The sequence below is a fragment of the Rhineura floridana genome, chromosome 15, assembly GCF_030035675.1.
Source record: "Rhineura floridana isolate rRhiFlo1 chromosome 15, rRhiFlo1.hap2, whole genome shotgun sequence".
Taxonomy (NCBI): Eukaryota; Metazoa; Chordata; class Lepidosauria; order Squamata; family Rhineuridae; genus Rhineura; species Rhineura floridana.
The window spans coordinates 30795585-30866159 of record NC_084494.1 but is presented as its reverse complement, the minus strand read 5'-3'; the positions used below and the strand labels follow the sequence as shown (position 1 = coordinate 30866159).

Below are 70575 nucleotides of genomic sequence, written 5' to 3'. Positions count from 1 at the left end.
ATTACTGAGATTGTGAGATGAAGGTGATGTATTTTAGAAAAAGAAAAGCAAAATTGAAGAACTGTTGCATTTAGCTGATGAAAGCTGGAATGGGTAATTATTTCCTTAGATATCTGAAGATTTATTTATATTTGTACCAAATCTACAGGTTGCTGTAAATTGCAATTAACATACCTGTAAATGATACATACTGAAGATTCTAGACACCACACCAAGTGTGTTTTATTTTAGTGTTACATGGCATGCTAGCAAGCGAAGGACAACACAGAGAATTTTTGTTCAGTGGAAAAATACCAATTCTATTCATTTGCCAGTGGGGGTGGATGTCATGTGCCACAGCTCAGGATCACAGCCTGGAAGAAAGGTACTTGCACCAAATTTTACAGCAAAACGGACAATAAATAAATAAATAGCAAACCTCTCCTCTACCCCTTTTAACTGGGAAATCAGACTGGATTAATTATTTCAATTAATTTGAGACCTGAAGATCAGTGGCTTGCAAATATGTGCTTAGTTTCTTCTGTGTAAGTACGCACACAGACACATATACAGACACACTTTGTTAATTCAGCCTCACTCTCCCAGCCGGCACTCCCAACCCACAGCTGACAGGCCTGATGCTTTGTTTGTCATTTTATTCCATGTGTCTGACCACAAAACCTCAATCCATGCTTGCAAAGAAGGCTGGGTCATGTCCAGAAATACCAAGGGCCAACAGTTATTTTGTATGCTATTGGCTCAATATGTCTTCAGTAGCGTCATTTAAAACATTTCATTTTCCTTTTTTATAAACTTTGCACAAACGTTGCCTCTCCCACTTCGCAATGTGATGAAGGCCTCAAAACATAAAGTAGTACTTAAAAGCTCTGGGGAAAAGCTAAGGGACCCCCCATTCTCTCTCTCTCTCCCCCCCTAATTTATATATTTCACCAAAAAGCTAGTTATTTGTTGGATTATACCTTGTCTAGCACAGCAGTGACAGGCACATATCTCATGAAGAAATGCTTGGGGAGGGGGTGAGGAAAATAATAAAGCGATGCCTTTCCATTGACCAAATGCAGCAAACTATTGGGGGGTGTGTGTTTCCTAATGGAAAACCAGTACCAGCAAGCTAGAAGAAAGACTTCTGAGTTGCAAAAAGATTGCTGTGTGATTGGTCTTGGCGACTCATTGTAACAAAAGAGAGTGGGTTTTGTTTATATTCAATTCATGGTTTCCTTGAACTCAATGCTGTGTCTCCAGTGGAAGCAGTAACCAAAGGGGCTCAGTAAGGATTGTGTGAAAGCTGGGGCGGGGAAATGGTGGTTTAGGCAGCATAATCTTTATGAAAGTGAATGCTGGGGAATCTGTGACCAGGAAATATGGTGAGTCTTCAAGAGTTATTTGAGGCATACAACCCTAAATAACACTGTGAATATTAAAAATAAATGGCTCAGGGTGGGAGGGGGCAGAAGCTAGTCTGGTTTAGAGGGTTTCACCTGTGCCAACAAGAGCCATAGCTCAGCAGTCTATCATTCCTGCTTTTCAGCACAATCCTCGCCACTTCCCTCTTGCACCCCAGAAATAGAATCTAGAAATTATGATACACCTCAAATTCCGTTTGGAATTTGCTATTTGTCCTAGGAATTTGCTTTTGCTAGACAGCCAGTTTTGAGACTGGAGTCAGTCTCTGGTGGGCCAGGCTAAGGTCCCACCCCTCAAAATGGCCTTCTAAGAAATCCCATTGCCAAAGCAGCAACTCCCTCCACTCTCTTCTTTTGCCTTCTCTTAAGAGATCTGGAGGCCCAAAAGACACTGTCAAGGGAACCCAATTTGGCACAAGGGCCACCAGTTGCTGAACCTCAGCATATATATATTTCTCTCTCTGTCTCTGTCCTCTCTCTCTGTGTGTGCCACCATTCCAAAGAGGGGGGAGAATAGGAGCACTTGTACTATTACATCAAGGTGGTTGTAGAAGGGTGAGCAAACTACTTCAATAAAGTATAGTGGCGCCCCCTACCAAATGAATTGGGAAAGTCAGCTTCAAAAATACTCATCTCCCTGCAATCCAGGAATCACGTCTGGAATTTGTGTGTTGCTGCACACTTGGAACGCTTCCAGGCCCTCTCTATACAGTCAGGCCAAAAAGTGTGTAGCAGAAGAGCAAGAGAAAATAATTGGGCAGGGGACCAGTAAGCTTCCAGGAGAGAGGCCAGAGTAGGGGGCCCAGATGCAAAAGGAGACTAGGGCTCTTGTACCTTTAACTGTTATGTGGTAAACTGCAGCTGCTGAAAATCCCTCTTTATGCAACTATTAAAGGTGAAGAGCTCTTGTCTTCTTTTGCATCTGGCCTGCCTATCCCTGACAGCTGTGGGGAGAACAAATATATGAGGAGAGTGGTCCCACAAAAAGGCTCACAACCTGAAGGATGCATGGGAGAAATACCAAAGGTCAGAAAATATCAAAGTCTGAAAGTAACATGTAGAGATGCTTTATTGCACAACAACGGATGACAGGAAGGGAAGTAATGTAGGAACAGGAAAGGCCGGAGGGGAAAGAGCAAAGCCAAGAGACTCTAGTTCTACTCAGGCCCAAAGAGAGGGATGGTCTTCCAAAGTAATGCTAGCAGCTCAGTCACCAGAGTTCCAGCCTAGGTTTTGAAAGGCCTGTAGTTCAAGTTCATGTGCAGTTAGAGGTGGGTGAATCTGTTCATCTCAGTTTCTCATTTTTCCAATCTTAAGTTCAGTTTTCTGCATTTTTGTGTGCGGGGGGGGAGGAAAAGTCCTGAAAATTCATCATAACTTTAGTGCAAACTTCTCCTAATATACACATTTTTTGTATGCAGTTCTGTCTAATATATACATTTTTCGCAAGCAGTTTCCCCTCATACAATGCATTTTAGTTTGGTATTGTCACCAACACATACCTCTTCATGCACGTTTTACCCTAGTAAATGCATTTTTGTACATATTACTTGTCTGGAGAACTGCATTGCAACATTTTGAGAAGTGTGAATTTCGAAGGATGGCTGTGTTTCAGTTTTCACACTGTTTCAGGAAGTGGGAATTAGGTTAGGTACATTCACCTAATTCTCCGCCATCCCCATCTGAAGTCAATGACACTGACACACCTTTTGTCATCCATGCATCATCTTACCTGAACTGTGCCTTCCTTTTTATTCTGTCTGTGGCTGCAGCTAAAGCCCCAGATCTTAACAAAGGTCTTTGTTTTGAATCAAGCAAGATCATCCAAGATCTGAACAAAATAACACGAAGCTTAGGGATCAAATAAAATCCTGGTGGTACCCCATTACCCCATGTATTCAATAATCAATATTGCTTTTCCCCCATCCTGAAACCACAAAGGAGTGGGTAATAAATGAAAAAGAGCACACAAAACCTTATAAATCAGAGTCTCTTAATGCAGGGAAAAAAGGGGGAGGGCCGTAGCTCAGTGGTAGAGCATCTGCCTTGAATACAGAACATCCCAGGTTCAATCGCCCACATCTCCAGGTAGGGCTGGGAGAGACTCCTGCCTGAAACCTTGGACAGCCACTGCCAGTCAGTGTGGACAATACTGAGATAGATGGACCAATGCTCTGACACCGGCAGTGGGCACACTAGGCCCTTCAAAAGCAGTGAGAATGGTTGTTCTGGCTGTGTTTTGAAGCGACTCTGCCCTCATCTGGCTGCACCTCCCTTCCCCACTGCTGACTTGAGCAGAGCTTGGAAAAGTTACTTTTTTAAACTACAACTCCCATCAGCCCAATCCAGTGGCCATGCTGGCAGGGGCTGATGGGAGCTGTAGTTTTAAAAAGTAACTTTTCCAAGCTCTGGACTTGAGATCTTTCACGACTGCTCACAGCAAAGTGTTGGGTCAGTTGCTGTCTCTGTCTGAGCTTACAGCAAAATGTATCCATTGGCCACACCTGGAGGAGCAACAGGTTGATCTACAATTCAGTTGCAAAATCTGTCTGAAGCTAAATTAAAAAACATACACTCAAGCTGATCCAACCAGGTTTTAGAGTAAAAAGGGGTGGAGTTTAACTGGTGCTTTGTGCCCCCATTTCCAGAAAACGGAGGTGGAGACACAATGGAACTGGCACAAGAGTAAGTGTGTCTACCATCAATATAAGGCAGCTTCCTATGTTGTATAGCAGCAGTAGAAGAAGCATTTTAACGTTGTAACCACAGGTCATAACACAGCAAATTGAAACATACACAAGAACATTAATGTGTCATACATCCAGTAGAATTTAAAAACATTCAAGCATCATACATCTAAAAATTAATAAAAATAAAACTGAATTCAATATGTCAAATAGTAGTTATAAATAACTACTAATAAAACATGGTCCAAATTCTAGTCCTAAAACTACAGTTAAGCCAGACATCTGTTAGGATTTGCAAATGCGGATCTTTCTGATTGTAAAAGAGGGTTAAAATGGTAACTTAATAGCTAACGTAAGGAAATGCATCAGCCAAGAAGTAGGTGACGCATTCTGCTTCTGAGCCAGAGAAAATATCAGTTATAAGGCACTCCCTGCCTACCACCCCCTGCCAGCAACTCCTGGCCTACAGTTCTTATGACACTTTTTTAAAAATCTGAGGCTCCAACGTTGGCAAATCACCAGAAAGAAGGAGTCCCATAACTGTGAGGGACAGCACACTTCTCTGCATGGACTTGCCATCAGTCGGCACTTTCAGACGGATTGCATGACACTGGGCCCCTCCAGACTGTGGTGGTGCTGTTTTTGCAGGTATATTCTGCAATTTGTCATTGATGCAATAACAGTACATTAGTATAGCAGATTTAGTATTGCATTATTGACATCTGGAGGGGTACTCTTGCATTACAGCACAACAGAAGTGGGAGGAAAAAATAAACCAGAAATTTGTGTTATAAAAAGTTACAGGTTTTCAGCAGGAATTTACGGGACATGCACTGATTGGAAACAAAGCAGAATGTTGTTTCTCCAGATTACTCCATTCAATCACTTATGTTTTCCATTCCCCACCCTCCAGCAGGCACTCATGGTTTTGTAGCCATTCAGCATTCCCAGTCCTCATAGGTCTTATTCTCATTTTGGAGCTTATTCCCTTCTATTCCCTTTTTATATGAAAAGATAGAAATACACAATTGAACAATTGGGCTAGATTTGCCCTATTGAGATTATAGGATTCTTATAACAACTTGAAAATTTTGTTCGCATTTAAAGATGAACCTACCTAATTCACACTTTCTGAAAAATGCATGAACAGCCGTCCTTCAACATCTCCAAATTCTTCAGTGCAGTTCTCTGGCCAAGTAATGTGTCAAAAAATGCATATACTAAGGTAAAGCGTGCATATAAATGCACATATTAACTGAAGATAACAAACAAAAATGCATTATATTAGAGAGGAATTGCTTTACAAAAAAAGGTACATATTAGGGGAAATTTGTACTAAAATGCTGATGAATTTTCATGAGAACTTTTTTTTTAATTAGCTAACTGATGGGGAAATATGGAGAGCTGAAGATTGGAAAAATGAGAAACTGAGAGAACCCAAAAGTGACAGATGTGCCTATCCCTTCCTCTGGCACAGGCCCCATCAGCACTATATAATTAAAGAAGTATTACACTACTTTAAACAGTCACGGCTTCTTCCAAAGAATCTGGGAACTGTAGCTTGTTAAGGGTGCTGAGAGTTGTTAGGAGAGCCCTATTCCCCTCACAGAGCTGCAATTCCCAGAGTTCCCTGGGAAGAGGGATCAGTTGACAAACCACTCTCAGAACAGTAGCTCTGTGAGGGGAACAGGAGTCTCCTAACAACTCTCATCACTTTTAATAAATTACTGCTTCAGCACCTTAGACAGCTCCTTGAACTAAAACCCAGAGATGCTTCCAATGCTCCAGTAACACAGAGCCACCAGTCAACTCTGGTTAAGTGAAGGCTACAGCCTTACCCCTCTCCATTGCCAGTTCTCCAAGCAGTTTTGCCCACTTGCCTGTTGATCAGCTGGGATATCAACCAGCTAGCCCCTCCTCTCCTCCCTTCCTCTTGCTATAAGGAGTCCCGAAGCCTCAAGGCTAATAGCTGTGTCTCCTTCCAGTTGTTTCTTATCTGCCTTATCAGGTTTCTCCATGGGGAAGGAAAGCTGTCTGTCTTGTGGGCTGGCAAGCCCTGTTGATTGGGGCCCTGCCTGTAAGCAGGTGGGAAAGGCAGAGTGCAGTGGGGTGGTCCTTCAGAGTGCCCTAAATGAGTGGGCCTACCAACTGCTGCATGCTGAAGGCCTGTTCGAGTTTTAACAATGCTGTTAGGAGGAGCTGTCCTCTCAAGAGCTCCACGGTACATATAGAAGGATTTCCCCAGAGGCAATAATCACAGGGCACACAGTGGGCTTCTTTTTTAAACATAAGTTTTAATAAAGAGGTCTTGCACAAGACCTCTTTATCACTCTTGTCCAAGCTTTACTCAGTCAAACAATCACATTTGAGCAAGACCTCAGTATTATTATTATTTTTAAAAAAGGAAATGGGTACTGCATCCCACCCATCCCAAAAGTACAAGCCTCCATTTTGCCAGTTGTGAAATATAATAATGAAGGGGGCTTCCACACTGTTGCTGTTTTGGGGTGGGATTCAATCACATACCAGCAAATTAGTGTGGCTCAATTAAAGGTGATTAGAAGCTCTTCTGCAACAAACCCAGTTCCCCAAAAGATCATACTTATTGCGATGAGGAAAGTGACAGGACCATGTACTGGAAAGTGTGGGATAACACTTGCTTTGACTGAGTGTTATCTAGGGATGGAAGAATTTGTCAATTTCAGTTCTCTCTGTTTCTAATTTTTCCCATCTTAAATTCAGTTCTGTACATTTCTGCATCAATTTGTGATTTAAAAACAAAATCCTCACAAAAATTCATTTTAGTACAGATTTCTCCTAATAAACTCATTTTATACACAGTTTTGACCAAATGTACACATTTTTGCAAACACTTTTTCCTAACATAATGCATTTATTTTTATGCATACTTTCCCCTAATATATACATGTCTGCAAACATTTGTTGGTTGGAGAACTGCATTGCAAAATTCAGATCAGTGCAAATTTCAAAGGATGACTGTGTTTCAGTTCTAATGCGAATCTGATAGATTCAACTTTAAATGCAAACTGAACTGAATGTCTTCCTCCATCCCTAGCAGTCATGAAACCTCCTTGCAAACAAATCAGAATGACTGCTCAATAAACAGGTTGTCTGGAAGCACCCTCAGGTTAGTAACATGCGCTCTTGTGCAATTCCTAAGAATTTGTTTTAAAGGTATGCATGCATGTGAGAGCCGGTGTGGTGTAGCGGTTAAGGTGTTGGACTATGACCTGGGAGACCAGGGTTCGAATCCCCACATAGCCATGAAGCTCACTGAGTGACCTTGGGCCAGTCACTGCCTCTCAGCCTCATGAATACCCTATTCAGAGGGTCGCCATAAGTCAGAATCGACTTGAAGGCAGTATATTTACATTTATGCATGCATAGATACAGAAATACCTGTGCACATGCCCAGAACATGCCCAGTAACAACTGAGGAGATGGGCAATCCCTGCAGATACATTCTGTCAAGTCTGGCCCACTGGGATGGAGAGCCAGCAGCAGAATAACAGTTAATGTCTAGGACTGGAAAACAGCAACACAGGCATGTATGGAAGCTAACATGCCAAATGTGCACATAGAAAAACTGGATGACCTAGTTAGGATATAAGTAGTCCTCCTTCTGGAAGCACCCATATAATAATCTTTGATTTATTATCATCATCATCATCATTATCATCATTTTGCTTTTAACATATGTTTAGGACTTTGACCTAAAAATAGTGTTTCATGCCCACACTTTTGCTAAGGCACTGTAAGGAACTCCGTTTCTGCCCAGAGGGCTTTGTGCAGTCAACATTAGATGGGACAAGAATGGGATATGGAGGGGAAGAGGTCAGAGGCTGGCAAATGAGCAGTGAGGATTGGGCCTGGAAGCAGTGCTTCATTCCCTTGCAAATCCGTCCAACCCACTTGGTCTCTTTTCTTCTGAGCTTGTACATTACAAGAGGCCTGCATAACATAAGGCCCAGAGGCTGATTGCAGCCCCCTCTTTTGCTGGAGCCTTTCCCCACATCTTTGTTGGAACATAGAAGCCGCCTCACACTGAGTCAGACAGTGAAGACTGATGGTTTTGGTGTCAGTGCGGCAGTGAATCCACTCCGGGTTTTAGTCTAAACTTGCAAAGGGCAGTCCAAGGTGCTGACAATTTGGACTAAAAACTGGAGTGGGTTCACTGCCGCACTGACATTGGAGCCAGCAGTCTCCACTGGAGTCAGACCATTAGTCCATCTAGCTTAGGATTGTCAACACTGACTGGCAGCAGCTGTCCGGGGTTTCAGGAAGGGAGTCTCTCCCAGTCCCACCTGGAGATGCCGGGATTGAAACTGGGACCTTTGGCCTGCAAAGCAGATGCTCTACCGCTGAGCTACAGCCTCTGCTCATCTAAGCCCTACGATCCAAACCTATCAAAGGGATGGGACAACGTCTGCATTCCCCAACCAGAATTGATCCTCCTCTCCCCAGATTCAGAGGCGCCCGTGGTGGACTTGGCACCAGTTTCCTAGAGAGTCAGACTGCATAGCCCACCTGTGAGAAAGCTTGACAAGGGCGAGTTGCTGGAAGAGCGGAAAGCCTGGTGTGGTGAGAAAAGGCAGGGAGAGAGAAGAAAAAAACAGAGCAGAGGGAGAAGGAACAAAACAGTAGGACTGAGAGCCAGAAGCAGGGGTGCAGCAGAAATGAGTGGGATGGGGAAAAGAGAAAAAAAGAGGGGGATAACTGGGTTGGGTTATCTGGCAGAGTAGGGAAGCGGAAGCTGGTCAGTTTGGGATTCTCTTCAACTCTCCACATCCGTTTGCGGGGTTTTTTTAAAGTCCTCATGAAAATTCATCAGCATTTTAGTGTGAATTTCTCCTACTGTACTCACGTCTGCATGTCGCTTTGCGTAATATATACATTTGAACAGAGCAATGCTCCCTAATATAATGGCATTCCCCCTGTTATTTGCACCAACGTATGCACTTTTACGCATGCTTTGTCACAGTAGATGCATTTCTGTACGCACTATTCAACCAGAGAACCGCGTTGCAGAATTCAGAGAATGTTGAATTTCGAAGGATGGCCATGCTTAGGTTTGCATATTGTTTCAGAAAGTGCAAGTTAGATACATTCGCCTTTTGAATGCACACCGAATCAAATGGCTCCCCTATCCCTGTTGCAGAGAAAGACCTGGGGCAGCAGAGAGCAAAAAAACAGCAAGTGCTATAAAGGGGTACAGAGTAACAAATGAGGTAAAGGGATACAAAGAGGCCTGTGGGTGGAGGAAAGGGAGGTGCAGAAAAATCTCAGAGGGAGGAGCAGATCTGCATTCTGCTAGCAGGCAATGGTATATTTATAACTAGTCAGGCGGCAAAATTTGCTCTAGCTGCAGGAAAAGTAAGAGTTAGATACCAAAAACACCTTTTGGAGTGAGTGGGATGTTCCCCAACGCTATTATGACTGAAGTATTTATTCCCTAAGACATGGGGTGGGTCAGGGTATCTTCCACTCGGGAGAGGAAATCTTATTTGAAATATATTGTTCTTTTACTGTATGTCATTGAACTGTGTTTTGTTGAAATATGACTTGTATTTTAATATGTATTTTGTATTTTCCTTTTACATGTGTTTAATTGTGGTAGCCTATGGCTCTGAGCAATAAAGATTCATTTCATTGCAGAGGGAGGAGGGGGAAAGGGGGGCAAGCAAAAGGGCAGTCCAGAGAGACCTGTGGGTCCTGAAACTGATAAGCCATCTTTGAATTGTAGCAGGGAGGCAGAGGAGGCCTGGCCCCTTCCGCTACTGTGTTTTGCAAGGCTGTTGGGGGAGGAGGGATGCTTTGGGTTGGCCTTTGTGGATTTCGTGAAGGACCCCCTACTTCCCCCCCCCCCCCGGTAATATGAGCATTGGAGAAAACAGGAGCACCAGAGGACTGTAGGAAGTTGCCCTGGGCCCAGTCAGACCACTGACTGCATACTCCATGGGCTGGCAGGGAGTCTCATAGGAACACAGGATGCCGCTTTATACTGAGCCAGGCCATTGGCCCATCTAGCTCAATAATGTCAACACAGACTGGCAGGGGCTCTCCAGGGTTTCAGGCAGGAGCTGAACCTGGGGCCTTCTGCATGCAAATGGCTCTTCTCCAGGGTTGTAGACTTGGAGATGGCAAGGGTTGAATGTGGGACTTTTTGCATACAAAGCATTTGCTCTGCCTCTGAGCTGTAGGTGGCAGAGATGGGGACGGAGAGCGAGAGAGGAGCACAGGCTACAAGAGCAGAGAAAAGGGAGCAAAAAGTGGCAGAGCACATGCTTGGCAGACAAGGAGAGGCGAGCCCTCGAAGTGCAGAGCCAGCAACCTTGGGCTTTTTGCACCAATGAGACAGCAGCATGTTCCTTGCACAAGCTTGCCCTTGATAAAGGGCCTTTCAATACCCGAAATGTGTCAGGCTGCAATAAACAATTATTATTTTCATTTGGGCTGGTTGCTGGCTCGGCACTTCAAGGGTTACCCTCTCCTTGTCTGCGGCGCATTTGGGGTGCCTCCCTCCCTACTTTCCCATCTAGAGCACATGCTTGGCATGCAGAAGACCCCACACATTCGGTCCCCATAGTACAAACATAGGAAGCTTATACAGAGTCAGACTATTGGTCCATCTAGCTTGGTATTGTCTACACTGACTGGCAGTGGCTCTGCAGGGGTTCAAACCGGGTTCTCCCCTAGCCCTACATGGAGATGCCGGGGATTGAACCTGGGACCTTCTGCATGCAAGGCAGGTGGCTCTGCAGCGACCTTTACAGCTGCTGCCAGTCAATGTAGCAGGCCATCTTTTCTCAACGAGGTGCCCTCCACAGATTTTGGACTATAACTCCTTCCCCTCATGCTCATGATTCCATATCCCAAGAGAATGGGTTTAAAAAGAACACACTAACATGGTAAGACATCTCCTCCTCTACCGCCATTATCCCCATTAATATAACAATGCACACGGCCAGCTCTACCATTGGACAAAGTGGGGGTCTGCCTCAGGTGGCGGATGCTTGTGGGCAGTGGCTGCAGCTTCCCAGCTGTTCCTTTTTTTTCCATTGGAGGAGAGGTCTGTGGATGCCACCCATGCCGACTGCCCTGAGACCCTTAAACTAGCTTGCTGCTGCTCAGGTGCTATGGAGGAGGACCCTATCCTGTCCCCAGCGCTGAAAGATGATTTGACGCCATCCATTTGGCTTCTGTACTTGGAAGCCACCCATGGTGGTGGCTCCATCTTCATCTCAGCCAGCGCAATGTCTTGGGTCTTAGATCTGACAAGACCCCTCTTGAGTTAGCAGAATGGCTCCCAACCTTTCCCCCCTCCACGGACCACTTGAAAATTGTTGAGGGTCTTGGTGGACCACTTAATGATTTTCCCCCCACACCTGTTTTAGCAATGGTAATGTGCTGTGCTAGGTGCTGTATCATTTCAAATTGTATTTTTATTGCTTCTTTTATTTCTTATATTGTATTATACATTGAGAGCCGGTGTGGTGTAGTGGTTAGAGTGTTGGTCTATGACCTGGGAGACCAGGGTTCAAATCCCCACACAGCCATGAAGCTCACTGGGTGACCTTGGGCCAGTCACCACCTCTCAGCCTCAGAGGAAGGCAGTGGTAAACCCTCTCTGAACACCGCTTACCATGAAAACCCTCTTCATAGGGTTGCCCATAAGTTGGAATCTACTTGAAGGCAGCCCATTTCCATTTCATTATACATTACACAAGGGGCTGCCTTTGAAGAGCTTTTGGAAATTGCAGCTGGTGCAGAAGGATAGGACGGTCGGCATATATAACACCTACACTGGCACGGCTGCAATGGCTGCCAAATAGTTTCCAGGGTCAATTCAAAGTACTGTTTTTGACCTATGTGGCTCAGGACCCCAACCCCTCAAGGACCGCCTCTCCCCACATGAACCAATCCAGACCCTGCTCTCTTCATCTGAGGCCCTTCTCTGTGTGCCCCTCCAAGAGAGGTGTGTAGCGATGCCAGGTCTCCGGCAAACAGCCGGAGACTCCGGCCCCGCCCCTGCTTTTCTCACCTCCGGCCAGAATTGCCCCCATGTTGTTTAATCTCTGGCTATTGTGGACTCCCAGGAGCAAGGAGCCAGTCATGCAGACGCCAATTTTCCCCTTGCTTCTTCTATCTGCTTTGCCTCCTCTCTCTCTCTCTCTCTCTCTCCTTTGCATGCAGACGTGCACACCTCAGGGGAAGGACTCCATTTGCCTTCCCAAGCACCACCTCTCATTCTCATTCTTCCGTGGCGTGGAGCAAATTGGAGCAAGTAGGAGGTGAGTTGGCTAGCTGGCAAATGCCCCGGCTTTGAGGGTTTTAGGGAGTTCTAGCTGCTCTAGAGCTGATGAGCAGCTGTGGCCGGGGAGCAGTGGCATTCCAAGTGCAGGCAATAAGAGGATGACACATCGGGCGCTGCCTCTTTTCCAGCTCCAGCTCACCCAGGATAGCATCCCACCTTCCCCCCCCCCCTGCATTTAGAGGCATCCTCTCTCCCTGTCCTTGACTTCCCTCCCCTTTCTCCCCTCCCCCTTTGATTTCTTTGTCTGTTTATTTATTTTTATTTTGCGTGAGAAACATTGGTATTTCTCTCCCTCCCCCTTCTCTATCCCCCCTTCTGCTTCTTTCCCTCACTGATCCCAGGGCTCCCTCACCTCTTCTCTTGCATGCTTGGGAGCCTTTTTCTCCCAAGCACCAGCAGCCTGTAGCAGACTCACTCTCTGCTCGGGGTGGAGATACATGGGCTGGTGAAACCAGAAATTGCTCTCCACCCTTTCTTTCTTTCTTTCTTTCTTTCTTTCTTTCTTTCTTTCTTTCTTTCTTCTTTCTTTCTTTCTTTCTTTCTCTGTAAGTGTTCATTTACTCAGAAAAACTTGCTGCAGCCTTGTGCCCCCTTTGGGAACCTCCTATGATAGTTACTTCCAAGAAAGCATGTTCTTCCTCCAGGATGAAGACTGCAATCCTAAACACGCTTGGGTGGGAGAAAGCCCACTGAATTTCGTGAGGATTGCTTTGGAGTAACTAGGCTTGGGATGGGCTTTAGAGTCTTTTCCTCTAAAATGAATTGGGTCAACCAGAAGAAAGACTTCATCTTATTTTTCTGTTCTAAACATCTCAGGGCAGAGACCCGTCTTTTTTGCTTGCTATAAACTGCATTAATTATTATTTATAATAATCTGCAATCGCTGGGGGCATTATCAGGGGAGGTTGAGCCCTGGGTCTTTTCTGCTAGACCCAGATCTGCTACTCCCCACTTTTTAAAAACACATGTTTATTTTTATTTTGCTCATAGGACAGCAAACTACAGTGCCAGTGAGATCCCAGGCTGCATACACACCGTACATTTAAAGTGTGCGGCTTCCCACAAAGAATTGTGGAAATGTAGTTTACCCCTCACAGCTAAAATTTCAAGCACCCTTAACAAACAACAGTTCCCAGGATTCTTTGGGGAAGGAGAAACATGCTTTAAATATATTGTGTGTACACACACTATTTTAATTTGCCCAGAAGCACTGTATACATTTATGCAGATTGTTGCCCAGAGTTTTTCAAGAACTTAGCAAAAAGGGTGTAGTCGTCCAGGGTCTCGGGGAGTCTTAGATGCCTTACTTTTTTGGGAGCAGGGTCTCAGCAGAATCCCTGTGTTTCCAGCATTCTATGAGCCAATCAACATGACAGGGGAGTGTGTTAGCCACTTAGAAGAGTCTTCTAACATGCATCCTTGTCCTTTCCTGCTGATTGGAGCCAATCAGAGTAAAAGGAGGTAAGTCATTGAGCAGACTCTTCTCAGTAGCTAATACACTCCCCTTTCATGCCTATAGGCTCCTAGGGACCTCTGTTGTGGAAGAATGCATTAGCAAGGATCTCATTCTCAACCCAGCAGCAGAAGAGGGAAAGGTGGGAGGGGTGTGTCTGTGACTTTCATGAAGGGACCCTGCACTCCTGAATTTGCCACTGCATTGCTGCTAGCAACACCCTTGGCCATTATACAGCAGACGCAAGTAACAGTCTCCCAGCCCTTTTGGCTAAAGGGTGGGGTATAAATGCCTTAAATAAATAAACACAAAAAGCAGCTACTCAGAGGAAAATTCAGCAGAGGATTAAGGGTTGTTTTCACCACTGCCATCCAATATAATCATCCCCCACTTCTTACTACAAACCAATACATGTCTACTCAGAAGTAAGCTCCATTGGGTTCAATGGTACTTACTCCCAGGTAAGTGTGTATTGGATTGTTGCTTAGTTACAAGCTTTGAACTAACTTCAGGTATTTAATTGTTTACACATGATCAGGTGTGTAGGTGTATACATTCCTTTAAAATGTTGTGGGTTTGGCTCTGGTAAGTTTACCACTGGCAACCTTATGTTCTTTTATTTCAATTTTTTTTTTTTAAAAGGGGGGGCTTTGCTTGTTTTTTTTTTTTAGGCCTTCTGGATGGTTCTGAATTGCAACTCCCCAGGACCAGAGGCATAACTGGAAGTCCTATGGTTCCCTATGCCTGGTGTATTCCTTCCATGTGTTAATTTTTATTTTTTTGTTTTGGTATTGGGGCCCTACTTGTTAGCTTCTAGAGGAAACTAAAGCAGCTCACAGCAAGAAATAATGCACATCCAACTCACATTTAAAGTGCATGACTTCCGCCAAAGAATCCTTGGAAGTGTAGTTTCCCCCTCGCAGTTAGAGTTCCCGCCACCCATGACAAACTACAGCATCCATCTGTGCTCCCATCTAACATCTCTGCAACACTAAGCTCCTTTCTTCCTATAATGGCCTGGCCTGAGGGCACGTAAACCCTTCTTGCCAGAAGCAAGTAAGCTAGATTAAATGTTCCCTAAAAGTGTTGAACTATGACTTGGCAGACCAGGGTTTGAATCCTCAGACAGCCATGAAGCTGACTGGGTGACCTTGGACCAGTCACTGCCTCTCAGCCTCAGAGGAAGGCAATAGTAAACCACCTCTGAATACCGCTTACCATGAAAACCCTATTCGGGACCGACGAAGGCAGTCCATTTCCATTTTGCATCCATGCTCCCTAAGCTTGTGAGAAGGAATGACCTTGTCACTTCAGCTGGACTTGGGAACACCCTCTTTTAGGTAAGATTTCTATTTTAATTTCCAATCAGAGAATTTTTTTTTTAATTGTATGCTCCAAGCAACTGTGGTTGATACTTAATGTATCATGCTTAATGACATAATTAGGGCCCACCCATGACATCACTAGGGCCCACCCCATGATGTCACTAGAGCCCGCCCCATGACATCACCAGGGCCCGCCCCGTGATGTCACTAGGGCCCACCCCGTGACATTACTAGGGCCCGCCCCCATTTTCTCAGGTTTTTGGATGGTTCCGACCTGGCAACCCTAGAGGTGTGGAGGGTAGCAACACAAGAACAGGCCTTTTCAGTGGTGGATCCCTGCTTGTGGAATACTCTCCCAGGGGAGGTATGCCTGGCGCTATCATTTCAGTAGGGCCCCGCTTTACAGCGCTTCGCTTTACAGCATTCCGCTAATACAGCAGTTGTGAATTGTAGAAAGGCCCCGCTTTACAGCGCTTGTTCCGCTTTTACGGCTTTTTTTGCCGCCGGACGCCATTTTGGTCAATGTAAGTCAATGGGATCTGCTTTACAGCGGTTTTCGCTTTACAGCGGGGGTCCGGAACATAACCCGCTGTATGAGCGGGGCCCTACTGTATCTGTTTTTCAATGCCAGGCCAAAATCTTCTTTTTTACCTGGGCTTTTGGCCATTAACTTGAAAGGCTTTAGGTATCAATGGCCTCTTAATGTGGCAGGTCTTGCAAGACCCGTCTTTATTTGTATTGATCTATTCTTAGGTTACGTTATGTTTGTTGTTTCAGTGGGATTACAATAAGTTGTAATCATATTGTTGTAAGTCGCTTTGGGTTGCTTTGCAAGGTAAGCAACTAATTAATAATAATACAGTAATACAGTTTGCATTCCACAGATTTCCATATAAAAGTTTAAAACTGTTTTGTTTAGGCAAGCCTGTCCAGACGCATAGATGTTGATCTTTTTAATTTTTTTAGTTAGTAGCTGTTTTAATTATTTTAAATATGTTTTCAATTCCTTGCTTTTCACTGTTTTACTGGTCATTTTAATGTTTTTTTGTGAACCAGAGGTCTTTACATTCAAGTGAGATATACATTTTGTTAAATAAAAATAAAATTGTACTACAATAAAATACAGTATAAGAAAGAAAAAAAGCAATACAAATGCAATTAAAAATCAGTCTGAATATTTAATGCGGACGTGCCACAGACCACCTGAGCAAAGCTGGCAAACCACTTGTGGTCCACAGACCACAGCCTGGGAGCCCCTGAGTTAGCAACTATACACAAGCAGCCCTTAGAGTGATTTCAGCTGTACACTCTAGACCAGAGCCCCAGTCCTCAGTCCCGGTTCCACGCTGTTAACCACTAGGCCACACAAGAAACAACAGACTTACACCCTTATCTAGCAGCCTCCAGTATCAAATAGAGACCCACCTTTTAAAACCTTTGGATTAATTTGAATCAAATTCTTCCTTTATCAATTTGGGAGCTGCAGAATAGTGAGATTGCAATGGGATGTGGGAGGGAATCTCCTTCAATCCAAGAAACGCTCAGTTGATTCTCCCCCTCCCCATTAATTATTAGCGATGCACTATTGATTTATCATTGGGGAAATCACATTCATTTAAGATACTGAAAGGAAACAGGACACATAATATGAGAGTGGGATAGAGGACAAATGTAGCTTAGTGGAGCCACCTGGAGGACATTTTGGCAAACAGCGAGTGCTCTTTACTTGCTTCTTCCTGATTGACACCTACTTCAAAGGGGATAGCCACTTAGCTAGGATGGGGTGGGAGGAGCCATGATAACGTGGAGAAAATTGTGTTCAATCATGGAAAAGTGTCCTGCCATTGCTCTCCAGAGTCAAGGGTTCAAATCCCACCCCCAAGCATTGTGGGAGAAAATAGTGTCCTGCACCATTGACTAATTTAGGGAAAGGTACGTAGTTCATTGGTTCAACATGGGGAAAGTTCAAAGTTCAGTTTCCAGTCATAAGTATCTCACTCAGCTGCATGTGCAAGAAAAAGGGCCATCATGAGACCACACATTTTGTTGCCAGGAGCAGAGCACCACATTCTGTCTGGGCTGGGGCTGATGGGAGTTGTAGTCCAAAACATCAGAGGGGCACCAGAATGGGGAAGGCTAGAGTATGTAAATTTAATATTGTAACTACAGGCCATAAGAGAGCAAATTAGAACCAGAGAGAGAGCCTTCTCAGTGGCGGCCCCCACCCTCTGGAACTCTCTCCCACAAGATATCCGGCTTGTCTCTTCCCTTAATATATTCTGCAAGGCCTTAAAGACCTGGCTCTTTCAACAGGCTTTTGGGATTTTTGGGGAGGGCTGACTTTTTTTGATTGAAATGCCTCCTACCCTGCAATGTTTTTATCTTAATTTTTATTGTTATATTGTATTTTGTTGTATTGTATTTTATTGTACTTGCCATATGTACATCGCCTAGAGTGGTCATCGGCCAGATAGGTGACACATAAGTTAAATTTATTATTTATTATTATTATTATAACATACACAAGAACATTAATACATCATTCATCCAGTTAGAGATGGAATCCACTTGCTGCAGATTTGCTGCCAAACTGCCCCCAGCCAGCCTACTCCCACACAATGGAGAAGGAAAAATCAGGAGAGAAATGCCCCCCTGGGCCAAATGGTAGAGGCCTCAGCCTCCCTTGGGAGGGCCAGACCTCGAGGAGGATCAGGAAGAGGAAGCGCAACAGGCTGCAGGCTGGGATGGACAAACTATCTTCTTAATTCCAACTGTGGAGGTGGGAATTAAGCGGATTGTTCACTCATCCCAGTGTGCAGCCTCTTGCTTGCCCTGTGGTGTAGCACCTCCCTGTTCCTGTTCCTCCTGCATGGTCTGGCCCTGCTGGGAAGGCTGCTGCTGCTCTATTGTTTGGCAGGGGTGTGTGTTCTTGTCTCCTGCCTTCTCCTTCTGTGTACTGGCTGGCAGGGGGAAGGTGGGCACGGAGCAGAGCAACAGCGAATCTGCTGCAATTGATTCCGTCCTTTCATCCAGTAGAATTTAAAACATTAAAACCATCATGCATCCACAAACTCATAGAATGAAAATAAAACTGTGAATTCAAAATGTCAAATAGTAGTTACAATAATAATAACAATGGTGCAGATTCTAGGGCAAGTCCTAAAGGCTAGAGTAGACACTACTAGGCTACATGAAACACTGGTGTGACTTTGAGTATAAGGCAGTATATTTAAGGACAGGTCTGATGCCAAAGGATGGCAAGGTTGGGCTGCCAGTGGCTGATGCCTTTTTTTCATCATCATCATGATGGTTTATTTGTATGCTGCCTTTCCATAGTAATCTATGCTCAAAGTGATTTACAGCATGAACAAAAAGTTATGCAATTCACTCAGTCACAAACCAAATTTAAATAGTCAAACAATAAGTTAAAGAAATGGAATAAATTGAAACAACACCCTTATCATTCATAATAAGGTCCGATAATAGAACACAAAAAACACAATCCCAATAATAACAAAAAGAACTGACCTCCAGAATTAAATTTTGGCCCAAACAAAAGGCCCTAAATAACACCCCATCGTCCTGATGGTCTCTGGCACCTGCAGGCACTAGTAGCTTTCGCAGCTGCACTGAGTTGGGGCCCCACCCACCCATGCCAGGTGGAAAGAGGCCAGCCAGCAGGGAGAGGGTCTGGTAGCACCTGCTGTGGAGGTGGTTCTCTGGTGGAGTCAAATACATACCGTGGCTGTGCTTGAGACACTGTGCATAGTTTTGTTTTGTTCTTTAAATAGTCTTTATTAATTTACACAAATGAAAAATACAAAATACATTTTAGGAGGGACTCCACACACACACACATTCCAAAACCACATACAACACAGCCACTCAAATGAGAGAAGAAAAATCTACAACAAAACCAGAAAAAGAAGGAAATCACAAGACCAAGGAGGTCATACGTAGCAAAAGTTTTATCAAATAACTGATGAGTGAGGTTGGCGACACCTTGTCAAAGACTAGGAAACACTATCCCTTAACCCAAAGCAACACTTTAATATGATATAGTACTGGAAAATCAGACCAAATCTTGCATCCCATTTGTGGGCATAATAATTAGGGGTGTGTGTGAACCTAAACTATGAATGGATACCATGTCTGTACAAATGTATCCTTCCTTGAGATGCCTGTGTCACTTTAAGTTTTGCAGTCAGCTTCTCTAGAAAGGCCAAGTGCCACACTTTCTGCTACCAGTGGGTGAGAACAGCACCTTTCAAGCCTCTCCAGTGTTTAGCTATTGTGAGCCTTGTTGCCATCATGAGACAGTTATGCATAGTTACGATTGCTCTCGCTCAAAAAGGATGTCATAGAGCTGGAGACAGTGCCGAAAAGGGCACCCAACATTATCATAAGAACGTAAGAGAAACTTTATGGATCAAGACCAAAGGCCCATCTAGTCCAGCATTCTGTTCTCAGCAGTGCTAACCAGGTATCTATGGGAAGCCAGTAAGGGGGAGAACACAATTCTCCTCCACTCATGAACACCAGCAATTGGTGGGGCTGCAGCCACTTCCCTACAAGGAAAAGGCTACAATGTGTGGAGGTTTTAGTTCAGAAAAATGGGGTCTATCCATTCCACACTTGCAACAGACTTACATACACACAGCAGAGCTCTCCTCTGCCCTGCAGCCTCCCCACACCCTCAAAATCTGCTCCAGAGGGTTGCAGTACTGGTAGTCCAAAACATCTGAAGAGCACCAGCCTTGCAAAAGCTGATCCAGGTGGTAGAATGAAGGGCATTCTATGGTGGTGATGGCGGGAAGAGAATATGGCCCCACAGCCCAGGAGCCTTTGGGCTCTTCCCTCCCTGATGGTCTTCCGATATAGAATCCAGTGTGCCTCACAGTGGAATGCTGCTTGGGCAAGTAAACAGAGTGGTGGCCATCCATACTTTCCCAAATGGTGCCCTGGGCTCCTGCTGGAAGGGCGGGATAGAAATCAAATAATAAATAAATAAAATGCTGGCACCATCAGTAAGGATTACTCAGACCAGGGAATAGGGCAGGGGCTGCGAATCTGTGGCCCTCCACATGCTGTTAAGATTGTAGTTCCCATCATCCCTGCCCATTGGCCCTTGCTGGCTGGGGCTGATGGGAGTCCAGGAACCGCAGGGTCTCTTGCCTCTAGAGTAGGCATTCTTGTCACTATGGGGATGTCCGCACTTCATCAGCTTGGAGGAACCCCCAAGGCTAAACCCCTCTCTGCAGCCCTTATGGCTAATTTTGGATTACACTTCACGCATCTGATGAAGCAGTCTCGGCTCTGTACCATGAAATCTTATGGCATAAGGCTTGTTCACAAATTTGCCTTTTAAGGTGCCACAAACCTGCCCTCCCTGCTTGCCTGTGTCCCACTTGATGCAGTCAGCTTGGTATCTGTATCTGGTATTGTTGGGCAGTTCCAAGGGCCAACACCAGTGGGGGAAAGGGAACAGAGTAGACGTCTCTGCAAAAAAAGACTTGTGAATAAGGACAGGCATGAATCTACATTGTTCATATGGCAGTGGTAGGACATATGCTGTTGGTTCTCCTCCCAGATGCGGATGGGAGAAGTTGCCCATCTTCTGTCAGGTCTTTGGTGTCTCTCCTGAACGATTTATAAATCTAGAACAGTTCTCCAGCCTGTCCTGCTAGGGGTAGGCCACAGTGAAGAAATGAAGATACCAGAGGAATCTCATTGACACCTTCCATTATGGGTCGTGTCGCTGACATTGTTTGGTAATCTTAAAGCTGTAGATATTTCTGTGGCTCAGATACAGACACCAGCTTGCGGATGGCTTGCCAGAACCAAGTTTTCCTGACTTCGACTGGCCCAGGACAGACGCAGAAACCTTAAGGTGAGCCCACTGTGAATCCATGCTTTCCTTTAGAGACAAATGTTCATAGTGAATGGAACAGGTCTTCATGTCTCAAAAAGCTATCTATGGAGGTTGCTGATTGACTAGCTTTTGCACCAATCACAAAACTGCTTTCCTCCATCTAGATTTAAAGTGAAAAAGGTCCAAAGGTTTGGTTTAGGAGTAGCACAAAATAAGACTGAAATTGTTAAATATGGTGCTGCCCTGGGCTCCTACTGGCAGAAAGCACAGGATAGAAATCTAATAAATAAATAAAAAGGAGTGATTCTAGGGTCTGGTCTGAAGGCATAGAACTGATCTTCCTGCTGCTGGGTCTGGTCAGAGATTGGATGGGTGACCCATATGCCACCTTGGGTTCCATGACAGAACCAGAATAAACGCAAGAAAATAAACACACACACACAGGCCTGGTCAAAGAATACTGGGGAGGATAAAAAAATTAAGGCTGAGTCTGGCAGAAACAGAAGTGACGAAATAGGGGGAGGCGCACAGGAAAGGGAGAAGAGCCACACTGGAAAAAAATCCAGATCTTGCATGAGCCTCCTTATGGTTCATATGCACATTTGCAAGTAACTTGAGTACAGCCCTCACCAGAAGGGTTCTGACATCAACCCGTGTTACACAGCTGCTTTTGTACAAACTACCTGCCGCAATTAATTGGTATGTGTTCTTATGAGATTTGACATGGGGGGCAAGACAAGTTACAAGTGGTATATATAGCAATGAGCTTCTCACTTCCCCACTGTGACCCAATTACGTTGATGAATTGTTCTTGTTTATGTCAACACCAGAAGTCAGAAAAACGTGAGCCAGCGGGATATTGCCAGTTTAATTTCTTCAGCCAATGCCCCCCCCCATAGGGTAGTGGGCCAAGATTTAGCAGAGAATCTTTGTCATCACTGTTGGTGCTTCTCTTTCCTGGCTGCATCCACCCCCTTGGGATCTGGGTAGCCACATGCCACAGCTCTGCTTAGCTGCACTACATTAACAAAGGATTTTTTAAAATATCAGATATAGGAATCTGGTGATAGCCCTGGGCAAGCTGTGGCTGGTATCTGGATCCTCTGCACTCTTGTTGGGGGCCTGAAGCAGACTAGTAGTTCAGCAGTGAAACCAATTCATCTACCTTTTCCCCCCCATTTGGCCTGAGACCAGTAAGGCATGCAAGAGGAACATAAGGAATTTTGTCTTCCCAAACGGGATCTCCTTTTAAACAAAGGGTTGAGGGATTCACTCAACATGTCCCTGCTCACCCTCCTGTTCCTTCTTGGGCTCCTGGGATTGGCCCTCTACTGCCTGTCTTATTGGAAGGTTTTGGCCTTGCCTCTTTGCCAAATTAGTCATTGCAGTAGCTCTTGGGTGGCTGTTGAGCTTTCTTCAACAGCAGGCACGCCAGACTAAACTACTTTCCCTCATTCAACAAGAAATAAGGTTTGATTACTGCAGGGTCTAGAAGTCAGGACTCTGTACCTCAACTTCAGTTCTTGCCAGGACTGAAATATGAATCTAGACAGTTGCAAATTCTCTTCTTTATTGACATTTTGTCATTTGCAAATACAATACATTAAGAATTGTTTGTCAAAAAGTCTGTTTTTGTAAAAAAAAAATACAACTTTTTAAATTACAACTTTCTGGCCTCTGGCCCTCTCACTGCAGTCAAGCAGTGTCATCTGTTCAGAAATTCTACCTGAACAGCTTCTTCACCTTTTTTTAAATCCTATTATTTATATTATGTACAAATAGCAACAGAACTGACAACTGTCCTTAGAAAAGTGACTTGGGTTTCCACCTTTATAATTATCAACTCTCTCACCATGGGACTTGGATGTATAATTAAGGGAAGTCCACCCTCAACATCAGATTTGAGGGAAATTAGTTTATTTTTTTTCTTTCCTTGGAAAGCAGGAAACACAGCATGCCCTGCTGCCAGCCTTAAGAAGTGCATAGCCAACTCTGCAAAATGAGGCTGCTCCCCACCTCTGTAAGAAAAGTAAAAACCATAAATCCTGGTAGTCAGCATGATGTACAAACCAACTTATTCCAAAAGGGTTTCAAGCCCCTTTTAGGCTTCATTATCAGGACAAGGTGTCTCCCAAAAACTGTTCCTTTCAGTTCAAAATGAGAGAAATCCACAATGAGTGGGTGCCTCTATTCAAGCCCTGCTACACTTGAATGTCAATTAAGACCATTCCCTGATGCTCTGTCAAATCGTCAACCTCTACAAGAGCAGCTGGAGTTGTTGCTGCCAAGATCCAGCCATGCCCCACAACGGGACAAAGATTCCTTTTCTAAAAGACTGCCCCCCCCCCGTAGTCTATATCCAATGTAAGTAGGCCACATGGTAATCAGGGAGTCAAAATGAAGTGCCCTGTAAAAGGGAAAAAAAAAACAAGATTAAGGATGATAACCAGGATTACCAACTACATACCCATTTCTCTGTTATCCAGGAGCCAGGAAGGCTTTTTTTCCCGAGAGCCTATGGGACTTTCATTTGCCAAACTACGTGGGATTTATTTATGCTACTGATACTCTAGTCTGGTTACTTTTTCAGTTCAACTACTTTTTAAAAACATGTCATCCTTTATGTTTGTCTTAACTTTTATTTTACATGTTAAAATATCTACCCGAGGACCCAGCCTTGCTGAAAAAGAAGAGTAATGGAGACTGGATTCCATCAGCCCCAACAGGTATGGGCAATAGCCAGGAAGGATCAGAGTTACAGTCCAGCAACATCTGGAGGACCCCAAGTCCCCTACCACTATCTTACATGAATCAGCCCCATCTTGTAAATGAAAGACCTTTGTCAGCATATTATGGGAAGCAGGACAAATCACAAAATTAGGACAAAAGCATCTTGCTGCAGTAGGATTTGTTTTCACTCATCAGCAGAATTTTATATTCCTGGTCTAGTGATCTGTGGCAGAAAAACTGACTTATGAACATGATTTAAGGCAATGTTTTAGTTTTGCCTTTAATTCACGATTAATTAATGTTTTAGCTAGTTATGGTGTTGTATGATTTCATCTCATATGCAATCAGGGACATATGCAGTACATTTACCAAAACCTTTCCCAAATTATGGAAAAGATACTAAGTGCAATCTGTAATATGATGAAGCATACAGAAAATATCCAAGTTGCCAATGGATCTTACAAACACGCTTACCTACTCATAAAGAGGAAAAATGTTAAATGCATTATCTTCTATTAGTAATTGTAAGATATTGCCTCCCTGGGCTCCTACTGGAAGGGCAGGATATAAATCAAATAATAAAACTATTTTGTTTTGTATTTTGGAATAAAACAATAAAAAACAGTTCAATTGCCTTGAGCTCAATCTCTTCATTGAACACACAAATTTATTAAGGTAGTGGGCATTCTCATGTCATCTGGTAGGATCACCTAGTCAAAAAGCCCAATGCCACTTGCAAAATTAATTACCTGTGTTGAGCCAATGAAGCAAGATGGCAGCTGACGATCAGGGAAACTTGCTAAGCATTCAGAGTTATGAACACATATACGACCACAAGCAAATCTGGAGGGAACATACCTAAATTTCCTAGTGGCTGAAATTACCAGGCCTGGGGAATAATGCTTTCCAGCAACAGACGTCGCCCTTCCTCATAATCATCTTCATCCACATTAACTAGCAGCCGGATAGCCTCCTGGCCCACGGCCTCTTTGAGAGAGTCTGTGATGAAAACTCCTTTCAATGCCTCTAGCAGTGAGCCATTCATATAGTCACTCCAGAAGGCATCAAGGTAGGACAATTCTGAGAACTTGATGTCACAGATGATTGAGCCCAGGTCACGGGATTTGAGGATGGTATTGGACTGGCCAAAGACATCAAACTGACGCTCCAGATGGTTCTGCTTGTTTGACATCACATTCTGACGCAAGACAGGCTCATGCTCACAATATTCTGCACGAACACGGAGCCGGATGTCTGAGCAAGACACACAGAACAAAGAGAGAGAGAGGGAAGGGAAAGGAAGAGAAAAAGAGGCATTAGAACTGGAGGACACAAAGAGCATGCAGACAAACACATGGTCATGCAACGGTATTCCAGAGTTGGGCTGTTCAAAGGCCCTGAACAGGTGCTGAACATAAATGCCAACCAAGCTGAAGATCCAGGCCACCTAAGTTTCCTGAAGAGATCAGGTTCCTTGAGATGGTCAGTCCCAGCAAGGGGTGTTCACACTCTTTTTTTTTTTTAAAGTCTACCTTTGGCACAAAGTTAAGAGCTGAACTTCACTAATGCTTCAGGTTCAATGTTCCACATCAAAATGCATTGTGTAATGTATAATTCACTAAGATCTTCCGGTACATCTTATCTCAATTCCCAACCCCAGTATCAGAAGAACAGAAACTTTAATCTAGTATGCCTCCCCTACTACACCATACCTGTTGAGCTATCTGCAGCATTTATGATGGTCACCACCAATGGAATAAATTCTTGAAAAAGCCTCCAGCCATTTTCAAGTATTTCCAAGTTACTTTAGCTTGTTGTTCTTATTCATGAAAAAATAGCAGTGAAGGTGTTATCAGCCTGAACCACAGCTTTATAAAGGGCCATAAACCCTCTTGACTTGAAAGGAAGAAACTTTGGAGATTCTGAACTAAAGCTAACCAGACAGCCAACTGGACTTTTCTGTGGAAGAACTCAAGCTTTAAGCTAATGACGTTCTAGCCATCTGGTGAGTGCCTTCCTACAAGACAGGTTTATTACTGTGCTTCTAGATTTCCCAGAAATTAGTGAAGTCCAGCTTTAACTATGGACAGTGGGCAGGTTTTTGTTCAGTTGCCCAAAATATTATCAGCATTGTAGCCAAAAATGTAAAAGGTTCAAGAGGAAGGGAGAAATGGAACAAATACAGAGTAGGGTATGTTAAAAAAAATGAGGCAGGTGATGTATTACATACGCTCAACAAGGCCGTCAGCTTTAATTTCTCTGTGTCTTGTGGTCATCACCTGTAGAAGCATTAACTCAAAGTGCAGTCACAGCCCTTTACCAGCAACTTTGTACGGCCTGGAGCCCACACCCACCCATGCCAGTTAGCTACAAGGCAGCTTTTTGGTAGCCAACTGCTAGTTTTCAACTAGCATGACACTTTGAACCCTTCTTTCCAGATGAGCAACAGCACAGCTGTGCAATGACTTGTATTAACAGTTGTCAGTTAAATTTTTTATTCCATGGCAGATTGGCCAGTAAACAGCACCATTTAGTCCAGGTAATAAAGTGTTTATACTAGAAGGTGTGCCATTTCCATACAAGATAATGTACCATAAACCTTGGGTAGTAGTCAATGCTAGTCCTACTCAAGAGTAGACCCACTGAAGTTAATAGATACAACTAACTTAGGTTCATTAATTTCAAGGTGTCTACATTGGGTAGGGTTTACTTGAAAAGACCCCCTTGATATGGGGGCAGAGATACCCACAATTATTTTGTACACAGCATATACAAGCACCTACTTGCCTTGATAGGGCAGCATGTTAAAAGAGCACAGCTGTAGGGCCCACTGGAAACCATTCTTACATTCCAAACTTAGCCTCCCACCCAATATGCTAGCTATGTGCAGAGCCACTGAGAGGTTCCATTTTATTAGTAGTGTACATAGCACAGATACACATGTTTTGCATCCATGGTTTGGCACATGATTTCAGCTGAATACCCCCATCCCACCCACTTTCTAGTATCAATAGTGCTCTGAAGAACAGAATGATAGCAGCTGTCAGAGTTGGCATTAATGTACTGGCACCTCTTGTGTCACAGTTATGTCCCATTTAAGTGACTGGAGCCTCTTCCTCCCCCAGGACAGGGTAAAACTACTTAAGTATTAACTTTGTGGGGGAAAGCTTTTATTTCAAAACACAGGATGCATATAAACTACATGGCTGTGGGGGGAGGGTTCCTGCACAACTGATTTGTATGAGGTGGGCAATGGTTCCATGGCCATAGCCAGCCAGCAGTAATGCTAGCCCTGAACCACTGCATCTAATTAAGACACTTCACCTATATATGCAATAATAACACCAGCTGAGGCAGCACAAACACCATTGTACCCACCCAACCCTCCACTTTCAGGCCCCAGTCCCAGTGAAATAATCCCACTGTGGTTTCTGTTTGGAAGTACAGAAGCTTGAAAATATGCCACTAATCCTGATACTGCAGAGGCTTCTGTCAATGTCTTTTCCCAAGTTTGAGTCACAAAAACAAGACTCACTCAAGTAGGATGGTTTCAGAGAATGGGGCCTGTCACCTCATCATCCATGCAACCCCGTAGCATGTGTTCAGCACTATTAAGTGATTACAAACCAAGAGCAGAAGGCCCAACAAGCATGGAAGAACTAGCACAGAGTACCAATTTAGCTCTACTCCATATACTATATTGCCCGCTTGACACACAGATTTATATTTACAGGCCAGCAAAACTCATTACAGACAATTTAACCGCGCAAAAATGCCTCCATTGTGCAGAAGACAACAAGTCCCAGAGTCCAAGGCCGTGTCCCTCACAGCTTGTTTAACAAGAGCACTGCAGGGTCCAGACGCAGGTCGCTTCTAACATAGGAGAAGCGGTGAACAGGCAGCTGAAATAATCATGAGGGCCACACTTAAGTTTTTGCTTTTTAGTTTGTCTGGGTATTTTTACCAGTGTCTGGTACTTGGCCCGCTTGCCTGGGCCAATACTTATGCTTTTCCAAGGATGAATTTCAACTGTGGACCGAGAGAAACATGGTTCAAGACTTTTAGCACATGGCAACATCAAGAAATCATTCTGAGATTCAATATGGCAAAAGAACACAAAATGGCGCGAAACCCTGGCCTTGCTTCTAGGTAAGCTGATAACTGGGACTGCTGCAGATACCAGACGCAACACAGGAATTCTCACTGCAAGGACACAGGATGTGTGTTCTTGCTTATTCTCGAGAACGACCAAGTGGCACACAGATCAATGCAGAGTAACATTCATCCTAATGACAGATTTATTGCAAGAGAATAGCAAAACAATACAAGTGGATTTTGAAGTGAAAACACTGGAAGATCTTAGAGCTATTAATGGTAAGCAGCTCCTTCACCAATGATAAATGTTGACTGGCCAGAGGAAAACTGTCCAAGAAAACTGATGGAAATGTTTTACGGACAGATGTAGTTAAGGGAATGTTTCTGCCCTAAGCAAAAGGGATTAAAAGAAGCCCAGGAGGATTCCATGGCAGATTACACTGGCCTGATATCTGCAGCAGTAGCTATATACATAATGGGACATTCTGATGTGGGAGCTGTTTGCTCCCCTATCTAGCAAACCAAAGCCTTTAATGGATTGGCATTTGAGACATCAACTGATGACTGTCCCACAAGAGGCACACCCCTCATAGCTGTGGCACCCAGCCCGTTTCCATCAGACCTTGCTGGAGGTTTGCAGCACAACCCCCCTCCCCAGCAGTGCCTCTATATATTGTTATAATCCCAGGAACTGCCAATGCAGTCTTGCCCCCACTGAGCATCAGAATAGCCAAAATGCCTTTATGAATGGGCTGTTTGAGGCTGGCATGCAGGGTGGGGCTGTCCATGGTTCCTCTGGAAATAGGTTAACTCAGCACACATTTAAACACAGAGATTTGCTTTCACAAAAGTACTGGTGGAAATTTGGGTGCATGGATTCATTTACCTTTGCGAGACCATTCTGTGAGAGGAGTGCACAAGAGAGACAGAGTCTCTTTATCATCAACTTTTGCTTAGTAACCTGGAATTTAAATGGTGGATTGAGAAAGAATTGGCAGAAATCAAGCAGCAACAAAAAAAGATCATTTGGGCTTTGTATGCTCTTTCAGTAACTAAGCTCTAGCTTCTGTAGGCTGAAATAGCCCAGGAAGTTGCACACTGAAAAAGGAGATCGGTGTCAGACTCCCAAGCTTAAGTGTGCAACTCAGAAGTGTTATTAAATGCAGAGCTTATTTCAGAAGCAGCTGCCTGGAAAACATTAGTTAAGTTCTGCCCCAGCAAAGCAAGGCAATATTATAAAGTATACAGGCAACAATCTAGTGTTGGAGCTTACAGTTTGATCCTTGCACCTACCCGGCAGAAGCCTTAGCTGCACCTTGAAGTTGCAGTTTTGACACTCATTGCATTATTTTTGAACCTCCTTCATTAGAACCCATTGCCTGTAAATTGGTCAGATGGTAAGACAAGCGTTTTTGTGGTTTTGCTTTTGTTTCATTTGCATTGCACTGACACAAAGACAATAGCACATTGAGTTATGTAGGAATCCTACACCAACCCTTGGCATCCACCTGCTGGGTGAGAGCCACTTCAAATGTTATGCATGTGCAACACAAAGCACCTCTGGGTAACTGTAAAAACTGTGTGAGTTGTCACATACAAATTTCACAGTTTCCCTATATAGAATTTCTCACCATATGGGAATGCGTATTTGAAGCCCCGAGTTAGAGGATGACATATGCTGGTCTTAGAGATAGATACTCAGTATTGAGCTAGAAATTAAGTCAGAAATCTGAATACAATTCACTCAACTGAGTTTTAATATGCAATTCAGAAGAGTCTGGGATTTAAAAAAAAATCCAGTTTAATGGGCTGGTACTACTGACCAAGTCAGGAAAAGTAACTCCTTTAGAAAGTCAGAGACAGAACCAGACATCATCTACAATATCCTACTAAATAAATACCAAAACTCCATGGCTGGGACTTTGAAAGAAGGCTGCAGAAGACCTTCCATGAGATATTACAGTTATTGTTTTGGCCAGAAATTAAGAACACTGACAAGTCATTCACAAGCTTGACCACCTCTTCATACTTCCTTGCAATCTGACCAGGAATCATTCTTTCTGAAGATCCCTTAGTATGAGATAATTAGCTTTGCAAGAAGCTTTTTTGTCCTTAAAATAATTAAACTTTATTCCACAAGAAATAACCTGTGGCACATCCAAAACTTTCAGACCTTGTCATTTTCAATCAAAAACTTTTCAATGGTTAACCATTTTAATTGGACATATACATATAGTTTGAACAGAAGCTGAAATGTTTTTAATCTGAGATGATTGAACCAGGAAAATGGCAGATTCAGTAGAGAAAGCATCAGAATAGCTATGCCAGTCTCTCTCCAAGACCAGCATATCACAAATAACAGTATACTCAAGTAACAGCCTCTACATCCCTCCCAGCAACTGGTGCTAAGGAGTTAGTAAACTGAAGGCATCCTTTCCTTCATTTATAAAACTTTTTATTTTGTGTTAAAATGCCCTCAGCATTTTTGGCCTGAAGGGCAGGGTATACAACTGATTTAATAAATAGATAAAGAGTTGGACCTTCTGAAGCACTAACAGTAAAAATGACCAGTTCACACCGAGAATTGAAGACAACGTAACAAGGAGTGGGTGAGATAATTCCCACCCTCACCCCAAAAAGGGGGGCAAAGCTCCATTCCCCCACTGCACTGGGATCAAGTCCTATCACCGGATCTGAACTGAAACTAATAGTGCAAGCCAAAACTCAAGTTCACTCACATAGAACAAAACTGCCTGCATTGCGGCTACAAATATACTTTTTCCTCCCACAACCCTTTCCCCCTTTGGCTCCAGCCAAGAGAGGATGAATGATGATCAGACCCTTAACAGAAACCAAGCTGCTAATGAGCATTTTAAAATGGTTTCGTGGCCATTATAAAAACAGTTTAAGGGAGCCCCAGAACACACCACATGTCAGGCAGACACCTACCACAGGTGACTTTGGTCGGAGTCTGAACCTCCTGCATTGGAGCAGAAGTTGTTTTGGTTCCCCGCCGCCTGCGGGGAGTAGACTTTGCCCGGCCTCTGCTTACTCGCTTCCTTTTGCTGGAATTGGAGCCTGGAGAGGAAAATAGGGGAATAAGCAATTACCTGGTACACCAAAGCCTGACAATTAAAGCTCGGGATTCCATACAGCTGCTGTCCTAACTCCCCCAATCTCACAATATCAAATACACACAGTAAGAACTTATAAGCAATTGCCACCTTTTATACAAGGCAGCAAAAATATATTCACATCTGTAGCAGACAACATATAGACAAGTAACAGAGATATGTACAAACTGATAGCTCTGTATAACTACTATATGAAACACGAAGTGACACTTAGCAAGGACAAAAGGAAATCACAAAACTGTACAACTCACACACCTGTCTCCCACTGATCGTTTCGAGGCTGTGCAGAGGCTGAATTGAGACAGTTGTCCACCTGCTGGTCTGATGACAGGACAGATGGTCCATAAGTGTATCTTTCAGGTGAAACTAAAATTAAAAGTTTTTTTTAAAAAACTCAAAGAAGGAAGAGACAATGTCAACAGCGAATAACAGGTCTACAGGAAAGCAACACCAAACGTCAAATTAACTCACGTATCAGTTCTACAGAAGTACCTAAGTTCAGAATATTCTCAGCTAAGCAATATCCTTATATCCATTCCACCCATAAAAACCTTTCTATTGCTAAAATGCATGCAAAAAAGCTGGATTGTACGCTATGATTAAGCATCCATTGAAGGGAAAAAGATACTTCCTGACTGAAAAGCGTGAAAGGACACTAAGTAGTACCCAACATTAGTCCCATTCAGAGTAGACCCACTGAAATTAATGGACATGATTAATTTAGGCCCCTTAATTTCAATGGGTCTACTCAATAGAATTTAGCTGAACACACTCTTATTTTTATGGCCCAGTACCTGTACGCTGCCTTTTCAGTGTGACGTATGGCAGCAGATCATGCCTTGTTAGTACTCTCAGGAGCTGCAGAAGTTGCATAAAGTTGGTTTCATCACATTTGCCCCTCCTCTCTAGCTCCAGGAGCAGTTGGACACCATTCTTGGGCAGCTGCCTCTCTGCAGCAACCTCAGAATTACTATCAGTCTTGCCCAAGTTACACCGACACTCGTTTTTCCTCTTCCAGCTCTCTAGCACAGGTGAAGTAGTCTCAGCATCACTCTCTTCTGCTGCTGCCACAGCCCAAAGGGCAGGATCCAGCAGCTGGGTCCAGGGCTGCGTCTCATCCAGAAGGAAAGAAAGTACTTCCATGTCATTCTCTGTGAGCTGGGAACCAATCACCTCAAACATTTGGTGCAAGGAAATCATTCCATAGTACTCGAGACATTCTTCCTCCTCCCAGATGTGGGCAAAGAGTGGCCTCCTCATGTCAACCATATGGAGACACTAATCCTGAGAGGATTTTACTGTTATGAGCTAGTGGGATACAACAGATGTGTAGTGGTTTGAATACTTAGGGAAAGAGCCACGTCTCAGCAGGCTGTGTACGTTACAAGACTTAAAGAGAAGCTTGGAAACGGTTAGAAGCCTTGAAGAAGAATCCTTCTGGATTCAGACTCACAACACTGCTACACTAAAGTCTGCAAGAGGAGAGATGGAAACGATTAGAGCACAGCACCCACTCTTGCCTCACCTAACACTGCTTAAGAAAACAGGCACACACAAATCCACACATAAGCAGAAGTTACAGATTCCAAAGGGGAGGGGAATGATTTTCATCTCTTATGCCATTTCTAATTCTGCATTGTTTTCCAGCCAAAGGAGAGAGGCGAAGTTCAGGCGACAAAGAGATGAGAGAGAAAATCCCTATCTCCAGCTACCCATTAGTCAACAAAATGCCGTCTCATGGCCGAGCTGCCGCCTCTTCCGAAGGACACGGTGCTAAATGCGCCACAAGATGGCAGCAACATCGCCTTCGCAAGAAGAAAGCGTTCTCCGCTCTCCTAGAACCCTGTCGCAAGGGCAAGCCCAACCCAGCAAAGGTGTGGACAAGCCCCGTGTCTGAGGCTCAGCCCCATCTTGGCGCAGAGCCCTCCCCCCTCTATCGATGCCGGCAGAGCCTTCTTTCAACCCCCCTCCTCCTCCTCCTCCTCCTCCCCCCCCAACAGCCAGCCTGACTCCACCCCTCCAAGAACAAACAGTTCCGGGGGGGGCTTTGAACGCCGATCCCCCACCGTAGCCCGGCTGTCGCCGTCTCCTCTACGCCCACACCCTTTGTTGTTTTCTTCTTCTCCTACTTACATCACCTTCTCGTGTTTAAGTGAGGGCATTCTGGGACTCCCCCCCCCCACTCTTCACATTCCCCTCCCCGGCCTCCGCCTTCTTCCAGTATTTTTCCATTCTTGCCTCACAGATGTTCCTCCCCCTCTTTTTCGACGATCCTTTGCCTCTCGCGCAACCCCCCTCTCTTTTTTCCCCTCCCCCCCTTTCCGGCTTTCCTTCCCGGTAAACAACTCCCTTAACCGCCCCCAGCCCATACACTTCCCTCCCCTCAGAGCCCCACCACAGAACCCACTTTGCTTCTTTCTCTGTCCTCTTCCCCGTCGTCTTTTTCTTTTTTTCCTTCTCCCCACCCAAAACAAAAATCCCCTCACCAGTTCTTTCGCCGCTACAGCTCTAGACACCGCCGTTCCGACGTTTCTGGTAGCTTCGACGCCAGTGCGCCTGCGCCTGCGCCGACCAAGCCTCGCTCGACACCCCACCACTATCAGCCGCGCATGCGTCTGGGCTGTTCTTTTTTTTTTTCCCCTTGCCCCCACCCAACGCAGCAGGTTCCCTGGCTGCGCACGCCTCGCCCGGCCTCTAGTCGGTGTAACCGCCGACGGCGCGTGCGTCGCCCTCCCTCGGCTCACGCGGACAGTCCGCTAGTGTCCTCGTGACCCACGTGCGGGGGAGGAGCCGCTCGAAGGTTCGGCCTCCACCACGGCTGTGCCGATCAGCTCACAGTCGACGACGCTGTTGCTGCGCTTCTTGCGCGTCCTAAAGAACGGCTAATCACGCTAGTTAGGTAGTGTCAAGTATTAACTGAGGCTGCTTTACGATATAAGCGCAGCGCCTTCGCTTTCTCTCTCTCCGCACCCGCAGACGCACATAATTTACAATGTTTACGTAAACGGGGCAAGCGGTGTCAAGGAGACGGCGCTGATTACGTAAGCGAGGGAAGGTGAGGAAGCGTCGATGGAGCGGCCGGAGTTACGTAACATGCGCACGGAGAAGAGGAGGTGGGGGAAAACGAATATCTCCTTCCACCTGACTGGGTGGAGCTAAAGAGCCACCACTGCCCGCCTCTTATCTCTTTCCTGAATGGCCGCCTCATGCCCCTCCTCTACTACTCGTCCCGCCTGAGGTTTGGCTTGCCGTGACGTTGCTGAGCCTCTATAGCCGAACCGCCCCCTTAGTATCGAGGCAGCTGATTGGCTCCACAGGGTTTGTGGAGGAGGCAATGAGAGGGCGCGGTGCAGCCTAGGCCAAGCCGGGCCTGTATGAGGAGAGAGCAGGCAGGGAGGCGGGCGAGAAAGCAGCGGTGGCAGGAGTGGGTTAGGCCCACGGGCCGGGTGAGTGCGGCGTTCCTCCCACAACCCGAGCCCACCCGAGCCCACCCTCGGCCTCCTTCCTCCCCCTCCACCACATGAAGCTTCCGCAGTCACACCTCCCCACCCCTGTCCTTTCTGGCCGCATTATAGAGAATACCCCACAAATCTGTGAGGTCGCAGCCCCCCTCCCCCATACCAGCGATACACTGTCTCCCCACAGGGAAATCTCTTCCCCCTTTTAAACTGTCGGAGCAGTGGCACTGACAGGACACGAAGGAGGGGAATAAGTAGCTCTTTAAAAGGTGGTGGGGAGTGTGTGAAACCTATAAACTGATCATTTGGGGCTGACACCAGTTTTTCCTTTCCTGTATAATCTTATCTGCTGTTCAGGTGTCTATTAAAGCAGACCTCTTCCTCCTTATTTTCTGTGGTGGTATGCATAGCATTGCCCTTTTATCCTCCCATCATTCCTGTAAGGAGCATTAAGTTTATTTTAATCTGTGTCCACTATTATTTATTGCACACACATGCACTAATGAGCTCTTTTGCTCTACTTGTCCTGTCATTTCTTTACCTTTCTCATCACATTATGGTGCTTCCTAAAAAGTAATGTTCTTTTCCTCTTTTTTTGTGCTCAAACAGCCATGCATCTATAGATTAAACTCTTTGAACCCTTTTTATTGCCTTTAGCCCTTTCTTGTTCAGTCATGATCCTTTAACTCGCCGTGGCTTCTCTCTCCCTTGCAGCTGTGAGATTGTCAAAGTCATGGAAGAGGAGGTGCCTTCATCTTTGTTCTTCCAGCATAAGTACATGTGTTCAGAGTGTGGACTTCTCTACAACACTTTGGAGGAGGTGCTGATCCATCAGCAGACCCCACAGAGCCATCTAGGGGAGCCCTATGAACCTGCAGCTGCTGCCACTGTTGTAGACACAGGGGCCCAGCAGGACAACCGCTATCAGTGTCTGGAGTGTGGGTGTGTCCTGTTGTCACCTGATGAACTGCTAGCCCACCAAGAAGTGCATCCCAGAGAGGTGCCAACCCGGCTCCAGCCTCCACCAGCTACCACTGGACAGATCCGTTACCAATGCAATGAGTGTAATGAACTCTTTCCATCTACTGGCCTATGGCTAGCACATCGCCAAACACATCTGAAGCAAGAGGCTTCAACCGCCTCCCACCCGTCAACTCCACCACCCTCCCAGCCAGTTTCCCCACCACCCTCTGAGGCATCATATCCTCAGCTAGTTCCATTCATGCATCCCTATGAGTGTACAGAGTGTTCCTGTCTCTTCCCAACACCTGAGGAACTGTTGGAGCATCAGGGTGAACACTTTACTGAGATTGAGAAAGAGAGCGGGGAGCCATCTGAGGCCACCACACAGGAGATTTGCAGTCAACATGCATCCCCACTGCCATGTCATCAGGAACCCCCAGCAGCGCCTCCACCTGCTCAGGCTTTCTGTTGCAGTGAGTGTAAGCAGGCTTTTGTTACAGTGGAGGCACTACGGAGGCACCAGCAGGAGCACACAGCAAGCAGTGAAGAGTTTCTCTGTGGTGAGTGCCAGCGTGGCTTCACAACAGCCAAGCGGCTGTTGGCTCACCAGCGAGTGCATGTGGACGGCACATATGAATGTCCCAACTGCAACAAGATCTTCAAAAAGGCGGCATCCCTTGAGCAGCACATGCGCATTCACAAAGGAGAGGCACTCTACCTCTGCGTGGACTGTGGGCTTGGCTTCTCTACCGAGATGACCTTGATCATGCACCGAAAGAGCCATACTGCCAACCCCCTACACCGCTGTCACTGTGGCAAGACTTTCAGTAATATGACCAAGTTCCTTTACCATCGACGCACACATGCTGGCAAGAGTGGGATTCCACCTATTCGTGGGGCAGGGGATCATGCACCCAGCCAGCCTCCTGAGCCAACACCAAATGGTGGAGAGTTGGTTGTAAATGGCTCAGTCTCTATCCCCTCCTCCTCCCCACCAGGGACATCAGAAGAAGTGCCCAGCGCTGGGTTCCTGTGCCCTCAGTGTGGAAAGGCATTCTCTACTCACATCCGGATGGTTCGGCACAAGCGAGTAGTGCACGTTCTAGAGCGCAAGCACAAATGCCCCACATGTGGCAAAAAATTCAAGAAGCTGGTGCATGTGCGGAACCACCTGCGGACACACACCGGTGAAAGGCCATTTCAGTGCTCAGAGTGCGGCAAGACCTTTGTTTCTCAGGCTAACTTGGCACGACACCATGTGACGCACACTGGAGAACGCCCCTACCAGTGCCAGGTTTGTGACAAGCGTTTCACCCAGTCCTCCAACCTTCGCCAGCACCGCCTCTTGCACATGGTACCAACCGGAGAGGGACCTCACTCATGTGAAGACTGTGGTGTAGCCTTTTCCCGAGCCCACCAGTTGGCTCTGCACCGGACTGTGCATACCGGGTGCTTGCCCTTTCCTTGCCCAGACTGTGACAAATCCTTTCCACGCCGTCGTCTGCTGGAACTTCACCGGCTTACCCATTCTGGGCATGAGCCCCAGTGCTGCCCAGATTGCGGGGCTCTCTTTCTGCTGCCTTCCAAGTTGCAGGAGCACCGCTGTACCAAGCGACGTGACCAGGCAACGGCACAGTCTTTCCTCTGCATGTCTTGTGGCAAGTATATGGGCTCACTGGCCAAGCTTGCAGTACACCAGCTGGTACATTCAGGTCAGTGTCCTTACCTTTGCCCACTCTGTGGGAAAGCCTTCACCACTCCCAATGGGCTGAGCCGGCACCAACAGCGCCATGCTGGCCTGCGCCCTCACAAGTGCTCTGTTTGTGGCAAGGCATTCGTGGCAGCTTCTGGGCTTCAGCTGCACCAGCGCATCCACACAGGTGAACGCCCTTTTCCCTGTCCAGACTGTGGCAAGGCTTTCCGGCAGGCTACCCACCTGCGGGAGCACAGGCGCCTTCACACTGGGGAGCGTCCCTACCGCTGTCCAGACTGTGGCAAGGCTTTTGTGCAGTCCATGCACCTTGCTGAGCACCGGCACATCCACACTGGGGAGCGCCCCCATGCCTGCCCCCTCTGCCCCAAGACTTTCAAGACTCTTTCCAACCTGCGAAGTCATCGCAAGACACATACTGAACTGGCTGCTGGCCAGGATGCATGTCAATCTGCTGGGTCTCTTGTGGCTACTGGCCAGCCCACCCAAATTATCATGTGCACTGAGATTGGAGAGACTATTGCTATCATTGAGAGTGCTGAGCCCCTCCCTTTGGTGGAAACAATAGAAATCTATCAGACTACCCTAGAAGGCAACATCTAGGTTAATACCTTTGTATAGAAGCTGAGCAGCCCTGATCTCTTCTTAGTTCAAAGGCCCTATACACGTCAGGAGGCAGCTTTCTTTCTTCCATGCATCAGTTTAGCTTGTTTCCACCAGTGGATCCTGCCTACCAATCTCAGTGCTCTTATGGAACCTGTTCACTTTGGTGGTGGGGTCTAGCTTCTAACCCCATCTGGAGGATTTTTTTTGGCAGGAGCTGGTGCTGTGAAACAGAGTTAGACCATCCATCTCTGCTACAACCTCTACATTTATTGTAAATTAAAACAAAAAGTTCTGTTGTACTCTGTTAAGTTCTTCGTTCTATCTCTGTAGATGAGGGCCTATGAAATGACCTAATACTAATACCTAATATGCCCTTCTGCTGCTAGCTTGTCCATTAAATTCACTCTCTAGTACTATTCCTCTGCTCCCAGGAAATAATGGAATTGTTTCCTGTTGATCAGATAATTGAAAGCAAAGCCTTTTCATGCTGGGGTAGTGTTGCCACATTTTGGTATGGTGGGGAAATAGTTCTTTGATAATTTTACAGAAAGAAGAGTTGACACATGCAGCTCTTCACTCCTACCTACCACAACAAGCCACGTTTGTTAAAACTGCCCCTTCTGTACAACAGGTAGAACTAATTTGTTTTGAAGATGCAACTATTGCTGAAGGTGTAGTCATGTTTTTTTTAAAAAAATAGTGGGGGAATGGGGCCAGTACCCTATCTAGGTGACTTGAAATATATTGGTCAATTTTAATGTGTCTTTTTAATTTTGAGTGATAAAAGAAAAAATGCTGGAGTCTTAAGATGTTTATCAGGCAAAAAAAAATATCAGAATGGGAGGCAAAGGAAGCTGTTGCGTTTGTGGCCATGAACTTCTGCCAGGAAACTGTTTGTGTTGAGTAGGTTATATTGGGTCTTTCTGTGAACAGTCACATCACTTCAGTGAAATAGGCACAGCTACAGACTAGATCTTCTATGGCTGCTGTAGTTAAGTGTTAAGTTTCTATTTGTTAACAAAAAGGGTAAGATAAATGAGGGAGAGCTAAGTTTTTGATCAGAAAGAATGAATATATTTTCAGAATTTTTAACTTTATCTGAACAAGGTGCATGGGAGACTGGCCTCTGTGAACTAAATGTGTGTACCACTGCTCTCAGTTGACTGGAAATAGGCTTGAAATATAGGGGCAAATCTATGGGGGTTTTTTAGTGGGAAACTGGTCTAATTACACCAACTGTAACCAAGTTACACAGCTGCTTTGGGTAGGGCAGAGCCACAGCTGTGTTATGTACACTGTACAGAGAGGTTCAGGTTCAACTTCAGCTGGTAAATATTCAGTTGGTGAGTTTTTTTAGAATTGGCTGGAACCAAAGGCCAAACTTTAAAAGGCCTTTAACCAGCTGTAGGTAAAGGAGGGAATAAGACTACTTTGCAAATAAAGTGTTTGTTCATGCTAATATAATTGCATGTCACAAAACACACACACCATAGAGCTACCCTTCCACTGTCCCATTAAACTGCAGTGTGGAACATATCCAGAACCCCTTTGTTGCATACTCTTCTGCATTTTCTGTGCCTGGGCCTCCTAACCCCTATAGCAAAGGTAAGGAACCTGTAGCCCTCTGGATGTTGTTGGACTCCCATTAGTCCTGGTCAGGCTGGCTACTGGGCAGAGATTATGGGAAATGTAGTCCAACATCTGGTGGGGCAGAGGTTCCCCTGCCCTCCTTTTCTTGTTCCTCCTGTACCTGCAATCCTAGATGTCAGATTTTTTTAAAAAAATGTACAACTTTAGGCATGCACAATTTTCCAGCTCCATGGAGGCTAATGGTATTCCAAACGGTGAGGTGGTAGTTGGGTGTGGTTCTGTTATGTATGTACATGGTGAAAAATGTGTGTTTGCCAGCCTATAGTGAGTTGTAGTCCTTAGTCATCAGGCTATTATCAAGATAGATGTTATCACAATACAGAGACCATATTAGTAACATTTTAAAAACTTCAAATTCGGAACTAGAAACCTTGCTTTAAAAATGAGCAGGTTTTCAAAAGTTAAACCACCCTTTTATCTATGTTAAGCTTTCAGCTAACCAAAGAACATGCAGGTGAATTAAGTTACCCCTTGTGAAACTGAAGGGGATTAAATAAAAGCCCTTTTTGCTCTAGCAATGTAACATCCATATGCTGGTCTGAGGCTAGAGTTCTGTACAGCATATATACACATTTTTATGAATATAACAGCTGAGAACTGGTCTTATCAAATACAAATCTATACTTCTTTGAAGGGAAGCAGTTTTTCCTACTTCATCCTGTTGCCTCACAAAATATTTATGCACAGAATCCAGGAGAGCCATCACTGCCGCTTGCAACTGGGCGTGGAACCAATTGCAGCCTTGGAGCAGTGGGTTTTAAAAGAGTCTTCATCATACCTGCTTTCTGCATAATTGCACACTTGGAATAGTAAGATATTAAACAGAAATCCTTGTGCTCAACTCCAGTGCATAATACACATGTGAGTACTTCACAAGTGTCCCTAATCAGGACACCAAGCATCATATCTCACTAAGTTCTACTCAGAGTAGACCAACAGAAATTAATGAACCCAAGTCGCTCATGAGCCTTTTAATTTCAGTGGGTCTACTCTGCATATGACTACTATTTAATACAACCCCAAGAATTTAGGGCTGCAGCTTCTACAGTCCTTATCACCTACAGTGGGTCATGTTTTCAAAAGACCTTCCAGAAGAATGGCTCTATTGTGGCACATTGGAGAATACCTAGTTTATTAAGGCCTCAACTTGTGCCCCAATAAGCAACAGTAACTTAAATCAGTTCAACTAACAACCCAGTCTCATAATGATCATATTAAAGGAAATATTCTTGTGGACAATCCGATCACAAGGTAATAATTTTTTCCTGGGAGGCAACATGTGATGAATATAGCAAATCATAATAATTGCAATCATTATATTAAATATGCCCTCACCACCACCACAGTCATCTCCAGGAAGAAATTACAAGCAGGCCAAAACTCGTGCTCGCTTTCTCATGGGAGTCATGAACAAAACCAGGAAATGGGTTTGTCTCTAGGCTTTACTGCTCAACTCCTGAGGAGAGGCCACATTTCAAATAACTGACCAATTGTTTGGTCATTCAGTTTTTGCTGCAATGGCAGAGAACACAAGCTTGAGCCCACTCCTGATCGCGCCCTGAAGGAACAATGTCAAGGGAAATAAGATACAAAAAGGATTTGAGGTTCTAAGGATACACAGAAGTTCTTTCAAGTATAACCAATTGAAAACATTAAAGCATAGGTCATCACCATTTACAATGACAGAAAGGTAACTACTCCCGAGTTCCCAGCACATGTACATTAAACAAAACATGTATTGCCACATTTGCATGCCTTTTCTTAGGTGAATTGCTTTATATATGGAGAACTTATGTCAGATCAAGCAACCCTTATTAACTCAAACCTAAACAAGGGGAGAGTTCCACCGTCATCTTCCATCATCTCCCTTTTGGCTGGGGGCACCAAACTCTTTAACCATCAGGGATCCCTCTCCCTATAAGTGGCTTAACTCTGCTACCATTCCCAGTGTGCAATCATTAACCCAGATTCATCCACACTACCAAGACCCTTCCCTCTTCCCCCAAAGCATAAAAAGGAGTTCCATGCTGTTCTTTCCGTTCATGCCAATAATTTATTGAACCGGATGTCTGTACACAGCCAAAAAACCTAAGAAAGAAACTAACACACAATGTTGGAAGGGAGAGAAGGGCAGTGATGAGGATGGGCATGGGGGTTGGGAAATGTATCCACAGGCTGCACTCTGGTTCCCCAGGGGGAACCCTCAATCCTAGAGCGATTTGAAGGTGGAGAGGGAAATAGGGTTTGGGGCAATCATTGCAACATTGCATTAAGAAAAAAATTATAATTATTTACAGGGAGAATGGTAAAAGGAAGCCATTGAGGGAGAGGGAGGGAAAAGAGATGTATTTACACAGCAAAAGGGGAAAGGGCATGGAATTAAAACTTGCCTTCTTCTTCACTCCCCCTTTGAGAGAACCCCCTCCCTCCACATCATTGATTTGTGGTGCTGGGGAGCAGACAAAGCTGACGTTTAGAGCAAGTTGCTATCATTTATCTGCCTGCTTGGGGAAGAACAGCTCCAAGACCAGCCCGTGCGGAGGGTAGTGGTGGTGGTCAGGAATGGTTGGCCATGCTCCCCTCACAATCCAAGGCAAGGGGGAGAGGAGTTTCTTGTTCCCATTAAGAGATTGTGGTGGAGGCGCAGCCAGCAAATGGCAAGGCTTGGGAGAGAGGCGTTTCAGGGGGAGAGGAATGGTCCTAATTCCTCACCTGAATCTAACAAATTGAATTTTACTGGGATTTTAAAAAAGAGACTGACCCTTTTAAAAATACAGCATCCATGTTTCAGAGGCAGACAGGTCCGGGATGTGGGAAGGGCACCCAGTGAGGGAATAGTCCAGTGTGAAGGGCCACAGGGTTGGAGATCAAAGAGCATAGGTGACATGAGACTAGAAATAAAACCATGTTTTTTTCTTGGGGGATGTTAAAAACAAGAGGAACTTAAAATCAAACTGGGACATACTAGGGGAAGGTGGGAGGAGGAGAAGACAGTGTGGTGGCAGCTCTTGTGTCTCCCCCCCCCCGAGGCACCAACCTTGACTGCTTTTGAAAAAGGGAGCCCTTAAGCCATAGGATTTTCTGCCCTCTCCCCATGCCGAGGCATCATGGGACAACATGGGATTGAATCGCAAGAGATTCAGGGAGACAGGGACCTCCCCCCCATTCAAGTGGCCATTTCATCTCTGACTGGCCTCCCCCTTGGCCGACGGGAGGCAGGCTCCACATGATCCCCCAGGCCACAGTTGCTTTCCCCCGCCATTCACAGTTCAGAGAAGTCCATGTGGGTGGCCTGGAGGGTAGGGGGTAGTGGAGGGGACCTGCCCCCCGGCCCAGCAGTCCCTCAGGATGTGTTGGCAATGGGTCCTGCACCGTCTCCTGGCGTCACCTGGCTCCTCTCGGATCCCATTCTCCCCTCACCTACAGAGAGAGAGAGAGAGAGAGAGAAAGAGATGAGGAAATACACAGGTTTGATTAGTGAATCTTCTGTATTTCCAGAATGCATCAGGGTTAGCTAATGCCATACTTGAGCATACACCACAAAAAACAAACCACCAACCCATTTCAGCTATTGTTCTCACTCCAAATCTCAAGTCAAGCACCAGAAGGATGAAAGCACTCACTGTGCGAAGTTGTGGAGCCAGGCACAGATCCCACTGAAGTAGCCTGGGAGCGAATATGTGGTGGAATGAGGTTGGTATTCAACCCTGGCTGAATGGACAGCTCTGCAAGGGACGAGAGACTGAGTGAGTCATACATGTATTTGTCAATTGAGGATAACTTTGTGCATCTAGCAAAGCAGGCTCTAGTCCACATAGAAACGGGGGGAGGTTCCAACATTTTCACAGAAACAACAACTTTACAAGGTTTCAATGTGAGGGGCTCTCTTGCAAGTTTACAATCAAACAGTTAATACAAAGTGGAAGCAAAGTTACAAAGGCCCAAAGAATGATTAACTACTCTTCACGTGTAAAAAACAGTTTACTAAGCCAATATTGGGGCTACTTAGATCCCAATTAAAATCACAGCTTGTAATGCAAAAGTATAAAATTATATGAAGAATTATTGTTTATTAATCTATTGTTTATAAATATAACTTTATAGGGATGTAAAAAACCCAACTTTGATTTGTGCTATGTTACTTGTTCACTTTCCCCTTTAATTCTAAGCCTCCTAAGGTCACAAGGTGTGTGTGTGTGTGTGTGTGAGAGAGAGAGAGAGAAATACTAGATTATCTACCACCTCTTTATTCTTAAACACTGCATAAATATCAAGGTAAGTAGATATACCAAAGTTAATGGCTAGGGCATATTGTGCCATGCACAAAATCAACATAAAGGAGCTATTTTGTTAAATAAGAGTTTACCCCTTGGGGGGGGGGGTGTCACTTATGGGTCGTATCCAACACATTGCTAAGGAAGCATCTAGTCAGTGCAAGGATTTCCACTTGCACAATGGGACTTTCCCCCCCACACCCCTAGATTTGTTGTAGGGGTTCCCCCAACCGTCTGGAGCAGATTTGGGGGGCACGGGGGGCATGCCATGGGAGGAGGGGGAAGTCTTGTTGCACAGGTGGAAATCCTTGCACTGATGGGATCAGTCAGTTGAATACCACCCAGTATTTTAGACACGGTGTTTTGTTCCTTCTCCAGTTCTGTTTGGGATCTAGCCCCAATGTGCTAGCAGTGAAACCTCACATATTCACTTGAGATCCCTCAAGAATGCCACAGCATATACCATCTCTTTTAAAAAATGAGAGTTGGCTAGCCTGAGGCCTTCCAGATGTTGTTTGACTACAACTCCGATTTCTGCCCATGCTGGCGGGGGAGTTAGGAGTCAGACAATATTTGAAGGGTCACAGGTTAACCAGCTAACCTCATTGTAGAGAATACAGAGAATGTGATGTGGTACTGTCAAGGGGGAAAAGATTATAGAATCATAGAATAGTAGAGTTAGAAAGGGCCTGTAAGGCCATCAAGTCCAATCTCCTGCTCAATGCTGGAATCCAAATCAAAGCATTCCCCACAGATGGCTGTCCAGCTGCCTCTTGAATGCCTCCAGTATCAGAGAGTCCACTACCGCTCTAGGTAATTGGTTCCATTGTCGCATGGCTCTAACAGTTAGGAAGTTTTTCCTGATGTCCAGTCGAAATCTGGCTTTATATTGCTAACCCAAATCTGGGTATAAAAATGACCCGGATTGGAAAGGAGACTTAAGAAGTAAAAGTAAACAACTGCTGTGGGGAGTAGCAGAATAAATGACCGTCCCCAGCACTGACATTCAAAAGCATTGATTCAATTCCTGGCTCGATGAGGCCGTATTTGGAAAGGGAGTTAAATCTGCACTGAAGCCTTCTCTAGCAGGCATTTTGTGTCTCACTGAGGACTGCGATACTAAGCCTCCCTCTCTTCTCCCTACTCAACCTCCTCAAGCTCTATCTCAATGGCACTTTCTGAGATTCCAGCCACTTACCCACAGGACTGAAGTTGAAGAGCGGGGGCAAGTCACGGCCATTGGGCAGCCGTGCGTTGGGCTCACGCAGCTCGTCAAAGAAACTGTTGGCGCAAGCCTCAAGCGGGGAGAGGCGGGTGGCAGGTGTGTACTCCAGCAGCCTGCTGCACAGCGAGATGGCCTCCAGCGGCGTGCGGGGCTTGAACACCTGATATGGGAGATGCCAGAAGTCAGCCACAGCTGAACACAACTACAAAGGCTGCAGCCCCACACCCAGCCCTATTGAAAACACCGTTCAGATGGTGTGATGAAAGCTAAACATGTTACAAGGGCTTTTAAGCAGAGGACAGCAGAGTCTCTGGTAAAAGACCTGGAGAGGTGTATTCTCAAAGACAATGTGGCATAGTGGCCTGAGTGCTGGACATGATCCAGGGAAATCCGAGTTCAAGCCTCTATCCAGCCACCAAACTTATCGGGTGACCTTGGACTAGGTTCTCTCCTTCAGCCTTACCTGTTCGTTGTGAGAATAAAGAGGGCAAGGATCATGGTTGCCACCTTGAGCTCTTCACAAATGGTGGAATAAACACATCAATATTTGCTGTCACGTAAGTGGAGCAAATTGTTTTCTGTTGCTTCAGAGTGCGAGGCCCAAACTGATGGGTTCCAGTTACAAGACAGGGCATCTTGACTAAAAATTAGGAAGAAACCTAATGCAAGCTACAATTTGACAGAGCAACCTGTGCTGGAATCTTCCCACGATACCAGGTACTCGCTGCTAGAACTGCTGAAGCCATCCCTCTCCAATAATATCCCTGAACACTGGTGGGAATCCTCTAGCCCACAGGCCTCATTAGGCCCACCAGGGCTTCCCATCTGCCCCAGCCATGCCCACCTGACATCACAGGACATCAGGTGTGGAGCAGGTAAAGATGCAGCTGGGCCAAAAGGGGGGGTTGCAGGAACTGTTGATCAGTTGAGTGTTGGGGCTTGCAAAGTGTGGTGCATAGTGGTATGCAGAAAACAAGTCACCCTATGTGACGGCAGCTGACTGACAGGTGGTCAGCCCTGCCCACTTGTCAAACTTGGCTCACGGAGTGGGGTGGGGAATAAGGATCCAACAGACTGGATCCAGTTCCCACCCCCATCCAAGAGCCTTCTGTCGCTTTGGACAGAAGACGGCTGTATTCCCAGCAACCTCCACCTAACCCAGCTCCTCCCAAGCCCCTTTTACCTTTATCCAGGGGTGTGCTTTGATCTGGGGGAACTTGAACTCCGTATAGTTGGGATTCATCTCTCGGATCTGTTCTCGCGTTGGTGTCCCCAGCACCTTGGGGGGGGGGGAAGAGAAGGGAAACAATAAAAGGAAACAAAGCACAGTTACACTGCATGCTGGGATGACCGTTCCGTCCACCTCCATGTCTTACTGGCACCTTGATAAGACTGAGGAATTCCATCCAACTGGATGAAGGCGGTGTGGGGGAGGAGACCTGCGGTCTTCTATTCCCTTTCTAAGTAGGTATCAAAGCTTTATGGCCAGTCTCTCAAACTGTGTCCTGGGTGACCTTGAGCTTCCTTAGAGGCTTATCAGTGGCTTGTCAGTGACAAGGTAAGTAACGGTGGACTAATTCCACCCCCCCAAAAGACAGCTGGTTCACTATCACATCTCTTCTCCTGTCATACGTTGCATGTATTCTGAATTCACAGAGCATGAAGGGGAGGTGTAAAAAACATCCCATGTGTGGGGATGTCTTGCAATGCGCAGGGGTTAGTTACCAGGCAGAGAAGTTCATACAGACAAGGGTTTCCTGAAGGGAGAATGTTTCTGAAAGCCACACTAAAGAAGAGTGTCTGTTTGAGCAGCCCAGCGAAAAATAAAAAAAGGGAAGGAGAGAGAGGCAGGAAGACATGACCAGTTCATTACCTTGATGATCTCCACCAGCTGGTCCACTCCACTGTCTCCAGGAAATATAGGCTGCCCCAGCAGCAGCTCTGCCAGCACACAGCCAGCGGACCAGATATCTAGGGATGAAGCAGAAAGGTACTTCCCTGGAAGCTGGCCCTCCTGGAAGAGGAGCAGCATCCGTCCCTCGCCTGGAGGCAGGAGTCCAGGAGCCAAGACTTCAAGCTTCTCTTTTTGTAACAGTTGGTGGGCAGAAGAGAGAGACAGCCGTCACAGCCTCAGGGGTCGAGGACACGCTTTGCATGCCGAAGGGTCCCAGATGCCATCCCTGGCATTGCCAGGTGGGACAGAGAAAAGTCTTTTGTCTGGAACCCTGAAGAACCACTGCCAGTCAGTGCTGGCAGCAATGAGCTAGGTGGACCATTGTCCTGACTCTGTATAAAGGCAGCTTCCAATGACATGAACGCATAAGAACATAAGAGCCTGCTGGATCAGGCCAATGGCCTGTCTAGTCCAGCAACTAGATGTCTATGGAAAGCCCGCAAGAATGGGGAACCTCAAGTCCTCCGGATGCTGTTAGATGCCAGCTCCTATCATTCCTGACCGTTGGCCATGCTGGCTAGGGCTGATTGGAGTTGGAGCCGAGCAACAGGCAGAGGGCCACAGATTTCCCACCTGTACTATATGGCATAATTATTTGTTGAATATATGTCCTGCTCTTCCTCCCAAAAGGAACCCAGGGCAGCAAACATATCAACAAAACAATTTTTAAAAAAATCTAAAAGCAGTTACAATAAACAACATAATTTCAATCAGTGATCTCCAGGGTGTCAGGAATAGTCTTCAGCTGTCAAATGCCTGGGTGAAAAGGAATGTTTTCAAATGTCTCCTAAAAGTCAATAATAACAGAGACAGATGCACCTCACTGGGGAGAGCATTCCACAAATGGAGCCACCACCGAAAAGGCCTCTTTGCGGGTCAACATCAACCGGGCAGCCTTCAGTGGTGGCCCCCACCAACAAGGCCTAACCTGCCCATCACAGGGTCAGATCCTACAACTGTAATGTCAGCTCCATTGTACTGCATCATTTATTTAAGATGTTTTGTTTTCATATGTTTTTAAAAACGTTCCATTTTAATACGTTTTGAAGTCTTGTTTTTAAGATGTTTTAAGTGTTTTAGTGTATGCCACCCTGGGCTCCTTTTAGGAGGAAGGGCAGGATATAAATTTAATAAATTAATAAATAAATATGTTTTATGACATTTCAAGCAGCTACCTCTTCAGTAAAAGCATCTGGGTCTCATTAGTTTGTTACAGCAGGAGAACACTCACTTTACATAGATGTACCAGAAGCAGAGACACACAAGACATATGGGGGGTGGGAGCAAGGTGCTTACCTATGTTTGAGGTGTAGTCTGTGGCGCCAAAGATGAGCTCAGGAGCACGGTAGTAGCGAGAGCAGATGTACGAAACGTTGGGTTCTCCCCGCACCAGTTGCTTTGCACTGAAAAGGGGAACAGAATATGGGGTCTGTGACAAGCCAATGTGCTGTAGCAGTTAGAGCAGTAGGGTCCAACTGTTTTTTGCTAAAATTGTGGCAAATGTGTTAATTTTTGTCATGTGCTGAAAATGTAAACTGTTTTTGAGAGTAGACAAATGCACAATAGTGTTCCAAATTGTTTAGTAACAGAATTAATGAGAAATTTGACATATTTTTTCATATGTATAAAATCAGTCAGACTACATCTCAACTCTGCCTCCAAACTTTCATCCAATATCTGCAACCTGTTATTATGATTCCACCATTTTAACCACAGAACAAGTTGATTCGCAGAGGTACATTGAACCAAGAATTGAGAAGTTTTGGAATAACTGTATTTAGAACTGTGAACTCCTTTAGGTTTAAAATATGACCCCCACATTGTAACGTCTGAATCATCTTTCAAATGTGGAGTGCTTTGAAGTAAGTCACATACTTTCTCGCCTACTGGGAGAAAGGGCAGGATATAAATCTAATAAATAAATAAATAAATATCTCTATCTCTCTCGAAAAGGTGCCTCTCCAAAGAAAGAAGCCTCACAAGTTCTTGAGACAGTGAGAATTGTAGATGTTAAAAGTGAAATGGATCTGGCATGAATTCAAGAACAATTCTGTACTTTTCAAAATCAGAAAAGCGATTAGGACTCAAGGATAAATCTGTGATTGTTAAGGGCGGAAGGTGAGATGCTTTTGAACTGGTACATGTATAAAAGAATTTTATTTAAAAAACTTATTTAAAAAAATAGGCAGCAGTAAAGCATCAATTTGCCACAGGCCAACAGCTGTTTCACCACGTGGCAAGTAGCAACTGTGTTGGACACCGAGGGGTTAGAGTGTATGAGTCCTGGTATCAAACCAGACTAGGAGTCCTGGTTTCAAATCCCTGAAGCTCAGTGGATGACCTATGGGCCAGTTGCTCTCTCTCTTTCAGCCTAACCTACCTCACAGGATTGTTGTAAGGGTGAAACGGGAGGGGAGGGAAAACCCATATACACTGCCCTGAATTTCTCAGAGAAAGGGCAGGATAAGAATTGTTTATTCCACACTACCGGGGGGCCGGAGGGGAGAGATTCCTCCAGGGAGGCTTTACAACCACAAAATAATAAATAAAACAGTATCGACAACACAAAAACCTTACAGTAAAAGCAGCCGATAAAACCAGCGTAAAACTAATTTTGTCAAGAGTTAATTAATTAAAAGGTCTGGAAAAATAAAAATGGCTTTTCTTCAGGCAAGGTAAGTAAACCCCAAGCAAACCTCCATGGGATGAGCATTCCACAACTGGGGCTCCACCACTGAAAAGGCCCTCCTGCTCTATTTGCTATTGTCTCTCCTCAGATTGTAAGAGGACCACCAAGGCCTGTCTTAACATACAGATGGACTGATGTGGAGGCAGGTGATAACACATAGATGGACTCAACAAAAAAAGGGAAGGATCTAGTTTGCAGCCTAGTAGTTTCAGGATAACCAAGGACAGGAGCCAACCCAAGACAGAATGGGGAATATGCCACTGAGTTTTCACATAAGACACTTACACACATAAATCCCCTGTCTGCCCCCCAGTAGAAAGGTTTATGTACACACACAGGAACACAGTTGTGTGTCAAGTCTCCATTTCAGTCACAGCTCTTTTAAAGGGCTCCTTCTGGGAGGAAGCGTGGGATATAAATTTAATAAATGGAGCACCCATATTACACAAGTTGTTAGCCGTTAAGGTTGTCATTACTGAGAGCATACTGCCTGCGCCTAGTGAAGTCTCGGGAACCAGCTGCGTTTCAGAGTCTCAGAGTGCAATCCTATAATGTGAATACAGAAGGAAGGCCCATAGAGTTCTATGGCAATAGGCAAGTGTGCACAGGGCTCCAGCCCAAGGGTGGAGCTTCAATTCCTTGCCTCTTCCTGCAGCTAGCAAAAGCAAATTAAATTATGCAAAATAGTAAATATATTCCAAAACGTCAGGAAGTTACTTATTTTTAAACTTGACTGATTTTATCTGTGCTTTTATATTGTCTTTTGCACAGTGCTTAGAGATACCTTTGATTAAGTGGTTTATAAATTCTTTTAAATAAAGAAAATAAGAAAGCATGTAAACTTGCTCCATGTATGCAGATCATAAAATCTCACTTTTCTTGCACAGAAGTTAAGATTCCACTGGCAGAGAATTTTGGCTCTTTTAAGGCTGTAGCTCACCGGTAGAGCATCTGCTTTGCATGCAGAAAGGCCCGGTTTCAATCCCCAGCATCTCCAGAACGTTCTGAGAGAGAACCCTGCCTGAAACCCTGGAGAGCTGCTGCCAATCAGTGTAGACAATACTGAGCTAGACAGATCAATGATCTGACAGTATAAGGCAGCTTCCTATGTTTTTCACACACAACTCTGTATATAATGCACAGCTTAAGTAGGTCTGTTCTTTGATTGAGGACTTCTTAATCATCTGCCAAAGTCATTAATTAAATGAATTAACTGAAGAGCTAGCAAAGCGTAATAATTAGTTGGACACGAGACCCAAGTTCAAATTGCCACTTAGCCATGAAGTTCACTGGTGACCCTGAGCCGGCCATTGTCTGACAATCTCATAGGGTTGAGGAGGACAAGAGAAGTGTAGCCTCACATATAAGGCCCTGAGCTCCTTGCAGGAAAAGCAGGTTTAAAACGTTACTCCAAAAAAGTCAACCAGCATGTACCACAAGGTAGCTGCTTTCGCGAGATATGAAAACAGCATGAGAGTTCATGAACTGCAAAGTAAACTGCCAGTCACTGTCAAGTGAATAGGAATGAAGAACAAAGACGCCTTACTAATGCAACATGCAGAAACCAAAATTGCATTTAAATATTGCACCCTGAATTCAGAACGCCAACAATTAAAAGTTGTCTTCGTCAATCAGCCAGCTGCAGCTTTTGTTGACTGAAGCCATGAGACCCATTTTTAGTACATACAGCAGGCTAAAAATGGCTACGCAGGGGTCTGTGTTCCTGCCCCAGTGGCTGTCCTGAGATATCACAAAATAGTAAAATGTTATAACTGATGGAGGGGAAGGATCAGTCAAGAATACGGGGGGAGAGAGAGGTGAAAACAAGAAAACAGTCTGGTTGGTGAAGACATCTCAAACTAAGGCCTATGGAATGGCAGCAGGAAAAAAGGGGACAGAGAGGCACAAGAGGCAGCAGAAGCTGAGTTGCACATATGGATATGAAACAACTAAACACACCTTTGGCTGAAGATTTCAAGTGAATTATAGGTCAGGGACAGAAACAAGTCTACTCGTGTATTTGGAGCACCTGGCTGATTTGTAAATCCATCATATAGGGACAGAGGTCCATTGTACAGCAGTGTTTGCTGGAAACAGCCAATTCCATGCCTCTCACCTGCCAAAGTCGCAAAGCTTCAGTACTGCTGTATCGGGGTCCACCAGCAGGTTCTGAGGTTTGATGTCCCGATGACACACACCTTGAGAATGGATGTAAGCAAGACTGCGGAAAAGCTGGTACATGTACACCTAAGTTAGGGGAGAGAGGAGACAGGCTTCTAGTTTTAAACAATAACCAAGTGATATAACAGCATGCAGACGCATTCACTCACATATTTTAACGTGCTGCATTGCTACCAGTGGCTTACCCAGAGAGCTTGGCTCAGCGGCTGGTAGCAAGGCAGCAAGTTAAACTATAAGCAAGAGGAAGCATTTTCTGCTCAATGCATAACCAACCCAAGGAGTCTAATGCCGTGGATGATGGGGTAGCTGTTAGCGTGTGACTTTAAAGCAGGGATAGGGACCCTGCAGGTGTGGCCCTCTAGATCATGCTGGACTCCAACTCCCATCAGCCCCAGTCAGCATTGTCAACGATCTGGAATGATGGGAGTTGTAACCCAGCAAGATCTGGATGGGGGACACCAGTTCCCCATCCCTGAGCTAAGGAGTTTGTGGTGCTGGTGCAGCTCCTGGGGCTTCCTTGATGTTACACATGGCTTGGAAAGAAGAAAACTTTCCTGTTGCCATTTGCCAAGTTGCTCAGATTCTAAAGTGAAAGTAGGCCAGAGAGCCTGAGGAAGGTGGGACAGAAAAAGGCAGAGTCTAGGAGAGGTGAACTGAGAAGGCATCCGGAAGAGAGAATAGTCTCAGGGGAAAGAGAAGCAGGCCAGAGGGAGAAGCAGCCTAAGAGGGAAGGAAAAAAGAGAGAACAGATGCAAATATCCCAGTCTAGACAGCCGAAGTTTACATACTGATTACCAGTAACAGCCAAGTAAGGCCGCAACCCAGTACACACTTACCTGGGAGTAAGTCCCATTGAACCCAATGGAGCTTACTTCTACATAGACGTGTACTGGATTGCAGCCTAACACATCATGTGGTGGCAACTTCCAGAAGTTAGGTTTTTAAATGCTGTTTGAGTGTGTTTTTGTTATACACTTATTTGAATTGTTCTGATTTATTTATTTATTGCTTTTGTTAGCTGCTTTGAGCATCTGCACTAGGGGGAAAAGTGGGTTAGAGATTTTTTACTGTAAACTAAAGTGTGCACATGTGACACATGGAAGTTGATTCCCCTTTATTTGCCCTGAATGCTGCACTCTGCAAACACAAGGAGTCTATCAGCGGCTGCCATCCTTACTAAGGGTTAGCACATGAATGCGTCCAACGGTCTTCCTCTCCAACGGAGGGCTCTTTGATCCAGCAGAGGCTTCTGTGAGCAGTGTGGGGAGGGGGTCAATTTATTCCAATTTCCTCTCTTCCTCCTGCAGTTTCTGCACCATCTCCCACGCTGTTCCAAAGGGTCCCCCAATCTACTGGAGCAGATTTGGGAACGGGGCGAGGGAAGGAGACCAGCAAAAAACACCCCGCCCACCTTTCTGCTCACAGAAGCATCTGGATTAAAAAGCCTCCTGTCAGGAGATACCACAACTGGTTACAACCCAGTATCTCCATGTTCAGCTACGATATACTTCCAGCTACTACTGTGAATCAACAGCAGATGGGCATCATCATCATCACATCTGAACTATGAACCTTCATTTGGCCACCGTCAGGTAATGGAATGCTAGGCAAAACAGATCATTGGTCTGACCCGACATAGCCATTCATGTTCTTAAGATCCCCTATAAGCAGCAAAGCTACACAGTGACTCGTGACATTGTACCAATTCTATTTACACACTGCCATTCTAGGATAAAAAACTAACTCGAGGCAGCTTACAAATAAAAAGCAAACACAACAAAATCAACCCTAACAAAACAAACAGCATTAACCGAACTACAGAACTCATACCTATTGAGAAAGGGTAACTTCAAAAGGACTGAAAGTGACATTACAATTCAAACAGTTAAAAAGAAGAAGAGGAGGAGGATCAGGAAGACAGGCATATTGACGTTTAAGACATTTATTTAATAGGCTTGTAAACCAAACAATAAAACAAAGTATCTCAGTGGTGAACATGCCCACAAAACAGCATAAAAGTACTCAACATCTAGACAGGGATACATAACAACTGATGGATTGACCTATATACATCAGAAAACGCCAGTGTCTTCACCAGGCACTTGAAACAAAATACTGATGGCACTCACTCAGCATTATTTATTTATTTATTTATTTATTTATTATTTTTATTTATATTCTGCCCTTCCTCCCAGTAGGAGCCCATTAATAGGCAATGAGTTCCACAGGCTAGGCACAGGTATATCAAATGCCTTATTTCTTGTAAAAGTAAGACAAGCAACCTGCAGCACCCTAGATGGTGCATCTCTGGCTGAACATAAAGATTGGTCCCAAGCTGTTTAAAGATGTATATACTAATGGTTAAGGTGTTTGACTACGACCTGGGAGACCAGTGTTCGAATCGCCACATAGCCATGAAGCTCACTGGGTGACCTTGGGCCAGTCACTGCCTCTCAGCCTCATGAAAATCTTATTCATAGGGTCACCGTAAGTCGGAATCGACTTGAAGGCAGTACATTTACATTTTTTAAAAAACCTTGAATATGGCTTGGGAGCATTTGGAAACCAATGCAGATTCTTCAGCTCAGGTGCTATTCGCTGTTGATGGGAAACCCCCATCAGCAGCCAGACTGTGGCATTCTGCACAAGTTGCAGCTTCCAGAACAAACACAAAGAAAGGCACTTAAGTAGTCTTTAAGTTAAAATTTACGTAAGTGGGGAGCAGGACCTGGTAGCAAGTATGCTTTGCATAAAGAAGGAACCATCCTCAGCGTTTCCAGTTAAAAGGAACTCAGAAGCTGGAAAACAGCCTTCTTTGCCCGAGACTCTAGGGAGCTGCTGAAAGTCACAAAAATACTATGGAACTATAGCGACTCCATATGAGGCAGCTTTGTATGTTCTCCCCATTCACTCAAGAAAGGTTAGCAAGAGAGGGTGAAATGCTAGCTGTACCTGGGGAGGGGCAAAAAGGAATGTGAATTCTTTAGTAGATGTTAAAACAAGATGGTTTTCTTGGTAAGGTATCATTTCTTATCTGTGGAGAGTATGGATAAGATGTTGTTGAATGACAACTCCCATCCGATCCAGCCAGCATGGCCAAGGATGACAGGAATTGTCCTTCAGCAACATCTGGAGGGTCACAGGTTCCCCACACCTGCTATATAAAGTACTATGTTTAAAATCAGGAGAAGGGGGTAAGTCGCACAATTCTTTCTCCCTTCAACCTAGCCCTATCCAACAGGGCTCTTTTTGTTTTGTTTTAACATATTAGTGTTTGATGAGCCAAACTCAAAACAGTGCAGACTCTCAATCCAAGTTATCAAAATAAAATGATGGAGTTTCCAATTGGCTTTATAAAACCTGATGCTCATCATGAAATCTTCAGAAGGTAAGAAACAGACTTCCAGATACATGCATTAAAAATCTGCATACACAAGAGAGTCTTGCCTCTTCAAGAGATGTAGGGAGCATAAGATGGCTTGGGGCTAATACGGTACTGCCACAAGAACTTGTATCTGTCGTAAGGAGAAATAGCAGGTCCATAACGGGCACATGGATTTGTCTGTCTACATCACAGTCAGGAATTCAGAAGCATGCGTATGCTGTGGTTGAACAGCATGCAGATGACGGCATTATGGGCACTGAACTCTTGTTTCTAGGAATTCTCCACTTCCCATTAAACAGGTTTTTTAAAAGCCAGTGTCTAGACTTTATACCTTTAAAGATATATTTGTATGGATGTGGGTATTGACTGCTGAACTCAGAAAAGCCAGAAAGGTGGTTGAATAAGATTTTCAGAAGTCACAGATGGGGCTTCAGTACACAGCAGCTCTACATGAGTAGCAAAGCCAGAACAAAATTATCCAATGACATTTAAATGGCCAAATTAAGCGAGATGTTAAGCCAATGTGTTCAATATGCATAATTTAAACAGGCTGAAAATTTTAATTCTTCTTGGTACAGATTTTTTTTAAAAAAAAATCCAGCAAGATCACACAGTGTCCTGACGGCATACGGTACTGGGAGCAAAAAGAATCTGGTCAGAGTCCAATACTGGCAAGGACAATGTATAACCACCAGGGAACTGGGAATTTCTAATTTGAGGGAGTTGGGAGAGGCTCTTGTTCTGCCAAACCAGAAAAGCTCTGAAAGCCACTTCGGCCAGCTGCATCTAATCCTCAACATGAAGACACAGTGGCTGTGCACACATATCATAATAAAGTAGGGGTAGCCGCAGATGTTGTTGGACCCCAACTCCCATTAGCCCCAGCCAGCATAGTCAATTGGCAGGGATGATGCGAGGTGTTGTCAAATAACATCTGGAGGGCATCCCCTTGACAGCCCCTACAGCAATAGTTAATGATTGACCATGAACAGGCAGATGGCTCTCCACTTCTTTCCTCCCCTAGTACAAGCAGGAACAAACCACGATCTATGCTTAGCAGTGTGGAGAAAGTGAACAGAGAAAAGGTTTTCTCCCTCTCTCATAACGCTAGAACTTGTGGACATCCAAAGAAGATGAATGTTGGAACATTCAGGACAGACAAAAGGAAAAACTTCTTCACACAGCAAGCTGTTAAAACTATGAAATTCATCCCACAGGAGGCAGTGATGGCCACCAACTTGAAAGGCTTTAAAAGAGGGTTACACAATTTCATAGAGGATAAGGCTATTAATGGCTACTAGCCACAATGGCTATGTTCTCCCTCTACTGTTGGAGGCAGCACACTTCTGAATACCAGTTGCTGGGAATCACAAACGGGGAATAATTCTGTTGTGCTCAAGTCCTGCTTGCGGGCTTTCCGTAGGCATCTGGTTGGCCAATGCAAGACTGATGGGTCTTCGGTCTCATCCAGCAGGCTCTTCTTACATTATGGCTAAATCAAGGGCTGTGGTTTGTTTTGCTCCAGACAAACCACAATATGTTGTCAAGGTTTGTTCTTTGCTTCCTGATTGAAGTTTGAGCAAATAAAACCACAACTCCTGGTTCAGACACAATGCTAAGCCAGAAATGGTGGTTTGTTTCTGCTAGACGAGCAGTGAAGTGAAAGCAATCTATGTGTTTGCAGTAATCCATTAGCTCTAGTTTACTGTGATGTGCAAATCTGGCCACGGGCTGCCACTCTCCTGGACACTGAAGATTTCAAAGGAGGACTGGTACTCACCTTCACATAGATAACAGGGATGGTCTGTTTGGCTTTGGTGAAGTGGCGGGCCACACGATACACCGTCTCGGGCACAAAGTCCAGAACTAAATTAAGATAAACCTCATCCTTCTGCAACAGATTGTGGAGAAGAGGAAGGTGAGAGACAACCTCCGGACTAACTCTGCCTTACAAAACAACAGTGAACAACATGGGCTTGTGTGGTCCATGGGTTCCTCTTAGGACTTGCAAGAATCCCAGTTTTTGTCTTAAATATATATATAAGATTTATATAATATGAAGAAAGACGCTTATATGAAGAGCTCATATGGTTGCAGCAATAAAGTATAAAAACACAATGGTAAATATCAGGGCTTAATTTTTAAAATGAGAAATGCACCTCATGCTCATGCCTATGTGGAAGACAAAGGTGAAGTCCTTGGTGCAGAAAGGCCAGGCGCTGCTTCTTCAGCAGTTAAGTGCTAAGTAGTCATGCTCAAAGGCATTCTACTATTACTACTCCCAAGCGTTTTTTGTTTGAGCTCCAGCAATGAAAATGCATCATGCGGCCCAGCTCTGATGTCCTGTGCCTCAATTAGGCCTTTGCAAAAACACCAAAGGGCAGGAAACAAGGAGGTCAGTTAAGGGAAGTCTCAATTTGTAATCGCCATTAGCTTTGCCTGCACCCCTACAGCCTGGATTTAGGAAGTAGCACAGAGCAACCCAAAGTAACCTCTGCTGTTACTCTCACTATTTTTAAGTCTACATATAAAGATTCCTCAAGGCCCGACAAAGCTTTTCTGGATAGAAACACTGCAGAATATGAACAAAGTGTCAGACAATCCCGCTGCGGCTTTCACCATGCCAATCCTGAGCTACATGCAACTAAGTACTGTAATGCAAATTCAACATAAATTTTTCCCCACTGTGTCCTCTAGTACAAAAGAAAAGTCAGCATAACAGGACACAGCAGTTTGACTAGGACTGAGAACAGCCAGGTTCAAAGTTCGCTGGATGACCTTAACACAGCTTTCACTAACATGGTGACCTCCAGATGTACATGCTGGCTGGGGCTGGTGGGAGTTGTAGTCCAAAACATCTGGAGGGCACCAGGTTGGCAAAGGCTGGCTTAGCACAATTGCTCTCTCAGCCTATTGAGTGAGGAATCTGTGCCCCTCTAGATGTTGCTGGCCTCACACCTCTCATCAGCCCCAGCGAGCATGGTCAATAGCCAAGAATCAACATTGCCTGCCACCTAGTATAAATCATCCTCCATTCTCTCCTTACCTTCTCCCCGCTTGAGTAGAAGAAATATCGCAGGCGAACAATGTTGCAGTGATCCAGCTTCCGCATGATCTGCAGCTCACGGTTCTGAAGACAAGACAGGAAAGGACAAGGTGTGCTACAAAATCCCAGCAGCAAAATCTGCAAGACACATTAACAGACTTTCCCTTTCAACTCACCTTAAACCGTTTATCTTGCAACACCTTCTTGATAGCAACCAGCTCACCGGAATCTGCTAGGCGGGCCTGGTAGACGACCCCAAACGACCCATTGCCGATGACCTTGATATCAGAATAAGAGACTTCTTGGGGGCGGTCGGGGCCCTGACCTGGCGTGGCCACCACAGTGGTCACCTTGCCGCTATCTCCTGGAAAAAGGGAAATATTTGAGAAATCTGAATCCTAACCCAACCCATTGAACAAAAAACATCTACAAAATGCACCACATAGGAAGCAACTGGGTGGGCATCATCAACCCACAAGCTACTTCATCGCTAGTCCATTTGCCTACAAACCTGCACACTACAGTTGACACAAACACCGACCATTCTTAAGACAGCACAAATTGGAAACAAATAACACCCCTCACGTCATAACTCCCTACACCACAGCTATACCCTACCAAAACATTGTACAGCAAGTAGCAGCAACAGTAGGCCCCTATACGAAATCTGACCTTTTAAGGTACAATGATTGCCCCTCCCACACCCAGTAATCCAAAGGTGAAAGGTAGTTGCATTCATAAAGTTTGCCAGCAAGGCACTTCAAAGTCAGGAGGATTAAAGGGTCTTGTCCCACACCCACTCTTGTCAAATTGGGTCGGTGCTAATGCTTGGGATTATTAGTTATGCCCCTCATACCTGAAATATTCACACTTCTTCCGTTTTTGGTGTCCAACTGAGCCACAATCTCTTTCCATCCAACACCTTTACCCCTCGCCATGTTTCGGCCCCACACCTGCACTACCTTACCTAGTCTGCTACAGCCACGCCCATTCTGAATCGTTCCCAGGCAACCAGTCCCAACTCCTTTACTCTTTCGTCCAAGCATCAGCCATTCTCCCTCCCCTTCTTCCTCTGGCCCATCTTCCACTTCAACCCCCTCCTGAAGCACATCGTACCACTTCTATACACTCTTCTCATCTCAGCACCAGATAGGTGCTAAATAAAGGTTGGACGATTCTAGCAGTGGTCCAAGACAGCCTCCTTCAAACCCCATGGAAATTAACACCCCTGGCTACTCTTACTGATCTCCCTGCTTCGATGATTTCATCCTGACATCATCAGTATAATTCTGGACCCCTCATCCTGCTGCTGACCTCAAATAACTTCTTTCCCTGAGCTCTGGTCCCACCAACAGAGAACCTGAACCCTTTACAAACTCTGTGTGCCAACCCACCCTGACTTGTCTTCACCATTCTCCTGATGTGTCAAGTCTCCTGCACTGGTCCCCATTCACAAGTCACTCCACCTCACCAAAAAAAGAAAGAAAGAAGAGAGACCACCACCTCCTGAACCCCAAAGCCACAATGCTGCCTTACTAGGGTGTCCCCTCGATTAGCCCCCTTCTTTTGCCTAGACCTCAGAAGCACCCTAACCCCCACTTGACGAGCCTTAAGACAGGTATGGCTGACAGTGACTCCTCCCTCCTATCCTGTCTCAGCCACCAGGTCCCACCTCCTCAAGCCCTGCCCACCCCCTGGCTGCCCCAGATACTCCCCTCGCCCATCTCCCCTTCCTTTGTCCCCCAACCTCTTACCCATTCCCACTTCTCTAGCACCCCGTTTTCCATGGCCGTTCCAAATCCCCACAACCCCCCTTTGATCGCTGCCATCATTCAACCCCTCCCCCCTCATTCTTTGTCCCCCCTCCTCTCCCGTCTATTTCCCCCTCCCCTCCCAGTCAATACTTACGGCCGAGCTTCAGCCCTGGGAAGGAGCCGACCGCCGTGCTGGTCCCGCCTCCCCCCGGCCCAGGCCCGGCAGCCCCCCCGGGCTTCCCCCCTGGCGCTGCCCCCGAAGTCGGGCCCGGCGCGGCGGGGGCCGTGGCGGGAGCCCCGCCTGACGGGTCTGCGAAGGAACTCGTCCGGGGCCGGGAAGAGCCGGCGCTGCCGCTACTCATGGTGAGGCCGGGACCGGGGAAAAGGGAAGGGGGGCCGCGCTGGCTGGCTGGCTCCGTCTGAGGCGGCTCGGGAGCCGGCCCAGCCCGGCCCTGTTGCAAGAGCGGATGGGAAATGGAGTCCTGGCCACCATCCGCCTCCTTATCTGCTGCTGAAGGGAGGACTCCATTTCCCAGAAGCGGAGGCGCAGGGACAGCCCATTCGGTCTCTTGCAGAGAGTCATGATGGGACATGGAGTCCCCTGATCCCCAAAAGCCCCGTTGTCTGTTAGGTCCGGGGAACTACACGTCCCAGTATGTGGGCGCACGCCTACCGCCGGCAGCGAGGAAAGACGGGAAATGGAGTTACTCGCCACATAGCGCCTCGTACGAAGCGTACGGTAAAGGGACTGCGTTTCCCAGCATCCTCCGCGCGAGGACGGCTAACCTATCCGAGAACGGAGCGCAACGGCTGTCGTGAGGCGGGAGGGAGGCTGAAAGCCAAGCTTGATTCCGGCTCCGACTAATGCGAGGAGGAAAAGGAGTTACACGAGCCGCGGGTGCCTGAGGGTCGCAAACGCCGCTCGGCCGCCTGAAAACCAAGAGAGACTTAACCTTGTGCCCATCTCGCTCTGTTATCCATTATCGTCTCTCAAACTCAGTGGAGCTGGAATGAGGCCTTTATCAGGCTGTTGCGCGGTGCACGACGGGAGGCGCGCCGCCGGACTCGGCCACTGCGCTCCCAATATGCTCAGCGCTGACCCCGTGATGCATTTGGTGGTCCCTTGCTAGGAGTGGACTACAGCTCCCATCGTGCCCCGCGAGCAGAAAGGCCGCGGTTGGCAGAGAGCCGCGGGGGCTGAGCCTGCCGTGACTCGGAGGGACTGTGAGACTCTTCAGACTCGGCAGGTGCACCATTGCCGCTTGCTAGAGTCGTTCTTCTGAGACAAGGGCAGGGGTCCCGGCATGCAACGCAACATAGGGAAGAGACACAATTCCCAGCGTCCACTATGCTGTTCCCGGAGGGGGGTTGTGGGAGATATAGTTCTCCTGCACGGAAGACTCTTGCACGCAAGCTCGTTAGGGGAGGCTTACAATCTTGTGTGATACATTCAAAGCAACAAATTCTGCTAGCCCCAAGGCGAGCTTCTTCCGTATTGTTATTTGCATGGACGAAAATGCACATGAAGTAACTGTAGTATTTATTTTATTTTTCTCCCACCCTCTCTCCATGGAGGTAACGGCTGGCAAGACTGAAGAGGGTGGCCATTTAACCACTGCCCCCTCCCTCCAAAAAGATCCCCCATCCCTGCTTTAAATAAATACTATGCAAAGTATAGGTGAAAAATGCCACTATTTTCGGCATCAGCGTCAAGCACTGTAGAGAGATTCTGGGGTAGTGTGCCCCTCTCAGCAGCCTATCTTCTTGCAAAAGATATTTATGAGCCTGGAAAAATAGAGAGGGAACCACCACTGAAATTTGCATGCACCTTGAAACAACGCAAGGGAAACATTAAAAATGCTTTTATTCCATGCCCTGGAGGCGACTATTCTTTTGCCAACAAATTGGTTCTAGATGGATAGAAGTGTGGTTGTCAGGACACGTCAACACAATAACCATCCAATCTTGTACCAGCCTTGGGGCTTCTTAGGAAAGTAGAGCCTAAGGCTGCAAACCTATGCACACTTACCTAGGAGTAAGCCCCATTTGACACAGTGGGAAATGTAAGGATTGCATTGTAGGAACATTCACACTAGAGTCATATTTCTAGAAGAACTATCATAGAAATATCCTTTATCAGGCTGTGGCGTGGTGCATGATGGGAGGCATGTCGCCAGACTCAGCCGCTGCGCTGGGGAAAAAAAACCTTTGGCATCTCCACCACCACCACAAGCAGTATACTGTACAAAAAAAGGTCCAGCAGCTGTTTCAAGGTAAATGTCTAAACTTACCATCCCAGAAGCAAGACATGGGAAGAGCAATGGCTGTGCCAAGAGAATTTCACCCAACTTAAAGCGTTGTAAGGATAAAATGGGATGGGGAGTTTGAATGCTGTCCTTAGTGAGATAAAATGTACTAAATAACACAAATGAATATTGGTCGTTCCATTTCCCAATGAGAATGCACTTTTAGGCTGCAATCCTGTACAGAGTTACCTCAGAGTAAGCCCATTGGACTTCTGAATGCACATGCATAGAATTGAGCTACTAGTCATCAGGTGAGCTCCTTTATAAGGCCTCAGTTATATAGGGGAGAGGGCCCATAGATAAAATAAAAGGAAGATGGAAGCAATACACTGAAGAACTCTATAAAAGAGATGGCAAGGATGACGACTCATTCATGGAGGAACCGTACGATGAAGAACCAGAAATGTGAGGTGAAACCTGCTCTTAAAATACTTGGAAGAAACAAATCACCAGGAACAGATGGCATAATAATAGAGTTGCTACAAGCTACTGAGACTGAATCTGTCCAAATTTTAACAAAAAATTGTCAACAAATATGGAAAAGAAAACAATGGCCCATATACTGGAAGTGTTCAATATGCATCCCAATTCCAAAGAAAGGGGATCCCAGGGAATGCAGTAATTATTGAACTATTGCCTTAATATCCCATGCAAGTAAAGTAATGCTCAAGATTCTACAACAAAGGCTCTTACCATATATGGAGCGAGAAGTGCCAGCTGTCCAAGCTGGATTTAGAAAGGGAAGAGGTACCAGAAATCATATCACAAACATACATTGGAAAATGGAACACACCAAGGACTTTCAGAAGGCAATCACCCTGTGTTTTATAGATTACAATGAAGCCTTTGACTGTGTAGATCATGAAAAACTATGGAATGCTTTAAAAGAAATGGGGGTGTCACAGCATCTGATTGTCTTGATGCACATATTATACTCTGTACAAGAGGCTACTGTAAGGACAGAATAAGGAGAGAAACCGATTGGTTCCCCATCGAAAAGGGTGTGAGACGGATGTATATTATCACCCTATTTGTTTAATCTATACGCAGAACATATCATATGGAAAGCGGGATTGGACCAAGATGGTGTGAAAATTGGAGGGAGAAATATCAATAATTTAAGATACGCAGAGGATAATCATACTACTAGCAGAAACCAGTAATGATTTGAAACGAATGCTGATGAAAGTTGAAGAGGAAAGCACAAAAGCAGGACTACAGCTGAACGTCAAAAAGACTAAAGTAATGACAACAGAAGATTTATGTAACATCAAATGCAGAGATGTATCACTGAACACTAAAGTCAGGATCATTCAGATCATGGTTATTCCCAATCTCTATGTATGGATGTGAACTGTTTGGGAGATTCAGATTTTTAAATTGTGCTCTCCAATGCTGACTTTGAAATTCTTTTATACTACAGGTCACAACAACCTGTCCTTTGTATACTTTTACTTATTTCTGTATGTTTTTGCATTTCATGTTTTTATATTTTAATGTATTTGTCATGGCCTTTGGGTAGCACAATAAATATTTACAATGTATGGATGTGAAACTTGGACAGCGAAAAAAGCAGATAAGAGAAAAATCAACTCATTTGAAATGTGGTGTTGGAGGAGAGCTTTGCGCATACCATGAACCACGAAAAAGACAAATAATTGGGTGTTAGAACAAATTAAACCAGAACTATCCCTAGAAGCTAAAATGATGAAACTGAGGTTATCATACTTTGGACACACTAGAAAAGACAATAATGCTGGGGAAAACACAAGGGAGTAGAAAAAGAGGAAGGCCAAACAAGAGATAGATTGATTTCATAAAGGAAGCCACAGACCTGAACTTACAAGGTCTGAACAGGGTGGTTTATAACGGATACTATTGGAGGTTGCTGATTCATAGGGTGGCCATAAGTTGTAATTGACTGGAAGGCATAAAACAACAATCAGCAACAACAACCAAGAATCTAAGGTGGCAAGTGCTGTGAAAGGCCCTTGCTTTAAGTCCTATAGAGCTGCAGCCAGTCAGAGTAGACAATAAGGACTGCTGAGAGCTGGGGCTCTAGACCAGCAACTCTGCCTCTAGCCAAATCAGTTGCTTGTCCAAGCAGAGAGAAATAAATGAACCATAAGTTGAAGTAATGCTGTTGAATCAAGTCCCCACTAGGGAGCGCTTGGAGCATTTTGTTCTTACTGGAAAGAAGACTGTTCCCACTCCAGGAGCGCTGCTGTAGCTCGCCTAACGGGAGTCCTGAAATGTCGGTATGTCTGCACGTATCTGACAGCAAAACGTTCCTTGCAGGTGAGTAGCACACAACTAAAAGTGATCTGCTGGGAGAATTTACTGTCCAAACTAGAATCAACCAAAGTAACATAGCAGTCCAAGGCCTGTGCTAATCTAGCATTCTGTTTTCAACAGCAGAAGCCAGATGACTCTGGAACGGGTGAGAACCTCTGGCCAAATATCCTCGGGCCTCTTCCCAGGCTACATCCCTCACTGGCCCTTGCTTTGCCCCCTCCTCGAATGCTGTTGCCTAACTGGAAAGGGCATTTGAACTGTGATAACACCTCTTGCTTGTCTGAACGGAGGTATGTGTGTGTGGACACATCTGGCTTTTACAGAGCTAGGATGTAACCTGCTGCACAAAGGTAAGAGTCGCAGCTATTGCTGCACCCACTTCTGGCTCTGACCCCACCCAGTACTGAAATGTAGCTCTCCCCCCCCCGATGGTTGCCCACTGAAAAAGGTTCTCCGTCCTTGCTCTAGAAGCACACAAACAAGCCCTGTTATTTCTTTAGGTAATTAGTGGTATACAGCCTCTGGCCATGGAAGTTCTACTTAGCTATCATGTGACGTAAGTGTTGATAGAGAAATCCACAGAGTAGGAGGTAGTTTAATCCTTTTCTAAAGCTCTCAGAGTTTGTGGCCACCATAAAACTTGTGGCAATGAATGCAAACATTTATTTCGCATTCTGTGAGGAAGTCCTGAACCTACAATTGCCAATCAAATTCACTGAGTGAATCCAAGTTCTTGTATAATGAGGGGTGTGTGGGGGAGGCTCCATAATGAGACCAAGAGATCATCCGCTTGTTCAAACAAGTTTTACTTTGGAGAAGTAGGGCTCAGCCCTCTAAAACCTTTTTTGTTTTGTTTCCTCAGTCCCCGGAAGACGTGAGTCAATTGTAAAGTATGGAGTGCCTCTGACCATGTGTAAAATACATTTATCTCCACACAACAGACAAACCGTAGCCTTCCCCAACGCATCTGGGACTAGGAGCCCAGTTGAGTGACTGAGCTGCAGTCCTTTTGGAGATTAACCACTGTTCTGTAATAAACACTTTTTTTTTCATGTAAACACATTGCAAACCAGGCCCTTGTGGTCAGCTGCCCTGTGGTTGTGGCTGAGAAGAGCACATTGCAAACCAGGCTTGCTAATATAGTGGGGAATTCACAGCCAAACACACCGTTTTTCCTCAAGTGCCTTGGAAGATCAAAAGACAAGGGCCCTCAAAGGAGATCTGAGGCAGATCATTAAAGAGGGCCAGTGAAATCACATACACAAAACACACTTCCAGGCATACTGAGCACTAGAACTATCCCCCACTTGGGTTTAAATTTGCCCCTAGGCTACACACCCTTACAATCTAAGCCAACTAAGTTTTACTCAGGAGTAGACTCAAATTAATGGCCTTAACTTAGTGATGTTCATTAATTTAAATGGGTCTACTCTGAATAGGACTAGCATGGGATACAATTCAGGGTGCAATTTTTTTCTAAATAGTCTCTGCTCTTTTGCCTTTAGAGTCGGTTTTGATCTTCAGATATTAGCAGGTGATAATGTTTGATCATCCTGCCATGAAATATTTTACTGCAGGTTAACCAACTGCTTAAAGGCTCATGATCAGGCTGGTCCATTTCCCTCCCTGATCAGTTTATTTATTTAACTTATTTATTAAATGTATATCCCGCCCTTCCTCCCAGAAGGAGCCCAAGGCAGCAAACAAAAATACTAAAAGGACTATAACACATATTAAAAACAATTGGCAACCCTATTCCGAAATCATTCATTGGGTCTAATTTCCTTCAAGAACTTGCTTAGCCTGAAGCTTTCAGGCAGTGCATAAACACATGTTGTATGGCTTTCCAAGCAATTACATCAGATGCTTTTTCCCAAAGAGGTACACTGACTATTTAAAAAACAAACAAATGAAAAGATTAGACAGCTGCATGGAGAAGAAAGAGGTCATTCAATGGCATCAGCTATGGTAACTAAATGGAATCGCTGTATTCAGAGGCAGTGTACCTAAGATTACCAAAGGAAGCACTTCTTCACACAACTTTAAAACTATGGCATTTGCCACCACAACATATAGTGATGGTCACCATGTTGGATGACTTCAAAACAGGCATGGAGGAGAAGGCTGTTGATGGCTACTCATCGTGATGGCTGTGACCACATCCAGAATTGGGGTAGTACGTTTTTGAATATCAGCTGTTGCACTCATGTCCATTGTGAGGGCTTCCTATAGTCAACTGGCTGGCCACTGTGGGAACAGGATGCAGGACAGATAGGAGTTTAGCCCGATCCAGCAGGGCTGTTGTACCACAAGCCCAGGGGGTGGCTACCTCATCTTGCTCTTATGAACTATTCTGTGGGTGGCCACCACTGGAGTCAGAACCCTGGAAGAGATGACCCCTTGCTGTGATCCGGGCATGGTAGTCCTCATGAAATCTGATTAATGCACTGACCTGCTGGGGTTCTCGCATTGACCCAAGAGGTTTTCGGGGGAATCAGAACTGACCAAGGACCTTTTGTCGCTTGGCTCTGCAACGGCCAAGCGTAAATCGATGCAGGAATGTAGAACCCAAAGGGTTAAAGCATAGTCAGCAGCAGGTGGGGGGGAAAGAGGGGAGAAAAAGGGGAGGGGGGAAGCAAGAGAGATTGAGAGGAGGTTAATGCATTATTTAGTAAGTCAAGGGTAAGAAGCAAAGAGCCTCCCACTGGGAGCGGGCGAGATTAATTCAATTAGGGGATGAAGGTACTGTGCGCTACACATACACACACTCTCCTGCAGGCCCATGCCAACAGTGTTGCATGGGGAGGGCTGGGGGTAGTAAAGGCATGGCCCAGCAAGGATGGGTGAAGCTTGTGTGGGCCCTCGCCAGGTTGGTACCACCGGCTTCCCTGCCACCCATGAGCACTGGGCCCTCACTCGCCCTCCCATCGCTTGCAAGGGAGGCATCCTTGTTGCTAAGAAACACTAAGGCTTTTGACTCGGGCCACGCTTCCCAAAATAGCAAAGCCTGCAAGAGTGGTGTGTGCACGCATGCGCACACACACACATATACTCTGCAATCTTCAGACACCTCAAGGTCTGGCAGGTGGGCTAACCCACCCACCCCTCGACGAGGCCCCCACAAGGTGTTCATTCTAGGTAGGTGTTGCTCTTTCCCTGCCCAAAAGAGCATCAAGAGTGGCACCCCCTGCCAGGCCTGGCTTCAGCTGCTTGGTGGAAACACCACCAGGATATTACCTGCCTGAAAACAGATTCAAAGGGTGCATCATCATCATCATTAGGACCTGCATCACAAAATTGACAGTAGGACTTGAGGATATAAAAAGTCACTGGATGACTTAGGGCCAGTCACTCTTGCTCAGCCTAACCTACCTTACAGGGTTGTTGTTAAGATATAGTGGACGCAAGGAGGAACAGAACGACATACACGCAAGACTCCTTGGTGAAAAAGGTGATAGACAGAAATTCAGTGAAATAAATATATTCCAGTGGCCTGTATTTCCCAGGGGTGGCTCCGATTGTCGGACGCCTGTCCCAGGTAAATCACCACTCCTGCCGTTAGAACTACCTGTTTTTTTTTTTTTTTAAGTCATTAGTGCAAGTCCACCCTCCTCTTTCACCCCCGCCCAAACTGTTAGAAATTGAGTGTTTGTGTATCAATCATGTCACCACAGCACCCGTGTGTGAATGCTCAGGCTGCTTATTTAACAAGCCATTATAGAAGAATTGTGTTGCTTGTATGTTCACAGACATGTGCAATAAGATTTCTCGAACAAAATAAAACTCTCTTTCCCTTTCAGGTCACATCCACACCATGCATGTATTTATACCACTTTAACAGCCATGGCTTCCCCACAAAAGAATCTTGGGAACTGTGGTGTGACCCTCACAAAGCTACACTTCCCAGCACTCTTCACAGACGACTGTTCCCAGGATTCTTTGGGGAAAGCTATGGGGAAATACATGGTGTGGGTGTGACCTCCCTTGGTGCAAGCCAGGCACTCTGAGCAATCCAAGCTATGAGGGGGAAGGTACTGAAAAGTGTCCCTGTTTTCTTCTGAGAGACACTGCAGGTTTTGCTTGCATCCATTTGGTCAAGGCTATCAGCATGGCAGCACTATGAGGTGTGGCAGTGGAAGGAAGATAGCTCAGCGGTAGAGCATCTGCTTTGCATGCAGAAGGTTGCCGGTTCAATCCCCAGCGTTTCCAGGTAGGGCTGGGAGAGACTTCCTGCCTGAGACTCTGGAGAGCCAGTGCCTCTAAGCAGGGAACCTGTGCCCCCGCAGATGCTGTTGGACTCCAACTCCCATCAGCCCCAGCCAGGATAGCCAATGGTTAGGAACAATGGAAGCTGTAGTCCAGCAACATTTGTCCAATAGGTCCCCCACTTCTGACCTGGGTTATTCTGAGCCAGTGGACCAATTGTATGAACTGAACATAAGGCAGCTTCCTATGTATGGCACGCAGTCCCGTTTCAGAGGCCCAAACTTTTTATTCTATTATTTTATTTATTACGTTGATACCTCGCCTTTCTTTTCATGATAGAACCCAAGGCGGCTTACATATGGTTCCCAAGCAGTCTCCCATCCAGGCATTGACCAGACCTGACCCTGCTGCCAGCCACAGAATTACTTTCCTCCACTAACAACATACCCTGCAACATGCAGTTTCCTCTTTGTGCTTAGGAAGTCTGCTGTTCCTGGAATGGTGAAGTCTTGATTTCAGCTGGGTGGGCAGATTATTTCATCACACCGGCAGGCATGGCAAGAAGAACAGGAAGGACAAGATATTCTGGCACTCACAGCTGACCCACACTTCCTTCCACTGCTTGCTTACCCAAACAGAAAAAAAAAGTCCCAAGGGACTTTTGGAGCACCTTTACATCAGTGAAAGGGCTGCGAGACCTACTAGCTGACAGAAGATAAGCCATTGTTGGCATTCTGAAAACTGTCACCAGAGAGGCAACCACAGGAGGGAATGAAGATGATGGTAGGGGAGAACGTGTATACAATTAACATAAAATTACACAAACTTTAGGGGGTTCTGCCAAGTGGCTTAATGGTATTTACACTGGTATTTTGGGAAGGATGTTCCTGGCAGTAAGGGCAGAATCATCGAAGGGAGCAGACCTTTGGACGGTTGAGTTGCTGGAGGAATGACAGCCACAGGGATACAAGAGCACAGCCATAAGGGTCTAGGCCTCCTGGTTGCAAAATGAATGCCTGAAGATAGGTGGACAAGGCCTACTAAAAATCTCAAGCAAGAAATACGGATTAGTGAGATTTGCAGTGATTGGGGATGAGGCTTGACAATGATCTTTATTTTGCAAATCTGCACACATTGCATTGCCTGACTACAGCATTTCCTCTCATTTTAGTACAGTAATAACACACAGGCATAGAGCACTCCCGTACAATACTGCTTGCACTGCTTCAAGTGCTGCACCCTTTCAAAGATTAGGATTCATAGCTCGAAGATGTTCCTGGACTCAGACTTCCATCTGCCCCGGCCAGCATAGCCAGTGAGCAGGGAGGATGGTTGTTGTCCAAAAACGTCTGAAGGGCCATGGGTTCCCCCCAGCCCTGAACTAATAATATTGATCTTCCTTATCCCTTAATTGCCTTCTGTGGAACAGCAAATACCTTTATTTTTGGAAAAACATTTGAAGATGAGTTGTTTTAAACATGCTGGCTTTGAAATAATTCCACTTTTTAATAGACTGAGTGAAAGTAAGATGAGTTCCAGAGTTTGGCGTTTCCTTCTCCAAGGATGGTTTTTGATTCTCCAAAGGGAGAGCACAAATCCTTCCCCCACATTCCTAGTCTTAAGTGGTATGCACCAGCCGAAGCAAAACCATTTGATTTTGCTGGATTGAGACTTAGGCTGCAATCCAATGCATGTGTACTCAGAAGTAAGCTTACCTGGGAGTAAGTCCCATTGAACCCAATGGAGCTTACTTCTGTGTAGACACGTATTGAAATTGCAGCCCGAGTCAATTGCATTTCATTCCCTTTTAAATCAATGCAGTTTACGTCTTTACTATA

At 45.4% G+C, this 70575-nt stretch overlaps 3 protein-coding genes across 7 annotated transcripts; 1 reads left to right on the top strand and 2 right to left on the bottom strand.

The window, feature by feature from the left end:
• Window positions 1–22628: 22628 nt before the first annotated feature.
• Window positions 22629–33931, bottom strand: DEDD2 (death effector domain containing 2). Of its 2 annotated transcripts, none has more exons than XM_061597916.1 (6): window positions 33521–33931; window positions 31829–32506; window positions 31290–31400; window positions 30850–30978; window positions 24664–25059; window positions 22629–23482 (listed from the first exon to the last, which is right to left on the bottom strand). In XM_061597916.1, exons 2-5 carry the CDS (start codon window positions 32301–32303, stop codon window positions 24686–24688), a joined length of 1089 nt encoding a protein of 362 aa, XP_061453900.1. In that variant the 5' UTR covers window positions 32304–32506; window positions 33521–33931; the 3' UTR covers window positions 22629–23482; window positions 24664–24685. The 2 variants fall into 2 exon arrangements, with proteins under 2 accessions (XP_061453900.1, XP_061453901.1); XM_061597917.1 differs by having other exon boundaries at window positions 33442–33530.
• On the top strand, window positions 33807–38071 carry LOC133370946 (zinc finger protein 574-like). Of its 2 annotated transcripts, none has more exons than XM_061597906.1 (2): window positions 33807–34147; window positions 35207–38071. In XM_061597906.1, exons 1-2 carry the CDS (start codon window positions 34104–34106, stop codon window positions 37767–37769), a joined length of 2607 nt encoding a protein of 868 aa, XP_061453890.1. In that variant the 5' UTR covers window positions 33807–34103; the 3' UTR covers window positions 37770–38071. The 2 variants fall into 2 exon arrangements, with proteins under 2 accessions (XP_061453890.1, XP_061453891.1); XM_061597907.1 differs by lacking the exon at window positions 33807–34147 and adding an exon at window positions 34229–34480.
• A 3381-nt stretch (window positions 38072–41452) lies between these two features.
• Window positions 41453–61010, bottom strand: GSK3A (glycogen synthase kinase 3 alpha). Of its 3 annotated transcripts, none has more exons than XM_061597915.1 (11): window positions 60884–61010; window positions 58353–58540; window positions 58177–58260; window positions 56911–57021; window positions 51681–51811; window positions 48172–48278; window positions 46795–46892; window positions 46105–46200; window positions 44895–45081; window positions 43046–43147; window positions 41453–42842 (listed from the first exon to the last, which is right to left on the bottom strand). In XM_061597915.1, the coding sequence occupies exons 1-11, from the start codon at window positions 60909–60911 to the stop codon at window positions 42766–42768; spliced, it is 1209 nt and encodes a 402-aa protein (XP_061453899.1). In that variant the 5' UTR covers window positions 60912–61010; the 3' UTR covers window positions 41453–42765. The 3 variants fall into 3 exon arrangements, with proteins under 3 accessions (XP_061453899.1, XP_061453897.1, XP_061453898.1); XM_061597913.1 differs by having other exon boundaries at window positions 60085–60982; XM_061597914.1 differs by having other exon boundaries at window positions 60643–60976.
• Window positions 61011–70575: the final 9565 nt, after the last annotated feature.

What these genes read in the sequence shown, in the direction of transcription:
- DEDD2 (XM_061597916.1), bottom strand. Translation starts at nt 32,303, where the DNA reads ATGGTTGACATGAGGAGGCCACTCTTTGCCCACATCTGGGAGGAGGAA. An exon ending in ACTGAAAAGGCAGCGTACAG is followed by an intron (nt 31,401 to 31,828) that starts GTACTGGGCCAT and finishes TTTTAATTTTAG; the next exon opens with TTTCACCTGAAAGATACACT. An exon ending in TCCGACCAAAGTCACCTGTG is followed by an intron (nt 25,060 to 30,849) that starts GTAGGTGTCTGC and finishes TGTCTTGCTCAG; the next exon opens with ACATCCGGCTCCGTGTTCGT.
- LOC133370946 (XM_061597906.1), top strand. Translation starts at nt 34,104, where the DNA reads ATGGAGCGGCCGGAGTTACGTAACATGCGCACGGAGAAGAGGAG. An exon ending in ATGCGCACGGAGAAGAGGAG is followed by an intron (nt 34,148 to 35,206) that starts GTGGGGGAAAAC and finishes TCTCCCTTGCAG; the next exon opens with CTGTGAGATTGTCAAAGTCA.
- GSK3A (XM_061597913.1), bottom strand. Translation starts at nt 60,523, where the DNA reads ATGTCCCATCATGACTCTCTGCAAGAGACCGAATGGGCTGTCCCTGCG. An exon ending in CTTCAACTTCAGTCCTGTGG is followed by an intron (nt 43,148 to 44,894) that starts GTAAGTGGCTGG and finishes CGTCCCTTGCAG; the next exon opens with AGCTGTCCATTCAGCCAGGG. An exon ending in TGGCTCCACAACTTCGCACA is followed by an intron (nt 42,843 to 43,045) that starts GTGAGTGCTTTC and finishes CTCTCTCTGTAG; the next exon opens with GTGAGGGGAGAATGGGATCC.